Source organism: Plectropomus leopardus, chromosome 8 (assembly GCF_008729295.1).
Source record: "Plectropomus leopardus isolate mb chromosome 8, YSFRI_Pleo_2.0, whole genome shotgun sequence".
Classification (NCBI taxonomy): domain Eukaryota; kingdom Metazoa; phylum Chordata; class Actinopteri; order Perciformes; family Serranidae; genus Plectropomus; species Plectropomus leopardus.
The window spans coordinates 3,812,560-3,873,507 of NC_056470.1; the positions used below are offsets into that span (position 1 = coordinate 3,812,560).

Genomic DNA, 60,948 nt, shown 5'->3' on the forward strand with positions numbered 1-60,948 from the left:
CTGCAGGGGAGGGTCGAACTCCAACAGGCCAAAAAAAAAAAAAAAAAATGGGATTACATAATATGAACAGGTTTGGATGATGATTTGGAAAAGAAATTATATTTATTATATTGTTATTTGGATTTGCAGGACTGACTGCAGCTGAATTTTTCAAAGTTTAGTCTTAGTCAAAGTTTCAAAGTACTACACTACCTTATTATGACAAAAGAAATCCCACCACAAACTATTCAACAAACAAAACTGCCTAGCTTTCAAATGATTTTACTTACCTACTTAAGATAGTTGTGGTCAGGGTGAACCTCCTCTAGGGCAGACATCTAAGCAGACAGCTGGTCCCACCACGGCACACCACTGACAGCTTCCATCCTGTTCTCCCCCTCATCCGCATGTCGTCCTACAGCTCATCCTGCAGGGACATGATGTCTCCTGCCCCAGGGCAGATGTTGTGCAGGACGGCACATGCTGTTATGACCTGAAATGAAAAAGGAATTCATTTATTTAGATTTTCTCTGCTTCACTATTAAAATTATATCCTGTTGAGTGATGATGTACCTGAGGCGCAAAGGTGTGGTGCACCTCCAGCGCTTGCAGGAAGACGGTGCGAAACCTGGTCTTCATCATTTCAAAGGCACGCTCAATGATAACGCGCGCCCTGGAATGATGGCTGTTGAAGCGCTGGGCTCCCACACCTTGTACCAACCTTAGATAGATAATGCTTAATCTGTCTATCCACTTATCAGTCTATTAAATGAATAACTACGTAAATACATAGAAAGAGAGAGTGTAGAAGCCCTCAGCATTAATGATTACGCGTAGAGTTCAACTGGTGCAAAATCAAAATATTCTGTATCGAGTATTCAACATTAAAAGAGAAACTCTCACTCCTGCACATATTCACTCACACACACACACACACACACACACACACACACACGGACCCACTCACAAACCACATCAGCTTTCACTTAAAACTGTGCCAATAATCTTATTGCATTGTCCCAAAATATTGCAGCGTCTCTTCCCATAACAACGTGACATACCTCGCTTCGCCTACCAAGGGTGCAAACTTTTGACTGTAGACCAGTACTTGTACTTCCCGAAACCGGAACCGACTCGACCCGACATGACTGCGCTCCATGACAAACAAACATTTCATTTAGTTCACTGCCTTTGAAAACACCTTAAAATTTAGCACATTAGAGAGAAATTGCTATTGCTGTTCTGCTCTCTGGACGTGAGGCAAGCCTAATTATGATGAGGCAAACCTGGTGTGTGAGGGCGCATATGCTTAATTTACTGGTTCCGGGGCACACAGCTCAAACCCGGAACCTGAATAAAGCATAACAACGATAGCTCCGGTGGCCACCACCATTCACCAGCATTCGTGGATCACTTGATCAAAGTAACCAATTATCTCTTTATCAGTTTCAAGTTATCAGTGACTTTATTAATTTGAAATATATTAATGAATTCAAATAAAGTGAAACAACAATACAACAAAATACATTGTGGAAATTAATGCACTACACATTAGCTAAACAATATTGAGCATTATTTACATTTCAATATTATAGCCTGACATCTCAGCATTTTATTTAATAAATAAACAAATAAAAACAATAATACAAAAACAGAAACTCAGAGGTCACTCACAGGCCTAACCAATTGTAAGTCCTCTTTCATAGCATTTGTTTTGTGTCACTATGGGAACACCTCCTGCGTGACCTCATCAGAAGCTCAGACAACATTATGCCAGCCCTGATTGGCTGGTACTAGTGACGCCTATGTCAGCAGGGGATGACAACTGTTGTCAAAGCCCGTTGACAACTGTGCTGTCAAGTGCTGAGCTTAATTGTCCACAGATTCGAGTGTACAACTCGGTCGCCGGGCGCTTCATTTCCAGCTGTACAGTGTCACACTAGCTCATGAGGAGTAGAAATACCCTTCTACAGCTAGTTTTGTAGCAATACTTTCTGACACAAAAGTAGCAACACTTTTGCTAATAAAGGTAATGTTAGCATTACCAACAGGTAGCAATACCTCAAGTAAAGTAACAATACTTTTCACCCCAATGCTAGCGGGGAGAATAACACTATCCCCCTTTTTTGCTCTGTAGCTGCGCAAGCTGTTAAGCGAATTAGCGGTACTGCTAGCGTCAACAACTTAGCACCTTAGCTAACCATGGCTGCGGCTAACGACTGGTGAAGCCGGTAAAAGCCCAAAGCTTGTCCCTGTGGCAAAAAAATATCTAGCTAGGACGCTCACCCTGTGTCTGGGTTTAGTCCACGCTCAGGCTGCTAATCTCCACCAATGAGTGTATCCACTGCGCTGCCTTCCCCCGTAAGCTGCTTCGCCAGTGTTGCCAACTTGGCGACTTTGATGCTATATCTAGTGACTTTCCAAACCATTTGGCGACTTAATTTGTCAAAAACAACCAGCGACAAATCTAGCGACTTTTTTCCGTTCATTTGGAGAAGGTTGTGTTTACAAAGCAAATCTAGCGACTCGTATTGGCAAAGCTTCAGCAAAGACCATCTAACACATCCCGCTCTGCATTACAACCAAGCTCACAAGCCGAGTACAGTGAGGTTGGCTCCGGTCTCCTCCTCCTCTCCACTCACACAGCACTCATTGCAGCCAGTCTGACCAGCAGCCCATAAATAGTTAGTTTGTAAACGACCTTATCAGCCTTTTCTATTTGTTTTGCCTCTCTCAGAATTTCATGTTATGCAAATTAGTTGATGACATCATCTAGCTGTTATGATAGACTACTCAGGATATGTTTATCATCTATCTTGTGTAACAAAATCGGATACATTCCCCACAACTCTGTAGCTTTGCTACTTTCTTCTTTTTTTATTCCTCTCTCTTGGCAACAGTAACCATAGATATGCACTCGCTACATTCTAAACTGGGTGCTGGGATTTTCACAACAACAGCATACATGGAACATCATAAACATTACATCTCCCTCCAACAGAAAAAAATAAGCTGTGCTTATGCAAGTCACAAACAGCTAATAATAAAACACTCCAACACTTCATTGGAGTGTCTAGTACATTGGTTAACACAGTATACTGTAATGGATTAATTGTGAATTTCAACATTCAAAAAAATAAATGTTGTATTTTCTCAAGAACATTTTTTTTTCAAAACACAAATTCAAATTCATTCAAAATGCATTATTCATTTTTTACAAAGTTATAAGTCAATGGCTTTCCTTGGCTTAATCACAGAACCATATCTGGCATGATAATTCTACAATTCTACAATTCTACAATTTAATTTAGCAGATGCTTTTATCCAAAGCGACGTACAACACAAGCAAGAATTTAGACTTAAGGAAAAAACCCTTAGTAAGTGCAAAAAGTGCTTCAGGTGTGATTGGTCACAGGTATTGCCGTCTAGTGGCAGAATTTAGATTAAGGAAAAAACCCTTAGTAAGTGCAAAAAGTGCTTCAGGTGTGGCACAGGTAAGTGGCAGTGCCGCACCCCCCCCCCCCCCCATTTTTTTTTAATTTATTTATTTATTTTATTTTTTTGGAAACCAAAGTAATAACCAGTAGCAATCTCAGCATCTGAGATTCAGCAATCTCAGTATCACTACTTACGATGACAATCAACATACAACATCACACAACTTTGTCAGTGCTAGATAATCATTAAGTGCTGGGTTTTGGACCATCTGACTTACTCTACCCCAAAGGGCAAAGAGGAGAAGAGTCGGGTTAAGTGCCTAGGTGTTCTTGGAACAATTGAGTTTTCAATTGTCTCTTAAAAGTAGAAAGGGACTCAGCAGAACGCACAGAGTTTGGAAGTTTGTTCCACCATTTGGGAACAACAGAAGAGAAGAGTCTGGCTAGAGATTTAGAGCCGTGCTGGGCTGGAAGCACCAGGCGTCTTTCGCATGCAGAGCGTAGTGGGCGAGAAGGAGAGTAGACCTGGATCAGGGATTCCAGGTAGGCTGGAGCAGTTCTTGTGATTGTTTTGTAAGCCAAGAGAAGTGCTTTGAATTTGATTCTGGCTGCCACTGGAAGCCAGTGAAGAGAAATTAGCAGCGGGGTGACGTGCTCTTTTGGGCTGGTTGAAGACCAGACGTGCTGCTGCATTCTGGATCATCTGAAGAGGTTTGAATGAGCATGCAGGGAGGCCTGCCAGAAGAGAGTTGCAGTAGTCAATGCGTGAGATCACAAGAGCCTGAACCAGAAGCTGTGTGGCCTGTTGGGTCAGGAAGGGTCTGATCTTCCTGATGTTGTAGAGGGCATAACGACAAGACTGAGAAACTGAGGCCACATGAACCTTAAAGGTCAGCTGGTCATCAATCATGACACCCAGGTTTCTGGCTGAGTTTGTGGGCACAAGTAGGCTCGAGTCTAGTTGGACACTGATCCGAGGCTGAACAGGTGGACAAGCTGGAAAGACCATGAGTTCGGTCTTAGACAGATTTAGCTGAAGGCGGCGTTCCTTCATCCATATGGAGATATCAGCCAGACACGCTGATATCCGAGCTGAGACCGTTCTGTCATAAGGTGGAAAGGAGAGGAAGAGCTGAGTGTCATCAGCATAGCAGTGGTAGGAGAAACCATGGGAGCGGATCACTGCACCGAGTGAGGTGGTGTACAGAGAGAAGAGTAGGGGACCAAGCACCGACCCCTGAGGAACCCCTGTCGATAGGCCATGTGACCTAGACACCTCTCCTCGTCATGACACTCTGAAGATCTGCCTGTGAGGTAGGACTTGAACCACAATAGGACAGAACCTGAGATGCCGAGCTCAGAGAGTGTGGAGAGGAGGATTTGATGGTTCACCGTGTCAAAGGCAGCAGACAGGTCCAGCAGCAGTAGGACAGAGGATTGACCAGCAGCTCGAGCCAGTCTCAGTGACTCAGTGACTGACAGGAGTGCAGTCTCAGTGGAATGGTCACACCTGAAGCCAGACTGAAAGGAGTCAAGTAGGTTGTTGTTCCGCAAGTGTTCAGAGACCTGGTTAAATACTGCGCGCTCCAGTATTTTCAACAGAAATGGTAGAAATGAGACTGGCCTGTAGTTTTCAACCTGGGCGGGGTTGAGATTAGGCTTTTTGAGCAGTGGGGTGACACGGGCTTGCTTAAAAGTAGCAGGAAAAGTGCCAGTTTTTAGGGAGGAATTGACAATGTGTGTGACTGCAGGTTTGATAGTGGGCAGGATGGTCTGCAGGATGCGGGTGGGTATTGGATCGAGAGGACATGTTGTAGGTTTTGAGCTCAGAAGAAGTCTGAAGACGTCATCCTCGGTCAGAGGAGCAAAAGAGCAGAGTGAAGCGGCAGTAGTGGGTTTGAGCTGACTGGGCTGGTCAGGCTCAGAGAACTGGTTGCTGATTGCAGCCACCTTTTCAGTGAAAAAGGAGGCAAACATGATAAAGCCCAGAGTGATCTGGCTCACTCGTAGACACAGGTTGTTGTTGGTCATTTTCTGTGTCTTGTGCAGTGTCATCCTCACTGATCTCTGGCTGCTGTATGAGAGGTGTGTGGTTGTTGATCAGATGACGTTGGTTGTGCCTGAGAGTCTGACCATCGCCAGTTCTGATGTGGTAGCTCCGTGGTGTTTCAGCAGGTTAGATGACTGGTTTCCGGGTGCCATATCTTTGCTGAAAACGGATGTGTGCCCCAGCGTGTAGTGGTGATAGGGTTTCTGTAGATCTGCTGTAGTGCTCTTTTTGGCGCTGTTGGCAGCTCTCTCTCCTTGCTCGTGTAACGGGTGCACCAGGCCGATAACAGTCTTAAATCTGGCTGGATGCACGCCCGTTAACTTCTGTGTTTTCTGCGTTGTGTTCTGCGGTGATGCTGACTGAAGGAAGGACCCGGACCACAAGGGCTGATGGCTGTTCCTTTAATATGGACTGTACAAATCTGTACAAATCATAAAACAAAACGTTCTGTAACATGCAGTCTCTTCCACACACATGGGTCAGCAATGGCCTGTTAGTAGATAAACACACAAAAGACCCTGTAGCACTTGGAAGCTTATGTCTACAGTAAAACTTCTAAAAATGCATTTACAAAGTTTATATTCTAACGACACAGCTGCTGCATGTTCACAGTCTCTTTACTAAAACTATTAATTCCATACTGTTAAGTTTTCATTGTAACAAGGGTGAAATATATGCTAAACTATGACCAGAAAACATGAACCATACCTTCTCTCAGTGAGCAAAGCGTGGACTGAGAGTGGCGCTGCATGGACGTGATAGACGCCACGACTTCTTAAAGGGACAGTACAGGTATTAACACTACAGCTTAAATGGGCTGCAAAGCAGAACTTAATGTACACAGAACAGATGTCCTTTACTGTTAATCAGGATTTGGTGAAGTTTAAACATAAATATATATATATATAATTATATGTATATAATATAATATACATATAATTTCTACCTGGTTACATTCACCCCTCCTGAAATTCACCAACATCCTGATTGTAAGATGCCCTTTCAGGATTTCAAAAAGTCCATTACTGACACAAACTGGCACAAGCAAAAAAGATAGACATAGTCCACCTAGTCAACTTAGAAGCTACCTTAGCTACAAGGTTCAAGGAAAAAAAGAGGTTGATCAAGTCTCTAAATTCCGTTAGCTAAATGTGACGCCTAGTATGCACACAGTACTTGGCCCTAGAAACAGACTCGTCCCATGGACATTCTCATACATGAAAGCTCACAACCAGGATCTAAAAAAAACTAAAATCGTCCCTCGAACACATACAACATTGACTAAAGCTTACCCCTCAAACCAGAGAGGAGAGACGGAGAATGACCACTAAACAAAGTGCTAGAACCTTTCAGAAATGGTTTCTGAACCATAGACTCTATCAGTCTGTTCACAGACTTCACTAATCTCCCAGCACGCGTCCTTACACGGCCATCATGGCCTCGCCTCAGTTTGGGCATGTGAGTCAGTCTGAACTTGGGGGGCAGTGTGTGGTGCAGGAGAGATTGATGGGCTGTCTGTAATGGTACCATTAGGATTTAGTGGTGGAGCAGGTTGGGCTAGGTCAGACTCAGGTGAGGCATCAGGGGATGAAGCTGCCAGTCCCCCATCATCATTGGAAACTGACTGATCTTTTGCACCGTCAGCCTGAGTCAGAGCGTCAGACATAGAAGCTGCTTCATCACTACTGTCAAGATCTTCCTGATCAAACTCCTCACTACTCAATGAGACATTGGTTGCGTGGGCGTCCTCCTCCTCCACCATCTCTGGGGGTGGCAAGAAGTTGACTTCCAGCAAGAGATTCCTGTGCACAACTCTCGTGTGTCCCATTGCATCCTGCACTATGTAGACATGGATACTAGGATTTGCATCAACAACTGCGTACACTCCATCCTCCCAGTTGTCTGCCAGCTTTCCGCTTCCCCCGTTCCCCCTTATTCGCCACCAGAACATGATCTCCCACCGACAGGTAAGTGCCCTTGACACGTCTGTTGTATTGCTGAGCCTGGTGTTGCTGCTCAGTAGAGGAGTGTTTCTGGGCGATTTCCACGGCACCTTTCAAGCAGGAAATCAGGGACTTGGCATATGAGTCATGGTCAGCAACTCCAGGGTCATTCAAGACTTGTTTGAACATAACGTCCACCAGCAACCTTTGGGACTCGCCCGAACATGAGGAAAAATGGCGCATAACCCGTAGTCTCATGAGTGGTGGCGTTATAAGCAAATGTGAGGGTCTGGATCTGTTGTGGCCACTGGTGTTTTGCCTTCAGGGGAAGGGTACAGAGCATATCACCCAAGGTGCGATTAAATCGCTCTGTGCCCCCATTGCCCATGGGATGGTAGGCTGTTGTGTGGGATTTTGCGACACCAGCCAAGTGGAGGAGCTCTGCAATCAAGTTGCTCTCGAAATTGGTACCCTGATCAGAATGTATCCTCTCTGGGAAACCATAAACACAAAACACATTATCCCAGAGCTTCTTGGCGACTTGCTTTGCTGTCTGTTTGCACAAGGGAATGCATGAGCAAGTTTGGTGAAGTGATCAGTGACCACTAAGACATCCACAGACCGCTGCTTGCTGTCCTCTGCTGACCAAAAATCCATGCATACCAACTCCATTGGGGCAGAGCTCTTTATACTCTCCAGGGGCGCTTGAGCAGCAGGTTCTGGTGACTCCCCAAACACACATCTCTGACAGCATCTGACATATGTCCGTACATCCTTCTCCATGTCAGGCCAAAAAAAGCACTGTCTAGCCAGCAAGAGTGTGCGGTCCTGGCCCTGATGACCTGCCAGATCATGGATGCCAGACAATGCGTTGTCTTTTAGACTCTGAGGCAACACGTATTGGAATCTTTTCTGCTTGGACACAGGATCTTTTGTCACCCTATACAGAACACTGTTGCGGACATCCAATTTGTCCCGTTGTTTGAACAACCTGAGGACTTCCGGATCAGAACCATGTCTGTCTCTCCTGGATGGTCGCCTCCTGTTGGCAACAAAAGGCAACACCTTTGAGATGTGTGGGTCTTGCTGTTGACTCAACTGTAGCTCCTGAGCAGAGAACATGGGCAATGCATCCTGACCACATGACAGTTGTTGGACACGATGGGCCAGACAAAGTGCTCTGAACTCTGCTGCATCAACCCAATCACAGTGGGCCTGATAAAGAGCCCTGACCTCAGCTGCGTCACACACACTCTCGCGTGTCAGATGGTGCTCTAATCTGTCAGGTTGGGGCTGGCAGCTGAACCTAAAAACATCCTGCACCGACCCCTCTTTCACCCGTTGGCTTCCTGAATCAGAGTATAGTATGGCTCCTTGAGCAGCCTCTGGCCGATGGATCTGGCAAAGGGGTCACGACTCAGGCATCCGCCACCACATTTTTCTTTCCAGGCAGGTGTTTGAGATCAAAGGAGTAAGCGTAGACACCCAGCGGATCTCACATGCGTCAAGTTTTGGTTTTGTTAGCAGGTAAGTAAGCGGATTGTTATTCATCCAGATGGTGAAGCTGCGTCCCTTCAGCTAGTGGCTGAACTTTTCACATACACTCCATTTCAAAGCCATGAACTCCAGCCTGTGGGCTGGATACTTCCTCTGTGATGCACTGAGTGTCTTGCTTGCAAAACCAACAGGTCTAGCCATGAATTCCCCCTTCGGCACTTGGGAAAGCACAGCACCTAGTCCATCCAAGGATGCATCAACTGAAAGGATAAATGGCTCCTCAAAGTCTGGATGTGCAAGAGTGAAGCACTCCAGCAGCATAGTTTTCAACTTGTCAAAAGCAATGCCACATTCCACCGTCCAATCTGCAGGGGTAAGTTTACGGTAGGTGCCACAGGACTTCCTTTCCTTAGCTGATTTTCCCCGTCTTTTTTTGTCCAGCTGTGAGTGCGAACAAGGGCTTTGCAATGGAGGAACAGTTTGGAACAAAATGTTGGTAATAGAATACCATGCCAAGGAATGATCTGATCCTTCGAACGGAAGGTGTGCATCCATCATCCTCCATGAGGTCATGGACTGTCATATTGTTGATGACCTCCACCTTGGCGGGGTCGACAGACACACCCCCGCCATCGATGACATGGCCAAGAAAGCCGACCTGCGTTTGGAGGAAGTGGCACTTTTTGGGGGCCAGTTTCAAGTTGTTTTCCCGTAACCTCTGAAACACTGTCTGGAGTCTGGACAGGGCCTCATCTTGTGAAGGTGCAAAGACAAGGAGATCGTCAAGATAGCACAAGAGATTTGTGAAGTTCATGTCCCCAAAGATTCCAGTCATCATCCTCATGAAGGATGCGGGACTGTTGCACAGACCCTGTGGCATGCGGTTGTATTCATGCAGTCCAAGGGGAGTTGTGAAAGCCGTGTACTTCTTGTTGTCCTCGTGCATTGGGATGTTGAAAAACCCAGAGGTGAGGTCCATCGTGCTGAAGAGGCAGTTACCTCCAAGGGCAGCCAAGCAGTCAGACTGGTGTGGTAAGGGGTAAGCATCCTTCAAGGTTCGGGCATTTAGCCACCTGAAGTCGGTGCAGATCTGCAATCCACCATCCTTTTTCCCCACCATCACCAGAGGCGAAGCGTACTCACTTGAGGATTTCCTGATAATCCCTTTTTTCTCCATATCAGTGAGAACCTGCCTCAGCTTCTGATAATGGGCTGGGGGCACCCTTCTGTATGGCAAACGAAAGGGATGCTCATTAGTGAGATGAATGCGATGTGTGTACCCCTTGACCTCACCACAGTCCAGTGGGTTCCTCGAGAAGATGTCTTGATAGTCAGCCAGTAGTTGCGCAAGCCGACACATACAGGCTTCACTAACTTGACATGTGCTTATGTCGATGTCACCGAGGCCCAACTCTGACAGATTCCTGGTCAGCTGAGCGGCAGAGCAGCAGGCACTGGGTGAGGCATCAGTTTGCCATTGCTCTAAGTCAGGTTCTCGTCTCTCTGCATGAGTGTGGTGTTTGTCTGTGTCAGGTTGGTGTGTCTCAGCAGCCACATGCTGACCTTGGAAAACAGCCAGATCCTCAATCGCCAAGCATGGAGACACGTCAGCCAATTTGTAGTTTCTCTTCAGTGTGATGGGTTTGTCGGACAGATTCACGACTGTCATCGGTACCCACCGATCACCCCAAAGAGGTGTGACAAGACGACCCACAAGAACACCACGTGGCATGGCTTTGGAGCTAGTCGGCTCCACAACAACAGTGCTGCCTGGTGACACCGGCGCATTAGCAGGGAGTTTACCCCAAACCAAGTGTTCATGTCTGGGTAAGAGTGTCACTGCCTGGGTGAGCTTGACAGTGCCCACTTTGTCAGGGATGGCATCCCCTCTCCAGCGTTCAACATTGGTAAACATGGACAAGAAACGCTCGATCTCAGGGTCAGGCTGATGTTCAAGTCTGGACGCAATGTTCCAGTAATCGTCGTCACTTTTCAAGACGTAGATCACGTGTTTGATGACATTGGAGCCCAAGATAAGATCGTCATGCTGGCCGGGCACAACTAGGGTGGGCACAACAAAGCAAACACCATAAAGCTGCATCTCCAGGTCATAAAAGCCCTCAGGCTAAGTCTGCAGACCACCACAGCCAATCAAGACAATATTTCTTCGGGGTGCTGCTTTTCAGGCAAAACACCAGCAGAGTTGAACCCGAGTCCAACATGCCTTTAAACTGCGTGCTGTGGTTGACAAGAACAGGTGCATAGAACAACTCACTGAAAGCTTGGATCTTCTGAATGCCCTGAATGATCACTCGGGAACCTGTAGGTGCCCACACCGCCCCTCCTCAGGTGTGGGTTTTCTAGTTTAACTGCTGGTTCTGTGCATCGGCACGGTTAGTGGGCTGAAAGTGGCTTGAATTGGTCTGTTGTGGACAGTCCTTCTTCCAATGACCTGGGGGGAGAGGCACTTTAGACATCTGTTCTCCCGCTTGCAGTGAGACAATGTAGAATGATCAGGAGTACCACAAACTCTGCATTTTTTTTTGCGATGAGTGAGGCACTGCTGCTGGGGAACTGACATTTGTGTGTGCTGTGTGACCAATCGATCCAACAAGCTGACCAAGCTCCTCATGCAGACAGTGTCAACAGCAGCAATAGAGGGTATCGTCGGGGATGGCACTGACGGCACAGCAGTTTTCAAGACAGGTTGACTATCAACCATAGGTACTTGACACTGGGAATGGACTTTGTGCATCATTTTGCCCTGCTCAGGGGACCTAACAACTGCAGCTTGAGTTTTCTTCTCCTGCATGTGCTCATCAAGCCTCTCTTGGATTTCACGGGCAGTCCATTTCTCTGCAGACTTAAACTTGAAAATACTTGCAAGAGACTGGTCAGGGCAGTGTTTGATAAACATCATACTGACTTCATGGCGAGGGTCATCCATGCAACAGCCTTGCCTCTTCAGGCATTCAACTGCCACATCCACTGTCTTATACAGCCTGATCCAATAGTCCATAGCGTCTTCACCTGGCATTGGCAATGTGTTGTAAAAATCTGCCAAGGCATGCTAGAGTAGATCTGTTCACTGAAGTGTTGTTTCAGAATATCGAAAATCATGTGGGGATTTGCAGTGTGGTCAACTGACGTGTCATTACGTAACTTTATCCTCACTACGTCTCCTGCTTTGCCCATAAGCCTTGCCAGGGTTTCTTGTGAATGCTCATGTACTGGAATGGCTCGCTTCTTTAGGTACAAGGTCATAAGATTTTCCCACTCATGAACTGTGAATTTATCTGAGCTGTCACCCCTGAATATAGGAGGCTCCCTGGCATCTGACTGCACTACTACACTGACATTAGGTAGTGTCATCTCTGAGGGCTGTGTGGGAGTTTCAGAGCTGTGTGTGTGCCTGTCAGATTGCAACTGAGCTGTAATGGACTCACCTAACTTCTCAGCCAACTATGTAATGAGTGAGCTTAAGTCTGGATTCTGCTGGACTTGACCTGACATAGCACGATCAACATAACGAGTGGAGGTGAGCTGAGGGGTACCTAATGCTTCATCTCCAGGCCCTGGTGTTCTGGTCTCTAAGGGTCAACTCGGAAACCCCCTCCCCCACACCAAACTGGTACTCAAAAGAGATGCGTTCAGCATCATCACCCTCACTCTCATGTATATATGTTCTACCCTCTGCCATGTTTTTCCACTCTAATCAAACTGAGAAGAAAACACAGAGGTAAAAAAAAAGTACAATAAAGTCAAGGTAGTTAAATCAAAAGACCACCAAATGACAGAATCCAAAAATTACATCAATCCATTATCAACTTAACAACAATAAAGGGGTATCTTGTTGCTAAATTGACACAATAAATTTTTTTTCAGATTGAACAGTCTATTATATTCTCCCTCTGTCATTCCTATCTTCTCCTGAATGTTAGCTCAGTTTCCAGAAATGATGAATTAGTCCACTGATACTCTGATCACAGTCCAAGGAAATACCTGAGTACCATGACAGGTGAGTGACAGCAAATCCCGGTGAACGAGCTGTCGTCGATCTCCACACCAATCCTGGAAAGGTCACAGCACCATTGTAACGGGGGCGCCTGGCCTATAACAGTCTTAAATCTGGCTGGATGCACGCCTGTTAACTTCTGTGTTTTCTGCATTGTGTTCTGTGGTAATGCTGACTGAAGGAAGGACCCGGACCACAAGGGCTGATGCTGTTCCTTTAATATGGACTGTACAAATCTGTACAAATCATAAAACAAAACATTCTGTAACATGCAGTCTCTTCCACACACATGGGTCAGCAATGGCCTTCTCTCAGTGAGCAAAGCGCGGACTGCCTTTTTAAATCATGCATTTACTGCAGTACATGACAAATGTAAATTATGTTTTTAACCGTAAAAATGCTTTTTCTTAAAAAATGGTATGAAAATAAATGAAATAAAATTCACAAAATCTTCATGCAATCCATTGCATATGAGTTTTCAACATATCAAATACAACCAGCATCAGTTCTTATGTAATTAATGAACAACAGAATTCACATACCTGTACAAATCATAAAACAAAACGTTCTGTAACATGCAATCTCTTCCACACACATGGGTCAGCAATGGCCTGTTAGTAGATAAACACACAAAAGACCCTGTAGCACTTGGAAGCTTATGTCTACAGTAAAACTTCTAAAAAAATGCATTTACAAAGTTTATATTCTAACGACACACTGCTGCATGTTCACAGTCTCTTTACTAACACTATTAATTCCATACTGTTAAGTTTTCATTGTAACAAGGGTGAAATATATGCTAAACTATGACCAGAAAACATGAACCATACCTTCTCTCAGTGAGCAAAGCGTGGACTGAGAGTGGCGCTGCATGGACCTCATAGACACTGTGACTTCTTAAAGGGACAGTACAGGTATTAACACTACAGCTTAAATGGGCTGCAAAGCAGAACTTAATGTACACAGAACAGATGTCCTTTACTGTTAATCAGGATTTGGTGAAGTCGATAGACATAAATATATATATATAATTATATGTATATAATATAATATACATATAATTTCTACCTGGTTACACTCGTAAGGTACCCTGAGGGGTTACCTGAGGTCGTAGTTGTTGGGTTGTGTTGGGCAGGATGAAGCACAGCCTGCAACTCATCAGGATTTGAGCAGGTGATTTGAGTCCATCAACTGGAGTGTGTCTGTACTCCAGCAGGCTGAGATACGGGTCTGTCTTGTCCTCCTTGGCCTTGGTGAGGATCCGCTTTGCAGTCTGAACTGTCTTTTCTGCAAGGCTGTTGCTCTGCGGATAATGTGGGCTTAGGCTAACATGCTGGAATCCCCATGAGTCTGCAAACTGTTTGAACTCATGTGAACTGTAGCTTGGCCCATTGTCACTGATCACCTTTTTTGGGATGCCATGCCTTGCGAATGGTAGTGCAAGCATTCCTCTTCAAAGTACCTGCTGAGGTAGTCACAGATCACAATATAGTTCTCTGTGTTCCATGAGAATCAGTCTGTTCCTACAGTCTCCCATGGATTCTCTTGGATCTCATGTGAGAGCATTGGCTCCCTTGTGTTGGTGCTGCGGTGTGTTTGGCAGATGTCACATTGTTTTACAATTTCCTCTATTTGCTGACTCGTGTCTGGCCAAAACATAATGTCCCGTGCTCTGTGTTTGCTTTTCTCCACTCCAAAGTGTCCAGTGTGTATGCAGCGTAGCATGTGAGGCCTGAGGCTGTGTGGAGTGATTATCCTCTCACCTTTTAGAAGGATGCATCAGCCTGAGTGATTTCATCAAGATGGTTCCAAAACTCACTAATGAGTGGGTGACATTTTTTTCTTGTCTCCGGCCAGCCTGACCAGATGACCTGCTTGAGAGTGGACAGTTGCTTGTCTTTAGCAGTAGCTGTTCTGATGTTGTTCATTCTGTCTTCACTTACAGGTGCTGCACTGATCACAGTGTGTATCTGAGTCTCCATAGCGTAAGATAGTGAGCTGTCCTCATCATCCATGGACTTCCTGGACAATGTGTCAGCCACTGGGATTTCCTTGCCCGGCTTGTGGATGAGAGTGATGCTGTACTTCTGCAGTTCCAGCATCATGCGCTGTAAACATGGTGGTGCAAGGGCTAGTGGTTTTCGGAGTATGGCCTCCAGTGGTTTGTGGTCTGACTCCACGGTAACATTTCGCCCATAGAGGTACTCATGAAACCTTCTGCACCCAAATAAGACTTATACAGCATACAGTTCCTTCTCTATTTGGGCGTAATTCTGTTCTGTCTTATTGAGCAGCTTTGATGCATATATAACTGGCCTGCCTTCCTGCATGAGGGTTGCACCCAGGCCATTTTTTGATGCTTCTATTTGCAGTGTCACTTCTTTTTCAGGATCAAAATAGGCCAACACTGACCCTCACTCTGCTGTGATGATCTCCTTCATCCGCTGGAATGCACTCTTGTGTGTGTTGTTCCACTTGAATTCTGTATCCTGCTTTAGTTGCTGTCTCAGTGGTGCTGTTATCTGATAACAGTGATAGATGGGAGCAAACCTAGCGAGGTAAGTCACCATACCAAGAATAGTGTCAAGCTCTGCCTCCTTTTTGGGGAGTGGCATTCCATTCTTGAATAGAGGCTAGTTTCATCAAAAAGACCACTTTTTTCTAGAAAGCTGAGAAAAATGCATTTTTGTCTGTCAAGCAAAACAGTGATTTGAATATTATAATTTTGCCTTCAATGAAATAAAGACATCTGGAAATTGCATTACAAATGTTATTTTATTGTAAAATAAATATGCAAAGTACAGCACAATGCAACAAATCATGGCCCCAGTTCAGAGTGTAAACCCAGAAAATAGAACCAGAGTCCTATTCCATTATTCCTACCTGCAGTATTCGGGTGACCGGGACTGCTTTGAAAACTCTAATTTTTTCAAAGTTAACACCTCGGACCCCACGGGACAAGAGCATGGGGGGAGCATGTTGCAAAACAAAACCTTCCTGCGGCAGCTGAAGAAATTCAACCTGCTAAAGACAATCATGGTGCACTTCTACACCGCCATCATTGAGTTCGACCTCACCTCCTCCATCACAGTGTAGCAAGCTGCAGCCACAGTGAGGGACAAAAACTGGCTGCAGTGTATTATCCACCACCTACCATCTCTCCATGACCTGTACACCTCCAGGGCCCTGAGGCATGCAGGTAAAGTGGCCGACCCCTCTCACCCCGGACACGGACTTTTTGAGACCCTCCCCTCTGGCAAGAGGCTGTGGGCATCAGGACCAAAACCTCAAGACTCAAGAACAGTTTCTTCCCCTCTGCTGTCACTATCATGAAAAAAAAAAAAATACTCTGGCCCCTCTCCCCCATCGCCCACATGATACAGGCTCTAATCCAGCCTCAGAGTCTGAATACATTACATTAATGTTATGCTCAATCAGTTTTTATACGTTAGATTAACGCACACTGGACTGGATTTCTTTACATGCACACTGTAAGTCAACTTCATTAATTAAACTTAAGGTATTTGCACTGTAACTATATTTCCGAAAAAATGCACAATTCTTCCATTGCACCTTTTGTACATACTTTTTAGTGTCCTTCATATTTTATTTTGTCATTTTATATATTTAAATTGCTTCTATATATTTTTTTATCTTATGTTCTATTCTATTTAAATTGATGGTTTTATTCCTCCTTGATGTTAATTGTTTTGCACCAAAACACCAAGTCACATTCCTTATGCAAATGTACTTGGCAATAAAACTAGATTCTGATTCTGAAAACAATCTTGTCCGTGATAACACAGCCAGTGGGGAACCACGACAACACGGCTGTGACAACTCAGACAGTCCAAATGTCTCCGTGCTGTGAGGCAACGCAGCGCATGGATGGTGTGCGTTGCACGCCATGGCCACAATAGGGTGCCAACACCGCAACATTTAAAGAATGGCCAGTCAGTCCTTTCTCCCTGCACAGGGAAAGTTGGGCTGTCTGCATTCAGTCAAAATGGGTGCTGAGAATGATAGAGAAAGGCTACAGGCTTCAATTCAATATCTCTCCACAACAGTTCAAAGAAATAATCTACTCTCAGGCTCAGGGCTGGTCTGCCAGTATTCTCTTGGAGGAAATTTCCATCCTGAGAAAGAAAGGAGCTATAAGAGTGGTCCATCCCAAGGAGACTCACAGCGGTTTCTACTCGAGGTATTTCCTGGGTCCAAAAAGGGGGGGGGGTGGGCATTAGAGCTATCCTGGATTTCCGTGTCCTAAACTGGCATCTAAGGAAGTACAAATTTGGGATGCTGACACACGCTGCTCTGCTGCGGTTAGTGTATGCTGGCGACTGGTTCACATCAATCAACCTGAAGGACACTTACTTCCACATTCCTGTATATCCCCCACACAGACGACTGGCTAGTGGCAGCCCACTCCTGCCAGGAGGTAGCGCGTCACACAGAGGCGCTCACTTGACACCTGGTGAATCTGGGTTTTCAAATAAATTAAGAAAAAACACGATAATGCCTGCTCAACGCATCACTTTCATAGGGCTCACGCTGGACTCTCACCAAGCAAAGGCATTTCTATCCCCAGAAAGGGTGCAGACTATGCAGATAACTATGGCGCTGTTTCACAAGGGAAACATGGTTACCCTCAAACAGTAAAAATACTTGGGGCGTCTACATATGAGAGGCATCCAGCACTGGGTAGCCTCTCTGGGTCTGGACCCTCACTGTGATGGCCACCGTCAGGTGAGGGTTTCTTCAGATTGCTCACTCACACTTCGCCAGCGGAACCCAGGGTGTTTCTGTGGGAACTGATCTTGCCAGAAGAGTGATCACCAGAGATGCCTCCCTGATGGGTTGGGGTGCTACTCACGAAGGAAGAGCAGCGAACGGGAGATGGGACCTACACATGTGTTCTTCCCACATGAATTGTCTGGAGATGTTGGCTGTTCACTTGGCTCTGACACATTTCCTCCCCAGGTTGAGGGGCCATCATGTTTTAGTGAGGACAGACAATTCCACTGTCGTAGCCTACATCAAAAGGCAAGGAGGACTGAATTCCCCAAAGTTACCCATGCTGGCACACAGACTGATAGTTTGGAGCAATGTGCACCTGCTGTCACTGAGAGCGACTCATGTACCAGGCATTCTAAAACAAGGGGCAGATCTGTTATCCAGAGGCAACCCACTATATGCAGACTGGAAGTTTCACCCTGAGGTGGTGAGACAGATTTGGTCATGGTTCGGTCAGGCAACTGTAGACATTTATGCGACAGTGGAGAATGCTCAGTGCCTCCTGTTCTTCTCACTGTGCAATCAGAGAGTCCTGCTGGGAGTGGATGCTCTGGCACACGAGTGGCCAAAGACCCTCCTTTATGCATTTCCCCCACTGGCCCTCATTCCTCCAACTCTGGCCAGAGTGAAGGAAGGGGGTCCGTCAATGATCCCGGTAGCCTGGCGCTGGCCAGGAAAACACTAGCTGGCGAAAATTTTTCAACTCCTGTCCGGCCCGCCGTGGCCATTAACGCTTTGCCTCTGTCTCAGGCACGGGGGGAAATATTTCATCCCCACCCAGAAAGATTAGCTCTATGGGTCAACACAGTCCACAAAGGAGTGTGGACTATGACATGTATCACAGATTAGACATTTTGATAAAAAGTAAGGAACACCTTTTTAAGTAAGCAAAAACCTCAGCTTAACAAAGTCCACGGCAGGATAAACTTAAATTCTAGATACAGTAACCCTGGCGTTCCGCAGGACAGAACTGCTTAATTGGTGAAGTCCATTATGACACAGAAATGGGACTTAAATGTTTTAACCTGAATGTAACTTTATTTGAATATACGTGAACAAAAAATCTGCTCAGGTGCAAGGAGCTTTAATCACATGTATATAATGGTAGCCATGAGGGCTTAGATCAGGGACCTATTTCCAAATGCAGGTAATTTGTCTAATTCACGAGATATGTATATTGATGAAAGACATGCAGATAAAATTATAAGTTCAAAATGTGGTCTAGGAATAATGTGGCTGACAATTTGTAGTCAATCGTTATAACAATCTAGACACTATAGATTAAAAAAATATGACAAAAAAACAAACGAACTGACAGCTGACTTGTGCAAAAAATTCTCTGTTATTGAGATCCATGCCACTAGCAGGCATGGATCTGAAGATGATTGTTTAATTCCTGCATCAAATCAAGATGCTGACCAGTTGTTAAGTGAGGAGTTGGATTCCCTTTTTGCTCACATCATCCATTGATCTATTAAAGACGCTGAAGTATGTTTTGGGCCTGTTCATGGTCAGGATGGTGATGATCAAGACTCCACTCTTCCATTGAATCCACATGACCTTGACAGTGTGCAGGTACAGTGTAGAACCAATTAACCCCTGAAATTGCAGCAAAAATCTCATTATAAATTAAAAATGAATTAAAGGTTTTGTTTTGTTTTTTCCAAATCTATTGTGTGGTCAAATTTTCAAATATAGTGAACATTTGTCATCACAAGTTCCTACAGCCCAAGCTCATGTTTTTTAGATCACTTTTTTTTTTTAACTGAACCAACTGACTGACATTTAGTTTGTTGTGGTATTAATCAAAAAATCAGCTAATCACAGTTTTGCATATTGCAGTTAAGTACACTAAATTTGGTTAATGTTGACTCGTTAATGGATAAAGTGGTACTTTAATAATTTCTTTGTCAAAACACTATCTACATTAAGGTGCCATTTCACTCATAGAACAAGAAAACGTAATTTCTCGCTGTAATCTAGAAGAACTTGGCCAGGCAAAGAAATTTGTCTTTATTTTCTAAGATTTTCAAATATCTGTCTCTAAACCTCTGGCCTCCACCCCAGAACAATAAACCATACCGCGAGCACCATAAACAAGTCAAAATGCATCTGTTGCAACTTGTAAAGGCAGTAATCCTACATACAAAAATCACAAAGCTAAGTAACTGCGTAAGTAAGTGAGTAAGAAGTCATCTGAATGGGTAAACAAAACTAACCATGAATCCGCTATTAGCATTTAGCTGATGACTTAAAACAAGCTCTTACTGTAAAATAAATGTAGACAATTCATTTTGAGTGAACAAATTCATATATTCAACAAATAAAATATTGTAATACAGGAAGAAGTGTGGAGATCACACATTTATCTAATAAAACTTCATTAGATATGAAAAACAAAACAAAAACAAACAAGTTATGGCATTTCATTGTTTATTGTTAAACCTTTGACTGGAACATTGGTGAGCATATAGATTTTAAAACTTTGCTAAAGTCAAACAGACAGGTTAAGTTTTATTGTTCTGATGAGTAAGAAAGATCTGCTCTAAGTGCAAATATCCTAATTTTTTCAGGCATTAACCCTTTTCACATATTTATGTTTGATACAGTTCTTACTCAGAGAAGGTCATATCAGTGTTTGACAAAGTAATGTTTGATGAAAATACTATTTTGAATTGCCAACCATAGTTATTTTGTTGAACCTCATATGGGAAACATACTGTCATCTGTGAGCATCCTGATTTTAAAATTTTGCTAAAGTCCAGTTGAATCATTCTGATGATTAAGAACGGTATGTTCCAAGTGTAAACATCCCTTTTTTGAGGCATGTTCCATCTGTTTGTTTTATACATTTCCTACCCAGAAAAGATATTTCAGTGTGTTCAAATAGCAGAATATTGTTCAATAAACTGTTGAATTCCTCATTCATATCCTCCATTGTTTTGTTTTTGTCCTTAGTTGTGGTTGTGTTCATTTGTTTCCTGTACATGAATAAAGTAAAGGATAAGTTAAACATCTGTGATAACACTCTTTTATACAGTTCCCACAAATTAAAGTGACTAGTTCCAGTATAAGGTGCTGCAAAGAGCTAATACTGTCACTGTTCAAAAGCAGATACAAATACAGATCTTGATAAGCAGCCACTAGAAGATACAATTGGGACTGCCTCTGAGTCATGTTGCGAAATGTCTTTAATATATATCACATAGTATTGTTTTTGTGCAGTCTTTGTGAACACAGTGACAAATCAGTTCTTTCTCTTAGGCAGTTCCAAATATCATTTCTTGAGAGTTCCTGGGAAATCTTCACAGATTGTCCTAGACTCTTCATTATGTTACTTTGAGAACACAATGAGGAGCATAGCAGTTTGAGCTTAGATGTACCTCTAAATAAAACCTATTACACAGTTCTCCAGCCTAATATGATTTTATTTTCTAATTGATTGAATTTTGATCACTTTTGATCACTTTTGATCACTTTTGATCACATTTTGATCACTTTGATATTTCCAGCTATCTCCCTCTATCCTTCGTCATGGTGGTGTCAGTAAATACTCAAAAGCAAATATAGTATTTCATGAAACCTCTTCTAAAACGTGGACGAGGACATTTGTTATGTATACTGCACATAATTGACTGATTAGCTGCATATCAAGAAACCTGAAACAGCCTCAGACATGTCCTGATCAAGGAAAGATAGCTGGAAATGTATAGTGGATAGATTTATGCTAAAGTAAAAGAAGATATAAAAGAATAAAAAAATCATTTGATAGGTTTTTTTTTTAATGGATTCATGTATTTCTATCTCCAGTCACAGAGAGGATCTGATTGTATCCCTCAAGTGCAGATACAATTTAATGGTTGATAAGCATCGACTGGGAGATAACTGTGCCTCCACTATGAGAATATTGCAGATGTAGATGTCTGTGTCACATGGCACTGTTGTCCAAAATGTGCAGTCACTCTGACACAGCTGTACATCAGGAAATGTTTTACTGCACGAAGTGTACTTTTACTTTAATTACTATTAAGGCCATTTTTGTTTATACTTGCAAATTTTTACTTCAGTAAGGTTTTAATGCAGGACTTTTACTTGTAGTGGAATATTTTTGAATTTAAGTATTAGAACTTTTACTGAAGCAAACAATATATGATTACTGATCATCCCAGCAATGCCAACGCTAGCAGGGAGATGTAGAACTCCATTGATTCCTTCCTGAGGAATCCCCACCAACTTTCTGCTGGTTCGTTTGTCGTGCTTGCTCCCTCAACGTAGTTGTCAATGGAAGAGCCGTCCTGTATACTGTGACAGAGAAAACATCAAAAGTCTTTGACTTTAGTATTCTCTGTGCCCCAGTCACTAGAGCAGGGGTCACTGCTGGTAGTAAATGCATTCATCCAAATGATGAATGGTATGGTTGCCCTCTTGGTTACCACAGAGCCTCCAGCATGGTTGTTGGGTTTTTAGTTGTCTGCTCTTAATCTGAGGTGTTATGAAGAACCTATTAAAATCTTTCCCTACCAAACTCCCTCCATGACTGTAAATTGGTGGTAGTGCATTGTGTGGTGCACATTTCACACCAATGATCATCTGAAATGTCAATATTTAACTCTGATTCCCATTTGTTTTCAAGGTATAGTGTTGAGCCTTCTCTATTATTCTCAAAGGCTATATAAAAAGCTGAGATGACCCGAGATTTACACTGATAATACGTATCCAATATAATTTGGATAATGCCATTCATTTCAGTTTTAGAATCCATTCTAATCTCTTTCATAATATAATCTCGAATTTGTAAATATCTGAAAAAATCTTGTTTTTCTAATCCAAATTTCTCTTTTAATTCCTGAAAGCTCATACACTTCCCCTGTTTAAAAACTGTGCAGAGAGCGGTAATGCCTCTCTCTGTCCATTGTAAGACGTTGCATTTAAAGGAGAATATTTTCTTCTTCGCTTCGCTTCTTTGAGCGCATTTTCATTCTTTTCATGTGATGAAGGGAAATGATGAAAATGTTTCCATGCTGAAAGTTGGGCTTCTTAAAGCCATTTTATGGTTTTGACAGAGATGACCAGGTTTTGATTTAGGTTTTGAAAGAGATGACCAGTATGTGGTTCCTGTGCATGTGTTTGTATAAGAAGCTTGTTACTTAATTGTACTTAAATGTACCCCCAGCACGCCCTGATTGTGATCTTGGTTTTGTTGCCATTGCTGTGGTCCTGTGTGAAGCTACACCTGTCCTGGTTGCGCCGATGCTGTGATTGTGCTTGACGCAACCCTCTAATGCCATTATTATGAGCCACGCCTCCACTATCAATATACGCATGGGACTCTTATCAACACCCACAATATTATCATATAGTCCTTTTGTTGTAACAGAATTTTAGACTGTTGAATTAAGTATTTCATGTGCTTTCATATTAGTCTGCTGAAAACTAGCATGCAGGGATTCTGGCAAACCTGTTGTCCGTATGTTACTCACCTATGACCAATGTATTTTGTGGGCTGGTTCAGGTTGCCACTGATTATATTCATTTTCTAAGAAAAAAAAAATTGACATTAAAAACAAAATCCTTCTGTTGAAAATAAATCATAAAATGTTTTCAAGGATCTATGTACTGTTTATTCCTGAAGTGATTCACAAAATTGTTAGGTGTACATCAGAAAAAAATTAAAGAATGGAGTATGTGATTGTTGTGTTAGTGTTGGAAAGCACTGGAACAGTGACTCAAATAATAATAAGTACATTTTCACTTTTCCAATTATTAAATCAGCTGCAAAGTGCTACAAAAACACTGAATTTGAGTTCCTTTTTTACTCATTGGGAGTTCCAGGTTTACACTGCAGGTGTTGGAGAGCACTGAAAAAGTGTTAAAAAGGAGTCTTGACAGAGTACATGTGCACTCTCCAAGGGTTAAATTCTCTGTAAAGTGATACTAAAACACTAACTTGGGGTACCTTTTTCTTATTGGGAGTTCCAGGTTTACGCTGCAGGTGTTGGGGAGTGTGTTAAAAAGTATCATTGTAAAGTGATACTAAAACACTGACTTGGAGTACATTTTTTACCAACTGAGTGTTCTAGATTCACACTGCTGGTGTTGGAAAGCACTGAAACACTGCTGTCCAACACCGGTTACAGTGTACATTTGCACTCTCCAAGTGTTAAAATGTAACTCTGTATTATTATTATTGTTTTTTTTTATTGTTATTATATTATTATATTATATTATTATATTATTATTATATATTATATTATTATTATTATTATTATTATTTTATTATATTATTATTATTATTATTATTATTATTATTTATTATTAGCGTTATGAGAGTATATATTTTACACTTTTGACAGTGTTCAGTGAAAACTGAACACTTGGACCTATACATACACCGGAACCAGAGTTAAATGTACACCTATAGAGTACAACATACACTGTCATTTTTGCTGTGCATCTTTTCCGTCTTCAGTGATGCAAACTCATTACTGCTGTCTAACCATCTTGCTTGCATCAGATGCATAACTGCAATGTATTGTGGGTGATAAAGACCTCTGGAGTGACCATTATTGCTCACTTTCTCCCCGAGCCCTGAAGTTCACTTACGTTTTTCAGACAATTGGAACGGCACCTCTGATGGCGGCTGGGATTCCCCGAGTATTAAATGACTTTTAGAACACAGCGAACATGTTCCATGTGCTTACGGGCCAGATCAGCGCTGTTCTGTTTATTGTCCTCTTACTCCTGGCCCTCTTCCCCCAGGCCCATGGTCCTGCTGGACATCTCTTTTTGCAAAACCATCGGCTCAAGGACCTGGGATTCAGCGTGCAGGACAACTCAACAACAACAACAACAACAACAACAACTCTCAATGGAGAAGTATTGTAGAGGTTCAAAGGGGACAGCGAGGAACTAAATCTACGTCCACGCATCTATGCTGTCATCTAGTTAGTACCCTAGACTGTATATAAAGATGGATAACACATCCTCATTGACTCCCGCTGTGCTTAGGTAAAGCTAAAATATCCGGGATACAGCCGCTGCCATCTTACATTGGTGATGTCATTGAGAGCGGCAGTCTGTGCAGTAGTGAAAGTGAGTTCCCGCTAAAACAGTCGTCCAACCAATCACGAGCAGCACCGTTGAATGCGAGTGCATGGATTGGCTGTCACAGCTATCAATCATTGTAGAAAATCCCCTTTTTGTAGAAGTGAATAACTCATTAAAACCAAACATTTTTTAGTAAAACAAACACTTGAACAAACATCAGGGTGATGAGAACTACCTTCAGCGACAGAAACCATCCTTGGGAAAAAATTATTTGGCAAGTACTGTGAGTTTTTAGTTTGGCCTATGTCCCATTAACTAACATGGAGGGGTGGGCTTTATGACCTATACTGCAGACAGACACCAGGGGGTGATTCAGATTGAATAGCTTCACTTTGGGGGAGCTGTTGTGTTTTCCATCTTTATATACAGTTTATGGTTAGTACACAAACACTTAAGCCCCACTACAGTGTTTCACAGTAGGTAGCGGTTAATTTAAAAAAAAAAAAATCACAAAAAATCAACAGGTATTAAAATTGAAGTTAATTAAAACTTGAACTGACTAAAACAGGACATCAGTGGAACTATAATCAAATCCCTGAATAAAAATCAATACAGGTCTAAATCTAAATACCAGTGTTAGCAGTGTTTAAGCATACCTGCATCACATCTTTGTTTTGTTGGTTGACAGGTCTTGTGCAACATGTGTTTAATTGCATGCAAATGCAAAAAACAATCACTTTTTTGAGTTACACACACTGCGACATGCTGAGGTAACAATCTGTAGACAGTGAAGATGCCTATTGTGATTACCCAGCTGCACTTTATTCAGTAATTAGATGGTTTTTCCATTCTTCATTGGCTCTGCTAATTAAAACAAAGAGCCTTTTTGTTTTTTTGTTCCCTTTAAGTTTATGTTCAAACAACTTCAACTTCAGTTCAGTACAACTCAAAAAAGTACTGCAAACTGTACAAATATTATGTGGTAATAAGTGCAAATGTGAACAAGTGTACTGATTGCAGTGCATTGACTTGGTGAAATGAGTTATGGCATTTTTTTAGCTTATTCACTGTGTGAATAGTGTTATCATTTCTTATTCAAATGCATTGCCCATGTGTGTTACTGTCTCTCATCCAGGACAGCATAACAGTTCATCGCTGCAGCTTCTAGGATCTGTAGTCTGAGGCCTTTTTACTGCAGGGCTTGTTCCCCAAGAGATTTTCCACCTCAGATAGAATGGACAGTGATAACTTTGGAAGAACCTGTGGAACAAGAAGAAAGGGAAAAATTTACTGACAATTCTTAATCTTGAAACCGCCCTGATGTGAAAGAAGCACTTTTGCATTATGTTGCTTATTTGCATGTCGAAACAGACCTCAGAGTCAAAAATGAATCCCAAATTTTGGGCAGAATGCTTTATATCCTGAAAGAGGGATCCCTCAGTCGCTCTTTCTGAGGTTTCTAACATTTTTTTTTTCTGCGTCATAAGGGTTTTTTTGTGGGGAAGTTTTTTCTTAGTCGATGTGAGGATCTAAGGACAGAGGGATGTTGTATGCTGTAAAGCCATCTGAGGCAAATTATGATTTTTGATAAGGGCATCATCCTGGATCAAGCTGTTGCACTGGATGGGTAGACCTTGTTCAGAGCCAACAGGACATAAGACAAATTAAAAAAATGCACTGCAGGAATTGATTGACACTGTCAACAGCAGCACGCCTGAGCAACTCACTCTTCAACTCCAAAGATGTAGCAGGATCAAGGACAAATGTGATTTCATTTTTTAAACTTTGCTTAAAAAGTGACTTATAAATCTACCTTCTATCTTTAAATAAGATTTAGACTCATGGTGCTTTCACACCTGTAGTTGGGTACATTTGGTCCACACCCAGGGGAAAAAAATGATACATTATTGTGTTTTAGTTCTGGTTCATCTCCTGTTTATACAGACTTTTTACAAATGAACCAAGAGGAGTAAATATGAGGTTATACCGACTGACTGGTAACTTGCTGATTGAAGAGAGAATCAGTGCATCATCAGGAACAATGTAAAGAAATCAAATTCAGGTGATTGACAAAGGTTTATGCAGCAGCACATGCTTATAGGACATTTATATTCATGTGTCTTGGTATTACAAAGAGCAGATAAATAACTGACTGTAAACATTATTAGTCATGTAATGGATTTTTTATTTTTTTATTTTTTGGTCGGTGTCAAGTAAACTTAACAGCAGGTGTGAAAGTGACTTAAAGCATTCCAAACTCTGACATGTGACTGTTTGGTACTTTTTAATGATGACTGTGATTATGGAGCTGACCTGTATTGCTCGGACATTCTCCATCAGCTGCTCAGTTCTGGAAGCTCCAAGCAGGACAGCATTCACCCCCTCATTCCTCAGGCACCATGCTGTGGGAATTTGCAGCACAGGAAGAAAAGATGAATGCAGAACTTGAGCAGTGTTTATTGTATGGAGGCAGAGTGAAGTCATTTGGACTACAACACAAAGAAAAAACCTACTTTTTTTTAATGAGTGTATGTTTCATGAATGAACAATGTGGTTTTCTCACTTGTTTTTATTCATGTTTTATAATTAAAAAACACAGTAAAATACTTTTTAGGGTTATGAAAATTGTAGCACCCAATAATGTATCAATTTCCTGAAAATGTAATAAAATGTGCATTACATTTGATAAAAAATGTAATGTAAATGTAAAACTTGACCTGTAATGTCATAAAAGTCTTGAATGAAAGTGTGTACAGATAATGTAATACCTTTCAAATTGGCCATGTGTTTCAAAACCGATGATGAGTTAAAATGCATGAAAAAAAAGTACGCTTTTTTTTCCCTGAAATGTAAAGTGTGCGGATATCCAAAATGTATTACACTGTAAGCGTCATGTTAGCCCAGTGAAAACACTAATATCTGACCCTTATTTTGAAAACGTAAACTCCAGGCCCTGCATTATAATTTGACACTTACGGCATATAGCAAATGGAACATTTTTATCAGGCAAACTTAAATTAAAAACCTGATCAATAGGAAGTGAACCCTACCATGCTGATTGGTGGGGATCTTCCATTAGACCAGAGTGGGTCTTAGATTCGACACCATCAGAAAATGACAAAAGCTGTCAAAGTTGGCCAGTGTTACACATGTAAGCGATAAAGATAAAACAGTTGATTCAATCTCAGTGAAAAGTTCTCTTTCATCTAAGTCAACACTGATGTAATGGAAGTGTCTCCTTTGGCTCGCCTGATCTTACGACATTTCTGCATTCAAAAAGGGTTTCAAATTTAGTACCTTTTAAAAGTAGAGACATTTTAATTTATTTTTTTTAAGGATTTTTTTGGGGGGGCTTTTATTGCCTTTAATCGATAGGACAGTGTTAGCATGAAAGGGGTAGAAAGAGAGGGGGAGACATGCAGCGAAGGGCCAAGGCCAGACTTGAACCTGCAGCCGCTGTGGCAAGGACACAGCTTCTTCTCATGGGGCGTCGCTCTATCCACTGAGCCACCAGGCGCCCTGATATTTTGACTTTTACTAAATTGCACACCCACAGATGGTGATTAGGGGGTCCTCTCACAGGTTTTCTTGTTTTTAAGGATGACCTGACCTTGAGAACTACTTTAACTTCTTTTCAACAATTTTTTTCTAGATGCTTTTACACCTCCTGGTAATTTATTTCATGATAAGGCAAAGTTAGCACCGCTTTGCATAGTGTAATCAGTTTTCATTTTTACAGTCAGTCAGTCAGTCATTTTCTGTAACCGCTTGTCCTTGTAAGGGTCGCGGGGGGGCTGGAGCCAATCCCAGCTGTCATTGAGCGGAAGGCGGGGTACACCCTGGACAGGTCGCCAGACTATCGCAGGGCCGACACATATAGACAGACAACCATACACACTCACAGTCACACCTAAGGGCAATTTAGAGTCACCAATCAACCTGAGCCGCGTGTCTTTGGACTGTGGGAGGAAGCCGGAGACCCTGGAGAGAACCCACGCAGACACGGGGAGAACATGCAAACTCCGCACAGAAGGGTCCCCGCCTGGACCGAACCCCGTTCCAACCGGGTTTCGAACCAGGGACCCTCTTGCTGTGAGGCAACAGTGCTAACCACGACCATTTTTACATTAATTGTAAAAAAAAAAGTTATTACAATTTCAGTCAGGACCTGTCATTATATTATTGCTTAAGTCATTACATTATTGGGTGCTATTATATTTTCAGCCAAGCGTAGTTAAAGTTTCATTAACTTTTTTAGGAGTTTTTACATTTTCAGGAAATTATGACATTGTTAGGTGCTACAAGGATATCTATAAACCTTGTTACAGATTACCATGATACATTGGAAATCAAAGATGGAATGAATTTGGAAAATAAGCATACAATTAACAGCGGACAGAACTGCTATAATATCTAATGAAATAACCACCAATTTCAGTAAAGCTATTACAACAGAGACAGCCACACCCAGATCCTAGAGAAAAGAACAACTACGTAGTATATGATGAACGAATAGACAAAGCAATGAATTATAGTTTGGTTTTTTTACCAATTGCCAGTTGGGTCAGAGTGCAGCCTAGTCTCTCAGCCACTGCCTGCAATTCTTTGAGCTTCATTTGCTGACGGTGGCCCTCCTCACTCAGGATCTTGTCCTTCATCCACTGATAACCCTGTTTCAGACAGCACAATACAGTGCTGAGAGCTGATGGCAAGATAGAGCAGCCAACCATAGATGTCCAAAGTATTTACTTGTTTGCTTTCAGATTTATTTCTGAGTTGCGTTTATGTCCTAATTGTAGTCAGGAGTATAAAGGAAGTACAAAGTAGCTGACAAAGTAAGTATGGGAAGATATGGATTAACTAGATGATAGGGATGAAGGGATAGGATAAATGGTAACAATAGGGACAGAGTGACAAAATGAGAGGTGGGGAAAGTAAGAGTGTTACCTTAAGAGCAGCGCGTGAACAGAAGGGAATCCCACTGTTATACTTCCCCGAGATGATCCCACAGGCGAGTGGAGACCATGTCATAGCTCCAATGCCTGCATGCCCAAAAAAAGCTCTTGTAATGGACCAAATCACGTGCAGCCAATTTGTGCAGTGTTGTTCAATGACTTTTTTCTTTTTTTTTTGTCACCAATGCAGTTTTACAGCATGGGGGACTATAGGAGGCTGGGATTAGCAAAAGGATTCAAAGTCACAAAGTTCAAATGTAACTTAACAAAGAATCTAATAGCTTCAACTAATTGTAATTAATTAATATTACATGTCAGCCCACATTGGCAATTTCCCAACCATGACCATGGCTCATTCAATGTCTTACAAAAAACCCAAAAGATACATAATGAAACATACTAATGAAGAAAGTGAGTTCCTCATGATTGTAATTGCTGGGACCAATTTTTTGACAGACTGGCAGCTGCTTACCTATCTTGTGGAAGAGGTCAGGGAGTTGCACTTCAACCTTCTCCCTCTGGAACATGTGGTACTCTGCCTGTTCACAGATGGGTGGGATCTGGTTGAACTGTCGAGCTACCGAGTATGCCTCCTACAACATACACATGGAAGTATTTCACAGGAAACAAAACAGCTGTGAACCATACAATTCTTCACAGGCACAACATTTCTGACCTAATAAAAAAATACCCCCACAGAGAACCTAGTGCAAACCCCATGTGCATTAATTGATTTTAAAAAAAAAAACAAAAAACAGGCCAAGGGACAATTAGAAAATCCAAATGTAGAACTGCCGAACAGAATCAGACAGATGGAGAACGCCAACGCTGGCATCACTGGACCTGTGTAGATTTAACAATTTGAACCTAACACCAATTCAGGTAGTGAGTGAAATTGCAGTTACAAAGAACCAAATGGACCCACGAATGCATCTCCATGCTATATGATACTTGGGTGTGAACTCACCATGATCTCCATGGAGGTCCATCGTGATGTCCCCCAATACATGGCCATCCCCTGGTTGATCACATGGGTCATTGCCCTCACCGTTTCTACCAAAACAGATCAAATAATCCAAGTGAGCTTCAGAAATTACCAGACAGACCGCAAACAACAGAAATAAATAAAAGCTATAGGATGGAACCTATTGCATCTGCATGATATACCGCTGGACGGCGTCAGGTTGAAATGCTACTGATAAAGGAGCACAAAGGTCAATAAGGTGAGTGGAAGGGTGGTGGAAGGGTCCAATAAACCCCGGGCAATCATGTGGGAGTCCGGTGTTCGCTTCCCATGTGAATGTGCCTTTTTTTTTTAATGCTTTTATTGTCTAATTCTCACCACCTGCTTTTGTTTCAGCCCTCTCTCTCAATACTGGACCAATTTCAAATATTGTTGTTCCCACAAGTCACATAGACAACAAAATATTGGAAAACAGGATTCAGATTGAAAGATAGAGGAGTTCACATTTAAGTCTCACCCCACACACTAGGCTGCTGCATAAATTACTTTCAATGAATGATTTCCTATATTGCGCCATCATGCCGCCACACTGACAAGTTCAAGTTTCAAGAATGCCAAGCAGCTAACATAAATGTTGAGAGAGTCCTTGATCCTTGTATAATGTTTTGGAATGGTGTTCCCACAAAGTTTTGGCTTGGTCCACACAAATTCGAATATACTTTAAAATGTAGCTTTTCCTGTGTTATAATATGCATTAAGTAGTGAAAACAACTATTCCATATTTTTGTGGAAACCTTCTCAAACTTCCTTAAGGATCCTTTGGGGTCCTTGGACCTCTAGTTGAAAACCACAGATCTACTTAACCAGCATTCCCAAGTCTTATTGGACCAGGCCAACTAAATAAAACCAAGAAACAAGAGTCTGCCCTGTCAGAGGATAAGCACACCCACCTTCTATAGGTGTGTTAGGATCTGGACGATTTGCGAAAACCACATCTATGTACTCCAGTTGAAGTCTCTCTAGTGATGCCCTTAGACCTGTTTCATGAAGAAGATTAGATATTAATTGTATTATTACATGCAAGCATCTAATTTTAAGTGGCTTTGGTGACACATGCAGCTATATACGATGTCTGTGTCTTCAAATTAATGTAATTTTGTTCTCATGAAAAAAAAAATCTTTAGCTTCTTTAGTTTCCAGTTTCAAACTGTCTTTTCAGAAATCTTTGGTCTGAACGGCGCTTATAAACTGCAGTTATTCACAATAAAAATCTTACCCTCAATGATATGTTTTCTAGACAATCCCCTTTCCATTTCTGCTCTGAAAAACAAACATCTGTCACTTCAAAACTCAGAGTTTGAAAACTAGAACATTTCAAAGGAACTGGGATATACATTTTATACTGGTCTTTGCTATATTGAGTATGTATAAGCTCAAACACAAACCTATTGTGTATCTAAGTTTGTTTTTAATAAAAATTATAGGACAATATCACAGACAAAGAGATCAATTCATGTAAGGTGAGGAAAGCAGTGAGGCTGACAGAGTATGTGGATCATATTTGGGGAAAAAAGAACACGTTGGACACGTTGAGGTCAAGGGGAAAAAGAGGCAATGGGTTCACAGCAGTGTTGTTCAACGCCACTCAAGAAGCTACCTGAGGAGAGCCCTAAAAGATGTCTTCCTGTCTCTCACTGATTTTGTTTTCTATAAATGAAGCACTGCAACAACAATATTGAATGCTGTGTTCACTAACTTTGATTTTGTTTTTATGTCCCTTTGGGCAAAATTGCTCATCTCAGGTTCACTCAGTGTCATTACAGAAAGTGGACTGAAGGACTTAATTTCAAACTGGATAGGCAGATGTAAGTAGCTATAAAGTAAATGTAAAAATAATCCAAACAAACAAAGTAATACAATACAAATGGAAATGCAGAATCATGTTATTCGAAGAGGTTTCAGTATATTTGCCTGATATCAGACATACTGTCAGCTTGTAACATGTTGTCTCTATACTCAGTCTGACAACTGCCACGATTGTAAACAAGTACCATGGGTAGGGGATTCGACCAATCACAAGAGACCAACGTATGCGCCTGAATCTAAAGTAATTTAAAGTCCACACGGATGCCTGGCCAAGACAATATACATTTTAAAAGGCTTTTAAGACTGGATTGGAGCATCAGTAAAAACAAACTACAATGTTATGCTATTTGGAAGACATATCAATTCAGAACAGCCTTTGATAGCTGTGTCTATTTTGTCTATATGCCATTGTTGTTATTATTTCTCATTAGTTCTGACACACAGATAATAAAATAGCTTGATTTGGCTAACCATTTGTCCCCCCTACAGCACTTATTGGAGTTATTCTTTTTATACTAAGAAACTGCTATTTCATCCCATCCCTACAATCTCTTAATGCCAGTGGTAGGTCTTTGTCATTATTTCCACAGGTTATCAGTTAAAATATGATTTTTTATTTATTTTTTGATATATTGAAAAACAAATTTTAGTCAACTTGAAGATGTCTCTTATGGTGTACTGAGTATCCCAAGTTTAAGGCAAAAAAGCAAGAAAATCCAATATCAAGTCAAACTGAATATTGTAACAGTCACAAAGCCTCTATTTGAGCTGTCATTAACATGTAAAACAATGGAACCCTTTATTGTTGTTATTTATGACCGATCTGAAAGTAGAATGTTGTTTGGAGTGAGGACTTCTGTGAAAATGCAAGTTTCTGCATTCCAAAAAGATTCTACTGGTTGGTAAGGGCTATACATTTTACAATTAATTGTTGTTTTTGGCCTCTTTTTTGTATCCAAGTTTCTCTGGTAACAGTACATATGTTAATAATGCCTGACAGGAGTCTCTGGGATATGATAATTACTCAATAAGCAGTTCATATAACAGTTTTTCTTTTTAATTTTATTGCAGAATAATAAAATACCCCAGACTGTATACACTTCATTACATGTTAAGTTCTCCCCTAACAGCTTATGGCTCATGGGGAGCCTTTTTTCCTTAATTGCAATGATAGAAAGAATGAATAAAGGAGTGGAAAAGATAACATACATACTTTCCGCCCCAGAAGATTTTGGTGGTGATGACTAAACTGGAACGCCTGCATGTGAGAACATATGTCATACACAAATTAGACTGTGGTGGCTCTCTTCTCTCAAAAATGGCATCAGGAAAAATGTATTTCAATGACAAAAAAATATCAATATATTATCATGAAAACTGCCTAATTCAACAGACACACAAAAATATCAGATTTCATATTGCCATATATTTCTTTTAACAGTCAAATACCATGTAGTTATTTGATGGTATTTAATGAAAACTCATAATCAACACAATATACTAATATTACACAGTAATACACTATATTAATAATAATAATGACAATCCTATTAATCCTTATTGGGAATTCACACCAGTTGGTGCTCAGGCCCCAATTCTAATTATAATAATCAATAGCATTTACAATAGTGTCCTCTTACTGTTCAGTGCTGGGGCCCCTTTAATAAACATAATGATGTCAGTAGGGTCCTCAGACTGCTTATTGTGCTTGGGCACTGATATTAGTGATAATATCTAGCAATTACAATGGGGTCCACACAGCGGTGCATTTTTGTGACATTTCCATTCCTTCGGCCTTGAACTCCTATTTTTATAGTATTAATAGGAGCAGGGCCGGCTCTACCCAATTTGGTGCCCTAGGCGCCCTAACCCTAACCCGCACCTCCGCACCCAATAATGACACATCACGTGCTCACACATAATTTAGGAACATGTCACTGTTTATTTATTTGTAATGTTAATATATATATTTTTTTCTAGACAGAAAACACTGCGTGAAGGCGCCAGTGGGCATAGAAAATTATTATTTTATTATTATTTTCCCTTAGGCCAAGTGGGACTGTCGGTGTGGCGGCGCCCCTCCAGCAGATGGCGACCTAGGCGACCACTTATATCGCCTATGCCAAGAGCCAGCCCTGAATAGGGGTTTCATTGATAATAAATTAACACAAAAACTGTAAGTGTGTTAGCAACCAATGAGGAGCATCACAATGGATATGATATCTGATAAGGAGGATGGCACATTTGAAGGGGTGTCTGGGTGGATTGTGAACAGCTGTTTAATGGCGGGATGAAATCTCCCTTTTCCTGCAGTGTCTTGGCTCCTCCAACTAGCCTGGTGAGCGTTTAGTCTTTTTTTTATGCATTTTAGTGTGGATGGAGATATTTTGTAAGATGGTCATGTGAGCATAGTCACTCTACCTCCAACCTTTCTTCTTTATGATACTTCCCAAGACAACTTCAGCCCTGGGAAAATAGATTAGCACAGAGAGAGAGAGAGTAGTGGAATAGTGGTTTTGCTAAGTTTTTTTGTGTAAACTAAGACAAACAAATTTATGTGGTTAATTATGAACAAACAAGTCTCACGTCATATTTTGATACTATTTTGGAATAAGTATCCATGTGTAGTTTTACTTACTTTCCAGCATTATACACTTCAGCTGTATCGAACAGATTGATTCCATTCTCATATGCAAGAGTCATCAGTTCTTCTGCCACCTTCAGCAGCAAAGTTTGAGATGATAAAAATTAACAAAGTATGAAATGGTTAATTTTCTGCCCCTCTGACCTCTGAGAAACCCTCTCTGAGAGTCAAGAATGCCTCCCTAAAAAAGTATCTAAGAGAGACTTTTAAGCTAAGAAGCTGATGGAATGGCTATATCAGAATCAGAATCAGAATCAGACGACATTATTGATCCCCAAAGGGCAATTCAGTTTACAGTTAGCCTAACTCGTTAAAACAATCCAGACAATTAGGAACAAATGCAAGACATTCACTGCAGCATACAGACAACCACCTACACCTGTCAGTGCCAAGAGATCAGTAGAATCAGCAATAAATAAAATAAATATAATGTTAAAGATGCATTAAGTAGTAAAACACACTGAAACTCCAAATTCCGCCACCAATCAGTTCCAGTTCATTTCTCAGCGTTTAGCAGCCTGATAGCTAAAGGGATAAATGAGTTTGAGTATCTGTGTGTTTTCCTTGGGGGTGCATGGTAGCGCCGCCCAGAAGGCATAAGAGAAAAGTCAAAGGAGAGAATGTTTCTTCCAGAGGGAGCTCAGGTCCTTCAGCTGTACTCCAATAATCTTGGAACAGACATTAACTATCTGGTTCAGGTTGTTCCTGTCCTTTACATGCAATCCATTAAACCAGCAAGTGAAAGAAAATGTTCAAAGACTTTCAATAAAAGAATGATAAAAACAAGATAGGATGCCCTCAGAAACACTAAAAGAGTTCAGCTTCCGCAACAAGTGGATCCTTTGTTGACCATGTTTAACTAGTGACTCTGTATTCTGAATAAACTTCAGGTCAGAGTCAAACACAGTTCCAAGGTACTTGTAGGAGTCAACAATTTCTACATTTCCACCATGGATAATGCTACCTTCAGGTGAAGGCCCCTGGCCAGTCTATAGATGTCTGCTTGATCAGTCCATTACTTTAGATATAATCATCTATTACTACTACTACTACTACTACTACTACCACTACTACTATTACGACCACTACTACTCTCCTAATGACTTTAGTGATCCCCAGGTTTTCTTCTGAGTACCATAAGTTTTACAGTTTTGATTCTGAGTAAAATATCTCAACAACTATTTCCTAAAACACCATGAACTTTATCACATGTATTAAAGGTCTTTAATGGTAAATGGACTATGCTTTTATAGTGCTTTCATAATTTTATGACCACTCAAAGCACACACTCATTCACACACTGGTGGCCAAGGGCAACTGTACAAGGCCACCTGCTACTCAGTAATCATTCACACACACTCACACTCCAATGACTGGGAGCTGGGGATTGAACTACTGACCTTCTAATTATAGGACAACCCACTCTACCTCTAAGCCACAGCTGCCCAATGGCTTTGTAGACGTCTTCCAGATCTCTGAATTGACACCTCAATCTCCATTTTGTTCTGGATCAGATTATTTAAATTTTGTGAAAAGCTGCTATACCTGTTGCATCATGATCTTGCATCACATTATATGTTCAGTTTGTTTTGCTGAGTCAATATATGCAATCAAAGCATTTGTGTTTAAGCCAATAAAACCACAGCATTACAGTGATGGTAATATTTTGTGCAGAGAACTTTCATAATGTTTTTGCAAGACTGTAAACCACAGCTTGACAGTGATATATAATGCTATGACTGGGAAACAATATGCCAGTACTAAACTGACTAACATTGAAAGGACAAGTTTGCATTCATGACTATCCAAGCAGAAAGTTGCATTTGATCCTTATTTAGTCTTCACTGGAGGCTATGGCTGAGGGCAGAGTGTCTCTGTGTGCTGTCTCCTCAGGATCAACTGTATGTGCATGGCACATCAATAAACATTCCACAATATTTCAGACTTTTCCTCGGGGGTGGGCCGGCCATTTGGAAGTTCAGGAAGACTCCCAGACATCCATGCTGGTTTGAAAAGGCCAATGGTCAGAGTTTTTATTTTTCAATTTGTGATGTCAGCAGTTACTGTCTGGTCCTCAGCCATGGCATTGGCCAGCCTAGCCTCCACAGCCACTGTTAGTGTTGAGCTGCCTGTCAGACTGGTCCAATCTACTACTTTCGATATTGAGGGGGATGCAAGTGCCCTCCCAATTTGGACTGATCCTCATTTTTGTTGAAATCAGATTGTCTCAAACATTTTTATTGCGAAGAGTTTCAGTCTGTCTTAAGGTTTGATGGTAAATGTTATTCATGTAAAATGACTCAAAAAAAAAGACACAAGATGCAAAAGAAATGGGTGGTGCAGAAAAATGACAAGCTAAAAAGTGAAAACTATTGGTGCACAATGCCATTAATAAATTGTCAGATCCTTTCCTGAGGCTGAAGGGCAGAGGATGTCTTGTTTTTCAAATAGCTTACCTACCTTACCAAATTTGACAATCTTTACTGTCAAGTGCTATTGATCAACTTAGTCTTCCAGCTCTGCATGCCACTCCAGAAGGACTGCACTAATTCAAACTGTCAATTTCCAATTCACCAAATGCACTGTTATTTGCATCAGAATTAAATATCAATCTTTATTTTTTATTTATTTTTTTAATTTAAGGAATCTCCTTTTAAAATTTGAAGTCCTCGTACTTCAAGAAAAAGTGGAAAGTGGAAATGAAATATATCTCCCCTATTTTCTTAACCTCTTTAAAATCCAAAATTCTGTTGGTACATTTATTGTCACAAAAGTCAATTCCTTCAATGCAAAGCCGTTAAAGGAGAGATTGTACAGTACCGAATGTCTCCTTTAACCATTGATCTCAAAGAGATTGGTATGTCTTTTACTGGTTTATTGTACTGCTTAACAATACAATAATAACAATAATACATTTTATTTATAAGGCTCTTTTCACAATTCTCAAAGACGGGCCAGGTTGTGGAGGGCTTTGAAGGTGAGGAGGAGCAGTTTGTACTGGAGCCAGTAAAGGTCCAGCAGGATGTGGGTGATGTGGTTGTGGGAAGAGGTTTGAGTGAGGAGTCAGGCAGCAGAGTTTTGAATGTATTGGAGTACAGTTGGAATTTCTCACAAAAGTCCTTTTGCTATAACAATTTTAGGTAACATTTTCTATGAAGACCACGTCTATGATGCATTATGACAGCATCCATAGAGAATTATAATGCATTCATAATGCTTTATGACTACACACATGAACACATATAATGCTTACTGATGCACTATATCAATACTCATAAACCGTTAGAGATGTGACTTATAATGATTTATAAGCAGCAAGGATCTTGTCATGTCAAGGAAATTATGTGGTTTTTTGTCTTGTGTCTATGTTGTCTTGTGATTTCCTGTTTTATTTTGAAATCTTACTCTCCTCTCGTTTCAGGTCACCTTACTTCCTCCCTTTGTGTGTTTTCCGCCATTGTGATTGTCGGCCCTGCCGTGATTGTCTCCTCCTGTTTCCCCTTACCTTGTGTATATATAGTCTGCGTCTCCCTTTGTCCTTTGCCAGTTCGTCTTGTCTCGTCAGTCAGTGAACCAGCGCCGTATTCATGCCCAAGCCAAGTCTTGTTGTTTCTCAAGTTTTTGTATTGTTCAGGTTTGAAACCTATTTTTATTTTGATACTTTGTTGGACTCAAGTTTTCCTGTTACCTCATTTGAGTGAATTTTTGTTGATACTTTGTTTCCTTATCACTGAGAATTTTTGTTGTTAGTTTTCCTCTTTAGCGTGATTTTGTGTATTGCATCTGTTTTTGTAGAGACTTTTTGCTGCCTTTTATAATAAAGTGTTTTTTGACTTTTGATATCTGGTGTCGTGCATTTGGGTTCATTCCAGTTCAGTCTTGTCAGATCTTATAGATGCTCTTGACTTGTTATAAAGTAGAGGTTGAATGCTGGGGCTTATCATGCATTATTCAAGGGCTGCAACAGTTTCTGTCCACCTTTGACACTGCAAGATCCCCAGTCTTTGTAAAATCTAACTCTGTTGTTAAAAATTCTCTGAAAATAAATGAAAATGAATTCTGACAATGCGTATAAGTATATAAGTATTCTAGTGTATGGTAGGCATTAATCAGTTATGATGCAGCATATTTTCTTATAAATGCATGAAAATGATTACACTTACTCTATGTCTATGTAACATGATGATGAAGCATAATTTATTATAAATGCATCAATATGTACCTCACTTTACTTAACACATACAATGATAACTAATGATACAGCATGGACTGTTATATCACACTACGAGACCTTACAACAGTTAATTGTTGATGTGTGAATAAGTGAGTATTGATATTTATAATGCAAGATAACCCCCAGCAATCACATCCATAAGACCTTTGCCACTTATAAATCATTATGTGTCACATCTACAATGCCATCCATCCATCCATTGTCCGCCGCTTATCCGGGGTCGGGTCGTGGGAGCAGCAACCTAAGCAGGGAAGCCCAGACTTCCCTTCTACCCCGCCACTTCATCCAGCTATTCCTGGGGGATCCAGAGGCCTTCTCGAGCCAGCTGGGAGACATAGTGTCTCCAGCGTGTCCTGGGTCTTCCCCAGGGCCTCCTACCAGTGGGATGTGCCCTGAACACCTCACCAGGGAGGCATCCTAATTAGATGCCCAAGCCACCTTATCTGGTTCTTCTCAATGACGAGGAGCAGCGACTCTACTCCGAGCTCCTCCCGGATGATCGAGCTTCCCACCCTATCTCTAAGGGAGAGCGCAGCCACCCTACGGAGGAGGCTCATTTTGGCCGCTTGTACCCGCGATCTTGTTCTGTTGGTTACTACCCAAAGCTCGTGACCATAGGTGAGGGTAGGAACGAAGACTGGCCGGTAAATCGAGAGCTTTGCCTTTTGGCTCAGCTCCGTCTTCACCACGACAGATTGGTGCAGAGTCTGCATTACTGCAGACGCCGCACCGATCCGCCTGTCGATCTCCCGCTCCATCCGTCCCTCACTCGTGAACAAGACCCTGAGGTACCTAAACTCCTCCACTTGGGGCAGGATCTCCTCCCCAATCTGGAGAGGGCACTCCTCCCTTTTCCGGCTGAGAACCATGGTCTCGGATTTGGAGGTGCTGATTCTCATCCCAGCTGCTTCACACTCGGCTGCATACTGATCCAGTGAGAGCTGAAGGTCACGGCCTGATGAAGCCAACAGGACAACATCATCTGCAAAAAGCAGCGACCCAATCCTGAGGTCACCAAACCCGCCCCCCTTAACGTCTTGGCTACGCCTAGAAATTCTGTCCATAAAAGTTATGAACAGAACCAGTGACAAAGGGCAGCCCTGGCGGAGTCCAATCCTCACTGGAAACGAGCCCGACTTACTGCCGGCAATGCAGACCAAACTCCAGCAACGGTCATACAGGGATCGGACGGCCCATATCAGGGGGTCCGATACCCCATACTCCCTGAGAACCCCCCACAGGACTCCCCAAGGGATACGGTCGAATGCCTTTTCCAAGTCCACAAAGCATATGTGGACTGGTTGGGCAAACTCCCATGCACCCTCAAGGATCCTGCCAAGGAGACCCACTTAAATGAAGGTGAGGAGTCTAGATTCAAGGGCAGCTGGGTAAGTCATATTTTTCATAGTTCACTGTCAAGTGCACGTAATGGAGTAATTATCCTAATCAGAAAGAATATACACTTTGTTCTTCTTAAAGAAGTAAAAGATACAGCAGGAAGGATCATATGTATACAGGCGCTAATAGAGGGTGTGAAAGTGGTGTTATGTAATATCTACGTACCCAATAATGAGAACCCGCACTTTTTTCATGAAGTAAACACGATTTTGGGAGATATGGATGGCCATATTATATTAGGAGGCGACTATAACGAGGTTTTAGATCCCACTCTGGACAGAAGCAGGCTTAGAGGGACTCCAAGGTCTAAAGACCGAGAAGCAATTCAAATGTTAAAAGAGGACTTGAATCTCACAGACATATGGAGGCTCACCAATCCCAACAAACAGGAATATACCTTCTACTCCCACTGTCACAAATCTCACTCTAGAATAGACCTATTCTTGATTGCAAGTCCCCTGATAACTAATGTAATTAGCTGTGATATTAAAAGTATTGCACTAACTGATCGTGCAGCAGTAGAATTGTGTTTGAAGATGGAAACTGAAGTGGGTAAAGGGTACAGATGGAGGATGAATACGGCTCTTTTACAGGACAAGTCATTTAAAACCTTAATTGGGGAGGATTTAAAATCATTTTTTGAAATAAATATAGGCAGCACTAAGGAAATCAAAACTGTCTGGGAGGCTTCTAAGGCCTATGTTAGGGGAAAATTTATAGCTTATGCCTCCAAGAAGAAGTGAGAGAGCCTGCAAAAAATTAGTGAATTGGAGAATGAAATTAAGTTAAAAGAAAATAAACTCTCAGAAAATTTTTCAGACTCTCAGTATCGGGAACTTTGCACGCTTAAATTTAAACTACACGAAATATACAATAATAAAGTGGCTTATGCCTTGTTTAGATTAAAAACAGACTGCTACGAGGGAGGAGAGAAAACAGGAAAACTATTAGCTAGACAGGTGAAAGAGAAGGATTCCTCAAATATAATTTCAGCTATAAAACAAGGGGACAAAGTGTTAACTGCAGGCAAGGATATCAATAAGGAGTTTCAAAAATTCCATGAAAAATTATACACATCAACAATACCATGTAAAGAGAAGCAGAAAGAGCAAGACTTGTTTTTCTCTAAAATTGATATGCCTAAGTTACTCCCTGAACAGGTGGAGAGGTTGGAGTCCCCGATAACTGAGAATGAAATAAGAAAGGCTGTTTCATTAATGAAAACTGGAAAATCTCCTGGTTACAATGGACTTCCTGCAGAGTACTATAAAGAGTATATAGACATCCTTGCTCCAGTACTGCAGAAGGTATATCAGGAAGCTTTTGAGCTGGGCCAGATACCACCTACTTTTAATGAAGCACTGATATCCCTAATTCCCAAAAAGGATAAAGACCCAACAAACCCATCCAATTATCGACCTATCAGCCTGCTTAATCTGGACTGCAAAATATTAACAAAGATACTTGCATTACGCCTCCAACAATTCCTGCCAAGCATCATACACCCCGATCAGGTGGGCTTCGTGAAAAACAGATCATCTTCAGATAACGTAAGAAAACTGCTGCACTTAATGTGGCTTGGCCAGTCTAAAGAGGTACCGATAGCAGCCATTTCCTTAGTCGCTGAGAAGGCCTTTGACAGGGTGGAGTGGAACTTCCTCTTCTCCACCCTGTCACACTTTGGGTTCGGTCCACATTTTTCCAAGTGGGTTAAGATTCTGTATACAGAGCCAAAGGCGGCTGTGATAACTAACAGGGTTATCTCACCATTCTTTAACCTTTCTAGAGGGACCCGTCAGGGCTGCTCTCTCAGCCCGCTATTATTTATTATTTTTTGGAGACATTAGCTATTAGTATCAGAACAAATGGAGGCATTAAGGGGGTTGAGTGCGGTGGTCAGGAACATAAATTACTGCTTTATGCAGATGACATTCTTGCAGTGGTAACAGACCCGCCTAATTCCCTACCCCACTTGATGGATACTATTCAGTCATATTCCAATCTGTCAGGTTATTCTATAAATTGGGACAAATCAGAGGCTATGCCAATATCTGCCCTGTGTTACTCATATATGGTCCAAAAATTTAATTTCCAGTGGATCCCTAAAGGTATGAAATATCTAGGGATTAGATTGAGTCAGGATTTGGGAGAGCTGCCTTCATTGAATTTTAACCCAGTGTTACAAAAAATCTAGACAAGTTTAGAAAAGTGGGAGAGGTTAAAACTTACACTTTAGGGAAAGGTTAACATTATAAAAATGATCATAGCCCTCCAGTTTAACTATGTGGTTATGATGTTACCTATCACCATACCTCCTGTTATTTTTAGAAGATATGAAGGCTTAATTAAACAGTTCCTATGGGAAGGTAAGAAGGCCAGAATTAAGATAAGCAAACTATGTGCTCCCAGAGAGAAAGGAGGTATGGGACTACCGGACCCAAGATTATACAGTTTGTCATTTGAGATGGTCAGAATAGTTAAATACTGGAAGCAAGATGGAAAAGCGGTAGATTGGTTGACTATTGAGACTGAATTATCTTTACCCTTTACTCCAAAAGAGAGAATAACTCAGAAAGTTGGTTCAACAAATCCAATTCTTAATCACTCTAGAGAGGTTTGGATGGAAGCACACCGCATCCTGAATATACCACAATATGTACAGCTCTATACCTCCTTATGGAACAATCCCAGTATTTGTATTGGGAAAGCACCTGTGTACTGGAGGCGGTGGCATTCAAGTGGCATACTTACGATAGGAGACTTGTATAAAGATGGAGTGTTTATATCATATCATCATCAAGACTTAATCCAAAAATTTAAATTGGAGGGCAAGGTTAATATTTGGAAATACCTACAAATAAAAAGCTGTATAACCTCTTAATGTAAGTTTGGGGGAGTTGCAGAAAACTGCATTTTGGACTATCTTGACATGCCGCAGGGATGCCACACAGCCTCCCAATTTTATAAAATGATTGGGAGTTCTATAAGTGATGAGTCATCTAATGTTAAACTAAAATGGCAACAAGATTTAAGACAAGAATTTTCACAGGATAGATGGCTAAAAATTCTGTCGGATTGTGGAAAACACATCAAGGAGGCTTGAGGAAAGTTCATACAATATAAGATCTTGCACAGGTACTACCACACCCCATCGAGACTTTATAGAATGAAACTGTTAAAGGACAACTTTTGTTGGAATTGTAAAACAGAGGTTGGAACTTTCCTTCACTGTATCTGGGAGTGTTCTCTGGTGGCACCTTTTTGGAGTAAAGTTGTTCAAGTTTTGAGTAGCTGGTTCGGGTCAACAATCCCCCTGACCCCAGATCTTTGTCTTCTGGGTGATAAAACTCAAGTGCAGAATGCCTCAAAGAATGCCTTTTCCGTCATTATGGTTGGTTTGATCACTGCATCCAGAATTATCTTAAGACTCTGGAAAACGGACAGAAGCCCAAGCCTGAAAGACTGGGTAGATGTAATGATAGAGACAGCATCTCACGAATCTATGCTGTATAGATTAAAGGACAATACAGAAAATGGGACCACTTCCTGGGACTGCTTTTGGGCCCACATAAGAACGGACCAAGACACTGTGCAGACCCCAACATTACCAGGATCTCCTGTATAACTATATCATAATAATATTGTATTATCCCAGTCACAACATATGGTGTTTTGTGTTTGCTTATTTTTCTCGCTGATTGGATGCCCTGTCTATTTGTGTATCTTTATTCTGTGTTTGTAATTGTTTGTCTGGCCTGTGCAATGTATCCCAGTATTCTCTACTTTTGTTTTGTTTTGTTTTGTTTTGTTTCCTAGCATTATTTTTTTTCATTTGTAATACATTGAAAAGTTAATAAAAACTTTAATGACAAAAAAAAAAAAAATAAAAAGAGGGACTGCCACCCGGGTCTGCCAGTCCAGAGGCACTACACCTGATGTCTACGCAATGCTGCAGAGATGTGTCAGCCATGACAGCCCCACAACATCCAGGGCCTTAAGGAACTCTGGGCGGATCTCATCCATCCCCGGGCCCTGTCACCGAGGAGCTTTTTGACGACCTTGGCAACCTCAGCCCCAGAGATGGGAGAGCCCACTCCCGAGTCCCCAGGCCCTGCTTCCTCACCAGAAGGCATGTCGGCGGGATTGAGGAGCTCTTCGAAGTATTCCTTCCACCGATCCACAACGTCCTGAGTCAAGGTCAGTAGCGCCCTGTCCCCACCCCTTGCCACTCATAGTTCATTATGAGTCACATCTATAATGGACTATTGATATAATGCATCATTCAGCATTATGTGTGTTTATGAGTGTATTCATAAAGCATTATGAATGTAGTATAATTCACTATGAATGCCTTCATAATGCATTATAGATATGGTCTGCATAGAAAGTGTTACCCAAATTTCCATTCTCATCTATAAAATCCCAATCCCCTTGGAACCCCATTCCTCTTTGCACATAGATTTTCTACTGAGCGATATGTATCCGTGGTCACAAAGATGCAAATGCAAAATACTAAGGACAAAAATAAACACAACTTTTTTATATGAGGATTCACAAAGAACGGAACATTGATGCATTTATGTTTTAATAACATCAGCTAGCATTTAGCAGGGAACAGCATTAAAAACCTCTTGACACGCTGAAAATCTGTGATGTCTACATTTGTAACTTGGTGCAGCTATTCCGTTATTGTTACACCCTGTTAATCCTGAGTCTGCATTACATGAGACTGTACAAGTGTTCAGGTTTTCTCTCCTACCTCATCCGTTATCTGTCCTCCAAAGGTAACCCACGTGCCTGCACAAAAATACAATCATTACATTGTGTGTGTATGTGTGTGTTAAACCAGAAGATCAGAGGGGTGTACTGTGACTCAAGGTTAGTGGGTTAGCGAGGTATGTTGAGCATAAAGCCAGTGTCAGTGACGCAAAGGTGGTTCTCTTAACACCTGGCTGGATCACTGTGGCAACATATGCTACATGCCTAACCATTACCAGAGCAGGTTATTTGTGGATTGACATCATTAATATACTAATCAGCTCCTTTGAAAACTGTGCCACCATTATTTCAAAATTCCTCATGTCAAAGTGAGATTGTCCCTGTATAAAGCTCTCCTCTTACTGAGACAGTGTGAGAATATTCTCAGATAATGGAATGCGTTATATGCAAACATGTTGAGATGGTCACAAATAATGCCATGAAATGAGGAAGTGCAGTAACAGTGGTGCAAACTGTATGCATCAATTTGCACATTATTTTCTATCCCACAGGAAACTCATTTAGGAGGTGATGCAAAAAATCTAAGGTTTGGCATTGATTTATTTTACTTAAAATGCTTATCCTATTTGACCATGCTGGCTCTAACAGAAGTCTTGTATAAAATTACATACAATAGTAGTTCAATGCATTAATAATTGATATGCTGTTTATTTGTATATAAAATGGGATGTCATTCCTTTAAAACAAACTTTATAACTTCACTTTGAATGAACATAAAATTTGATTTCCCCTTATCCATCATTTTGGGCCAGTTTCAGACCTAAATGCAATTCTTGAGTACAACCTCAGTTGTCGCATTAGAAATAAACATGATGAGTGCATTAAGTGGTAAAACAAATATATTAAGTTTCAGATTTACACAAATTGTAGTTTTCTTCCAGCATTCCAGTCTGGCCTTATTTGCAGGAAGTGTTTTGCTGTATTATTATTTTCATTATCTTCGTGGGCAAAAGTACACTGACTGGTTCAGGCTTTGTTGAGCCTGCTTAGGTAAACAAAGCCTGGCTCTGTCAAACTTGCTTCACAGTACACTCCTCTGGCAACCCTTTAGCTTCCTTTAATCACAGGAAATAATTATGAGATTTAGAAAGTAAATGGTAAATGGACTGGATTTATGTAGCACTTTTCTTAGCTTAGCTTGGTCTTGGCAACTCCTCAAAATGCTTTACAACACAAACACCATTCACTGATTTATACACTGAAGGCTACGACTACCATGCAAGGTGCACCCTGCCCGTCACATCAACATTCATACGCTCACACCAAAAGTCAGTGGGAGTTAATATCCCACCCAAAGATGTGCTTGTTTTGTCTAAACAAAACATGCCCCATTAGCCCAATAAGTCCATTTGTTGACATCACAGTAGCGGCATCCCGCAATGTAAACAGCAGACGCAGAGGGATACCTAACATGTGGACAAAATATGTAGACACTGAAGTCCACTGCAAAGCGACATCACGTGTTGACTTGAGATGAGAACGCGTTGCTATTTCAACGCAGTGTAGGACTTTATGGTAGTTCCTCAAATTAATTGTCAGAAATGTTTGATTTGGTCGGTGTCAGGATTTATTTTCACAGCAACTCAAAATAAATCAAAGAATAATAGTATTTTTTTCTGAGAACTTTGTGGGATTTCATATTTCAAATTTATAGCAATTTTTTTAATTTTACTTGTGAATGTAATCCAATTAATACAGAAGCGCATTGCATTCACTGAATTAAATGTACAAAAAAAGCTGTTCATGTGTCAGATCAACAGAACTAAAAGTGCAGTAGTTCATTAAAAGTGAAAATACAGAGAGCTGGCATAGAAATGAGTGCAAGCATGACAGCCTAAAAATGCTGACTTGCAGACTGAATAGTACTTGTATTTGTTTTGTGCCCGTTCCCCTCTTTTACTCTTTATACTAAAGTAGATATTCATGGTCTTATTGTCACTGTAGGTAGACTTTCATGTATGTGCACACTCACCTAATCCAAGACAGGACACCCGCAGGCCTGATTTGCCCAGATTTCTGTTGAAAAAAAGTGAGAACAGAAAATCATCAAGAACATATCACATTATCAGTGCATTCTATTTTATGTATCATGGGCAAGAGCTAAATCATGTTTACTGCTGCTGTTTTTCACATAGGCTGTGTCGGGTGAATGGCTCTGCTGGCCTTACCAATGTCTTTTGCTGAGCCATAAAATGGCATGCACATTATATCATTAATGGCAGAGATTTTAATACAAAAATTAATCCCCTGATTATTCAAGCACAACTAGTATATTTATGAAGCTCCCAGAGTCCCCCATTATTCCAATCTGTTCTCGCTCCAACCTCATCACATGGTGATGCTCGGTCAGTGACCTCCTGTGTAGGAGTGTGATGCCAAAAGCCACCCTCCACGTCCACATGCAACATATACAGACGTGTCAGATGATAACACATCCTGATGAAACCAGATGCGTGCACCCCAGACATTGAAGGACAGTGTCAGGTAATAACACTGCTGGTAACAGCATAATATAAGGGGCACGAGTGCGCTTATTGGGCAGGCAGGTGGGGAGGTGGCTGACTTTCATGCAGGAGTCTGGAGTTGCTTCCTGTGTGTGTGTGTGTGTGTGTGTGTGTGTGTGTGTGTGTGTGTGTGTGTGTGTGTGTGTGTGTGTGTGTGTTTTCTACAAGTTACCGTGTGCCTCGAACCATCATGACAGTCAGCGCTGTTATGTAAACAGAAACTATGCTGCTTCATCCCACCACCTGCTTTTGTTGACAAAACTGTAGCAGCAGCGTAAACAGCTGATGCAAAAGGATGTAAAATTTCATAGACTGATGCGGAAGGTCACTGACCAATTTCTGAGTGAGAACATGCCATTCTCCAGATTACACTCCTGACCAATGTATCAGAAATCACAAAACATGATTTCACATCATTATGGCATAATGCCCTGTGTGTCACACACACACGGTAATAGGATTCTAGAGATACAGTAGCTTGCAAAAATATTCAACCCTACGGCATTTTTCCTGTTTTGTTTCACCAATATAAAAAAAGTCCTCAGAGAAAACTGTTCCCTGATGATACCAATATCATCAGTGTAGCTTTATAACTCAGCCCAGTACAGCTTCTTGGCCAACAATTCACACGATTTAAAAAAATAACGCGTTATGTATGGACCTTGATCACAACGTTATTAACGTGTTAATGCTGACAGCACTAATTGCACTGTATCAAATTGATTGCTGACCAAGAAATGGTGTGAAATCTTAAATATTTCTATTCATTCAACATGTCAGAACTTCTTGTGCTTTGAAATGTTACTATATCCTCAAACTGACTGATTATGTCCAGATTTACATGAAAATATTTCATATTTTTAACTTGGTCTCAGATTTTTAGTCACGTACAGCCTTATCTTACCTATAAATCATGCCAGTGGCATAAGACATGGTATCCCTGAGTGAAACATGGTTCATCCTGAGGAAATCCTCCAAATTTTTGAGCTGAGCGGCAGCACGGACTTCTCTCAGGCGCTGAAACTCTGCGAGCTGGCTATTGCGCTGCTGCTTCTCTTCCTGTTCCAGAGCTTGCTCTGACAAGAAACAGCTCAGGCCGCTGTGCACACTCTCACTCATGGATGACAGGGACATTATCTTGCCAGACCCGCCATTTCCACTGCTGATGCTACCGCTTCGACACATCCCGCTGCTGTCTCGACTCCCAGGTGGCACCCCTCCACTGCCCCCAAGTTTGGGCATCTACAAGTTGATGAGAAAACAAAATCTGGGGTCATAGTTAAATAGAAGTGTGATAGAGCAATGACTAGAAATACCCCCAACAACACTCTTCTCAAAGCTTCCCACTACCATGTGCATCATGCCCTGTAACAGAATCCCAGCTGTGTTCAGTGGCCTCAGCTCCATCTCTGCAGCCTGCATAGTTAAAGAGCAAACACACTATAATTCATGAGTGATGATGTGTATGTGAATGAACATGCACACAATGTTGTTAGAGCAGTGCAAGATCTGGACTCTCATATAGGTGCCTGGTTAGACTTTTGTGAAATTGTGGTATGCATGAGGACAGTTAGCCGGTTCTCATTCTGAAGTGATGAAAAACCGTCACTTTGTCAGTGATCGCCTATTTATTATCTACCTGGTAAAGAGTGGTAATCATCATCTGCATGCTGCATCACCATTGCCATGCTTACTAGCACAGCATGTTTGGTCGAACCCGTCTTGCACAAGATGACAGACTAACAGAGGGAGAAGTGGTGGGAGGAAACATGCCAGCCCTTAGCTTGTAATGCATTTTTTAATTTAAAAAATTTTGGTTTTATCATATATAAAATTTAATATAATATAGATCTTTTTTTACAGCACAAATTCATGTTTTTCATTGAGCTCAGGATCAAAACTGCTGCCGTGGCTCAGGTATGGGTTGAGCTCAGACAGATACAGTGCGGGTTCATGTAAGGTCACACCTGATTTTTTTGGCCCAATCAGAGCTCAGTCAGGCAGAAATGCTGCTGGTAAGGATGTAATATAAAGAGCACAAAGGTGCCTCAGGAGCAGGTGGGAGGGGTGGTGAGTAAGTCCCCCGGACCCCCGAGTTTTAGCCCGGTGTTCGCTTTCTGTATTAATTTAAAGCTAAACCATGATTTTTTTTCTAGGCCTTACACCATGCTGTTGTTCTTAACATCTTAATCATGTGCTTTTGTTGACATCCTCGCTTTGGTTGAGGCATCCAGGAATGTCGAAGCAAACAAAGGAGAATATGTAGAGTGTAATATGTAGATGCACAGTCTACTGACAGAGTGGCGATATGTGATGACTGGGGAGAACGTGTTGAATAATTCACTTTGGGGAGACATAGCCCTGTTGGCTGAGGGAAGAATTTAAACTTGTATTCAGATTTTTGATATCTTTGACGGCTTTGAGTTCACAATCTACATTTCATGCCATTTTTAGACATTTTCTGAATTTAGAATGGGCATGTATTGCACTGCCAGGAGTGTTGACATCACTGATGACATCACCCAGTCTAACCTTCCCTGCTTCTCTGCTTTTACAGCATTTTGTACATTAAGAATGCAGTTTTTTGTAGACTTTAGAAACTTTGTAACTCTGTAGCCCTCCTCATACACATTTATACATCAAAACATAGATATTTGTGTCTTCTCTCAGATGATATGCCCATCGACTGAAGAATTTTAGGTTTCAAATTTACTGCCTCAAGCAACAAGAGATGCCTTCTTTGACTCATTGGCTGTTATGTTATTTCACCTCATCAAGATTAGAGCAAAAACCACATGTAAATATTATTTAAAGTGTGATTTCTCAGTTATTTTATCCACTCAAATGAAAAGTCCTTTTCAAGGTTTTTGCTCGCTGGAGTGACACAGGACTGGCAGTTAAGATTTAGGCATATGTCAGCTGTGTTGCACCTGACTCCCCTCTGGGTGTGATACACCAACATGTTTCTGTGTTCCTTGTTGACCTGGGATATGTGGTGTTTAGGGGTGTCTTTGCTTGTCTCCTGACCCCTGCAAGGTAAGGTCATAATTTCAGTTTGGCTGCTTACCACTGGGCCCCCTACCTCCCCGCTGCAGAGGTCTGGATTATAAGGAAGTAGGCGGGCTACGGCAACTAACCTTTAGCCTGTCAGGATCACTGGTTATGTCACCACACCACACAGCATTCATTCAACTGGCTTCATCCACTGTACCCAAGTCTCTATGAAAACAATTCACAGGCATGGACGAAAGCACAGACTGACATAAAAGCTGCTGGAACTGAGAGAGGCGCCATGTTAAGAGAGTGCTGCCTCTAACTGAATGTGTCTAAAACAGTCTGCATGTTTTTCTGCAAAATCGACCCTTTACTGATTCTCCTTGCAGCAGGTGAACAGTTATGGCTTCAATTGAATTCAAATATCTTGGGGTGTTAACTGACTCTAACCTTTCCCTTAAGTTACATGTAAAGTAGCAGTATAATAAAACTGAAAAATTATTGTTATTCCTGCAAATTTTTGATGCATTAGTAAACATTTTCACAGAGGCTGCCAAGATGTGTCCACACTATGACAGTGATACTCAATTTACAGACTGTGGGCCAAATCTGGCCCCTGATAACTCCTGTGGCACCCAAATCATCTTCTAATTCACGTTAAAAATAAAGCAATTCACACTCACTACACAAGGTGCCAGAGTGCATAAAACAGCACCAGAATGGAGTTTATTTATCAGATAACATGCCAGTAGAGGATCCCCCACATCCCCCACAAGACATCCTAGCTAAGAGCTTATTGTCCCAAAATACCTGTAAACATCATAAAATCCATGAAGTTTCCTAAAATACTAGGGATATTCTCAAATAGACACATCCTAAAATCCTAGAAATGTCCTAAAATCCTAGAAATGTCCTAAAATTCTACAAATGTCCTAAAATTCTACAAATGTCCTAAAATTCTAGAAACCCCATATACTCCTAGAAATGTCCTAAAATCGTAGAAATGCCTTAAAGTCCTAGAAACATTTATGGTCCTGCTGCGTTTTGCTCTTGGCCTCCTGTCTTCTTGCAAAAGTTGCCCCAGAGCAAAGCAAGTTCAGTATAATTGCTCTATGATTTTCACTTACTTCAATTACTGTATAACAAGACAGTCACAGGCCAAGCTTAGTACAATGAAACCTCTTGAATCACTATACAAACAAGTGCTCAAACAGCAGATAAAAAATCAAAGCACTTCCATCACTGCCCAGTTGTATAAAAAAAGATCAGATCTCAGTGGAATGACCTATGCTTGGTATACAAAGTCAGCCTTGTGTCACTGGGGGTCCATAAGAGGACACTGTGCTATTCTGTGCTATTCTGTGCTATTCTGTTACATAAGAGTGCTTCTAGCCATTCAGCCTGGTCTGTCAGAGGTTCATGAAAGGGGAATGTAATTTCTAATTCACATCGATGAACTAGACACATATAGATCTTGCAGTAACCAATGAAAACAACTGATGATAAACACGTCAGCACTAAACTCTTTTTTGCTGCTGCGGGTGTCCTGCATGTTGGCAGTCTCATTCTATACATGGATGCGTCATTACTGCTCTTAGTGCCTTTAAAAGTTGTGTCCTTTTACTATCTTTAAACTGCATGTGCTATTCTTTTTTCTCTTTCCTTCCTTGGGAAGTCTTGTAAACTGTCTGCCATCTTTCTGGGTTTTTTTTGCTGTGTTGTATTTTAGGCAGCCTTTTGGTCAAGGGACCACAGATTAAGAACAGCTTGGCTAATTCTGGCATTTTTAATACCCTGTGCATTTATTAAATTGTAATGCTGATTCTCAAAAACACTAAACTGAAACTAAAACTGATACACCGAAACTGTTGTGCAAATCATCACAAAACTTGCAGGATATGTCCACATAAGAATCACTACTGTGGCTATATTCCTTTTGGGTTCAATTCGAAATATGTTGTTCACAGGACAGCATCTGTGTTAAAAGTTCAAAGAAGCTATTAAACAATTGTATTTTCCAAATTCCATGATGCTACATTTAAATATCCATAATTGCAAGCTTCAGTCTGTCTGTAGAAGAACAGAAGTAATTCACCATGATTAATCAGAGCACAGTTTAGGATTAATTCAATTATTTTTTTATTCAGTTGATTGCCCTTAAATTCACAAATTCACACAGTGCAGTCTCTGTTTTCTTCATTTTCCTAAGCTGCATGAGCACATATACCAGAAAATCCCCAACCACTCAATAATTTAAGTCCTTCTTTCCACATCCTGATGACGAATGGAACATATCATCTACTTTTACTGAGACTTAACAGGGGAACAGCTGTGTCTGAAGAAGACAGAAAGACATTTCAAAGATCCACTTAAAACACTTTCTTACGCTACTCAAGATGTGGGTGGGTAGCATATCCATGCAACATCAGTCCTCTGATCCAATTATCAATCCATCCATCCTAAACACTATTGGCTACTCACCCGAGAGGTTGGCGCCCGGCCGATGTAGGGGTTCTGAACTACACTGCTCATGATGTAGCTTGCTGTGGACCAGATGAAGCAGTGTGTGTTTTACTCAGCCTGATGCAGAGCAGAGCAGCCGCTGGATTGCTCTTAGAGTAGTTGGTGGAGAAGTTAATATGGCTTTCCACCCCCTCCCACTTGGTCACATGGCACACAAGGAGCCCTATCAGCAACCCAGCCTGCATTGCGGAGGCCAGAAAATAATGTCTCAGGTAAATTATTTATCTTGGCACTAAAACTAGCATCTGCACTAAAAGCTTGTGATTGACTGTAACAGCCTAAAGCACGCTAAAAGCCTGTCATTTTACTTGTTCCTACAGTGATGTTTCTCTTTATGTGTAATTACTAAAAGGATAACTACTACCACTACGACTACTACTACTGGTGAAGTACAAGGGTCCTGTTATGACAAAGGTCAGTATTTTCAGTGAGTTCATTTTAATTTCCTTTTGAATCCTAGTTACTTTTGCAATGTCAATGTATCATTGTGTTTGAATGACAGCGTGGAATATGGATCATGCACAGGAGGGCAGCAATGAGCTGAAAAGTTCAAGTGAGGTGAGGACCCAGGAGAACTTCACGGGGCTGGCCTTAGACTTTTGGGGGACCAGGCAGGACTCGGTTTGGAGAACCCGCTTATTTTACACTTTGTCACCTCCTTCCAGATCACATACTTTTTTACTTTTAGTAGGTAGTACAGCTTCCCTTACAAAGTATATACTGTTTCATGCACTATGCATACAGTCAGGATATTCTTCTTGTTCATAATGCTGCGCCCTGAACTTTGACCCTCTTGCTCATATTTCTGTTACCATGGAGATCACAGAAGACATCATTTGAGGAGCTCATCGGGGCTCAGCCCAGAGAGCTCTGCTGTTGATACTTAATAATTTTTAACATTTATAACTGCAGACATTATAGATTCAAACATTTTATATTATTAAAATTAGCATACATATGCATTTCTCTATTACTGTTTTCTAGTTTCTTTTTTTTCTTGGTAATCTCAGTGATGCACCTTCTGTCGGCTGTCAATCAGCTGTCATGTGTTTGCTGCTCATTTAAGGTGAGTGATCTTCTGCTGCACAGAGGATTGTGGGTCAGAATAGCCTAAGAAGCATGCTGGCCTGCCTACTACAAAATCTGGATGTAGTAGAACATTCTGGTATTTTTGGCTTTTCTACCCTACTATATAGTATCAACACTGTTGTAGAAAATATTTTCCTAATAATGTAAATGTAATCATGAGTAATGGTACTGCGTGATATGATTCAGTCATGTCATCAGGACCTCAGAGTCTTTCACTGTCTCCAGTAAGTCTGTGTGTTAAGCTACTGCAAAGATCAGACCTTGTAGATGTTTTGACTATACATCCTAAAAGGCATAGCTGTGTGATGTGTGAAATGTGGCCTAATGTTTAAAGCTAAATGACTGTACTATTACTTAAACTAAGTTTTTGGTATGTCTCTATCCATGCATATGTATTGTGCCAAAAGCTTCTCTACACAGATATATGTAATAATCATATATTCAAGTAAGGACAACTGAGGCTCATCGTTTCACTAGTTATTGAGTTATCTCACAACTCGTTAAGTTTCATTTATTAAAACATCAAGTTTATTTTCTTCAACAAATATGATCTCATCCCAACTCTTCACATGGTGCCGCTCTGTCAGTGACCTTCTACATTTACTTAGGACATTTTAGGCATCCTTCTGCATCAGCTTTTTACACTTTAACATGCCTAGCGTGATGTCAAGAAATGCATATGTTAGGATGAAACAGTGTGGTCCTTATGTTTATACAACAGTGCAGACTGTCACGATGGTTAGGATCAGGCAACAAAGTCACCGACAGTTACATTTATGCAAAGGAGGCACATTGAAAAAGTGTAGAAAAACCCACACACACATCCACACGGGACGTGTAGTCTGGACACACTTGTGGTCAATATATTACGTGGTTACCAGCAACGTTATTGCCTGACGTTTTCCTTCAACATGTGCATGCTACCAGTTCTGTTGCGTGTTCTCAGCTGACGTTGTCCAGCTGCGTTCCAGGTGGACGTGGAAGGTAGCTTTTGGTGTCATGCTTATACGTCAAAGCACTGACAGAGCAGCGAGTTTGGAGTGAGAGCAGGCTGACCAAAGTATGGAAGTATGGGTATTGGAATGCACAGGTGGACACGAAAAGATAAGTTCTTTAAATTCCACAGCCTGTGCTCTGCAAATGGTGCAACAACTCTTTCAATCTCTCATTAGGTTCAAGAACAGCCTTGTACATCAACTCACTTGAAACCACACTCACCATATCAGCAAAATATTTATTATTTTAAAAAGTTACATAAGAGGAAAACTTAAACCAACAATGGTATGTGACATTAGTGAGGTCAGCAGTGTAGGTGGATGCATGGATGGAATAGTGTGTAAGTATAATGTTGTATCGTACAACGAAATAAGCCAAACTAAATGTGTGTCCCAGGAAGGAGAGACTCAAAAACCCTCATAGAGCTGAGCCCCATGAGGGTTTAAAAGGAGTACTGGCACACAGGGCCCATGTGTTGCCAGTTTTGCTGATGGAACCCAGCTGCTGCCATTTTGCTGATAAACCCTCTGCCACGCCCACCTCCGTTATCAGCAAGAAGAGCTGCGACACAACCCAAGTAACAGGCAGAGGTTTAAAGGTTGATCTGCTGAGGATGGGAGAGAGATGAAGAGCAACTCATGCTTCTCTCGCCTTCACTAGTCTGTATTGAGTCACATTTTAAACAAAGCAAACAAAACCCATTCTCAAACTCAAACTCAATTTCAGGACCATTTAGAGACAGTTAAAAAGATACTTTTCTAAACCATTTTGTTCATTTTTCTAAACCAAGTGTTCTAAATTCTATGACAGCATGGAGTCTGGCTTATAAAATAAAACTTTTAAGCTCAATCTAAACATTAACAGACCACCAACAGTGATTACATGAATACTTAAGTACACATATGAATGTAACAGTGCTTAGCTTGAATCCCAACAACAGCAGGCTAAATAGAGTCCAGTAGAGGGCGGAGCCTGTGTGAGATAGGATGAATCTTCCAATATTGCATCTGTAGTTCTTTTAGCACAGATGGAGCCCTCTACCTGGGGGCCCTGCTAATCCTACGATGCTCGCTAAAGAGGATGTAGGATATTGGACAGCAGGAATCCCCCTTCCTACTGTGGTGTCCATACAAATATGTGCAGGTACGCCCTGATTGACTGGCTACGTTTATGCTTTTCACAGTGTGTGAATGCATGTTAGTGATCAGAGGAGTATTACTCTAAAAGTCCACTAGGGGGCTCTGCCTGTGCTAAAAGAACCAGGGTTACAATATCATAACCTTTGTTCTGGTGGCTAGGTCTTGCACTTCGTACACCCAAAGCATATTCCATATACAACCACATCTTCTTGCAGCCTACACAGAAAGAGAATTTAGTTTTTGTTACTTGACAGAAACATTGTCTCTAAACATAATCCAGGCAGAGATGACACTGCCACCAAAATGTAACTAAGAAAGCAGTTTAGTTACATACAATCATCATTTCTAAGAGACAGGGTTGGATTAAGGACAGGTGAGGTTTTTAACCTTTCCAAACTTTCTTTCGAGTTTTTCTGATAGCACTGATAAGTGTGAGCAGAGGGATATCTGGACTGCTTTACTTATCCTGCTTTCAACACAACCTACAACTGTATGCATCTGATGCACTGATGGATGTTGTGCAGGGTACAAAATTAGCACCATTCACCATCTATTAAAGGGCTTTTAAAATTTGAAATTCATAATTTTTCACCCTGGTGGCATGTTTATTTTCACATACATAGTCAGTTTAATTGATTTTATTTTTTTCATATACTTTTCTTTTTATGTATATAAACCCCATAAAATATTATTTAGGTGAGTACACAAGACCTGGCGTAACAAAATGTTCTCATAAGTGGACGACATTGTAATTTTACAACTATGATGGTGTTACTTTCATTAAAACCACATTATACTAGTGTAAATCATTTTGTGTTTGTTAGTGGCTGTGTGTGAAAGAGGAAGAGACAGCAGTCGTGTACTCCTGCTCTTTTGAATTGTGCATCTACCACCAGAGTGCAGCACAGATTAAAGAGTGTGTCGGGCTGTGAGGCTATCTAGCTGGCAGCACTGTGTGAGAACAATGAGGTAGAAACTACTCTGATCATGCATCTGCCAGGTTTATTGCTGAATACATATATATATATATATAGCAAAATGTTTTAATTGATTTTGTTGTAGTCTGCCAGTGACACTCCCTGTCGTTACAGAGCATGCTATATTTAGGATCTGTGAATTTCATTTTACTTTAACTTGGCCAAAAACTAAATTTTATCATTCATTATGGGACAATGTCAGACCTAAATGCACTTCTTGAATATAATGTTTAAATAAACCATATCTGTTTAAAGACCCAGGCTCATGCCTTGCTTTAACAAGCCTCAAAGTTAAAGTAATGTCTGCTCTGTTGCTCATCATCAAAGCACCAGAACAACATCCTCAACACCTTTGACTGTATCAATCCCACGATGGGTGTTAGTCATCAGGCTGCTCAAGCTTTGGAAGACTACATGCAGAGCCAATGATCAAATGGATTTTTCCACGATTTAGAAGTTAGAAGATCTTTTCAACACAAGTGTGAACTGAGGAGACAAATGTCAAGTATACCAGGCTCTGTCCTACAGAGACACATTCTTCCATCATTTTCAGCATTTTGTACAGAAAAAAATGATATCTAAGTCTGGACTGTTCCTTAATGGATTCGACCTTTACTATCATCCTATGGGAGAGTGGCGGGCTACACCCTGGACGGATCGCCAGACTATCACACATTTGACACATGGAGACAGACAACCTTTCATGCTCACATTCACACCTTGGGAACATAGACAAAACCCACGCTGACATGGGGAGCATATTCAAACTCCACATAGAAGGGCCACAGGCGGGTTCCCACCTGCAACCATCTTGCTGTGAGGCAACTGGTATTGATTTACATCTCCTCCTTGTCCTGCTCTCTCTTTCTTGCATGTTTTTATTATTAAGGAAAGTGCATCAAGGGGTCGACTGCTGTTCATATTACTGTAACTGTGTACTGTCAAAATATTTGAACAAACTGTATTTTATTGCTTTGGCAACATTTGGCCTAATTCACTAACTGTTCTTAAGAGGAAATTTCTTCTTTAAACCATCCATCCATCCATTTTCTTCTGCTTATCTGGAGTCGGGTCGCAGGGGCAGCAGCCTAAGCAGGAAAGCCCAGACTTCCCTCTCCCCAGCCACTTCGTCCAGCTCTTCCCGGGGGATCCCGTGGCGTTCCCAGGCCAGTTGAGATACATAGTCTCTCCAGCGTGTCCTGGGTCTACTCCGGGGCCTCCTACCAGTGGGACGTGCCCTGAACACCTCACCAGGGAGGCGTCCGGGAGGCAGCCTAATTAGATGCCCAAGCCACCTCATCTGGCTTTTCTCAACGCAGAGGAGCAGCGACTGTACCCGGATCTCCTCCCGGATGACTGAACTTCTCACCCTATCTCGAAGGGAGAGCCCAGCCACCCTTCACATTCTCTTAAATTTATTTGACATTTTCTCTTAATATAACACACCCTCTCATGAGGCCCAATGTGTCACAATCCATATAAACACAGAACAAAGATCATAAATACATACACTCATGCGTTAACATGCTTAAATTGACATGTTGGGTGTGAGACAGTAGGTCTTTAAATAATATAGGGTAATAAAATAATAGTTTTATATAATAAAAACCAGGTATCGTCAAACCAGATAATAAATAATGAAAAATCAATATGTCAGTCCCTTGTTGCTATTTAGTTGCTTTTTGATGGAGGATGGAATGTAATTATTTTTGTACCAATTTTGCCTGTCATATGGCATTTTGAAGACATCACCTTGATTGCTGGGTTCAGATTGTGTGTTGGATTTTTCTGAATCATCTGTAAGTACAGACTTCTCATATAAAGGCTGAAGATATCTGAAATGCAAGCATAGACTTTATCTTTGCTGACATAATAAACTTGTGTGCCTTATTGAATTTCATGACCACAAAGCACAATTCCCTCCCCTTTGCTTGTCTGTTGTTACAGTAATCAGGTATTGTGTTCATAAATATTTTTTTTGTCTGTCTAGGAATCACAGATTGCAGAATGCTATGTTAAAAGTGTCCTATATACATTTGCAAGAGGAGAGAGGCATATCTTGCAAACATTTGCACAAATGACACAAACTGTGACTCCAGCCTGGTGCATCTATTTGGTAAAATAAGGATGTCTTTAGGGTAGAATGCATCACATCTGCACCTAAAAACAGGCCCAAAAAGGCTGTGTGTTTTTGAGCTGCTGGATACATGAATTGCTATTTTGTCAGTGGACTTCGTCGACTATATCATACACTCTGGGTATCCTTCTGCGTCTCCTGTTGATGTTGCTGGATGCCGCTATGCTGCCAACGCCAGGATGTCAAAAGCACATGGTGGGATGATGCTACAAAAGCATGTGGTTGTGTTTAGGTAATAAAGGCATGTTAGGCAACAAGGGCATGGATGGTTTAGTTTAGGCAAAGCAGGCACATGGTGAGGTGTAGAAAAGAAACATCACTTTCTGACAGGAAGGGAACACCATACACAGACAAATTAAAGTCTGGGGTTTGTCTGAACCATCCACCGCCTCTCCCACCTGCCCTATAGGGACCTTTGTGTTCCCTGCATTGCAATGTTAATGGCAGTGTTTAAACCTGATGCCGCCTGTCTGCGTATCATGCTGCCATGGCAGATACTGTCCGGCCATCCAGCAGTGTATGAAAACACCCTGAACAGTTCTGTCTGGCTGTGCTGCTGCTGCAGCACAGCTTCGTATAGGCAGGAAAAGTGGCTTTTGGTGTCGGGATCTGTTGGGTATTTGATGACCTCAGAGTGAGAATGGGCTGGACTGTTTGACAAAAGCATATAGAACATTCTCCTTTTCTAGTAAGAGCATTTTAATAGTGAATGTGAGTTGACTTTTGTGAAGAGAAAAGACAGATATGTCAAAGGGCATGCAGTAAGAAACACTGGAGAACACTGCCTTTTGCCTTATGTGCAAAATGTAATGCCTCTCAGTGGTTTTTCTATTAACTGACAAATTATCTGATGAGGTTTATCAGCAGGAGTAGATTTCAAAGGTTATTGAACTTGTGGCATTAAGTTTAATGATCAAACACAGGTTAGCACTTCGGTTTCTTTTGACTAGATATTTACAGTGTATTCATGCAAGGAGTAAAGTGACC

The 60,948-nt window shown here is 41.3% G+C and overlaps 2 protein-coding genes across 2 annotated transcripts; one reads left to right on the forward strand and one right to left on the reverse strand.

Moving 5' to 3' along the window:
• Nucleotides 1-16,940: 16,940 nt before the first annotated feature.
• Nucleotides 16,941-18,564, forward strand: LOC121947521. Its single transcript, XM_042492601.1, is given in 3 exon segments — nt 16,941-17,122; nt 17,746-18,452; nt 18,455-18,564. Coding segments are annotated over 3 exon segments (999 nt in total).
• A 7,362-nt stretch (nt 18,565-25,926) lies between these two features.
• Nucleotides 25,927-49,348, reverse strand: LOC121947139 (voltage-gated potassium channel subunit beta-2-like). The gene is made up of 14 exons (XM_042492054.1): nt 49,011-49,348; nt 47,575-47,618; nt 45,583-45,620; nt 35,186-35,265; nt 34,969-35,013; nt 33,761-33,805; nt 31,958-32,001; nt 31,632-31,718; nt 30,685-30,770; nt 30,190-30,310; nt 29,710-29,804; nt 29,312-29,432; nt 27,076-27,164; nt 25,927-26,022 (listed from the first exon to the last, which is right to left on the reverse strand). Exons 1-14 carry the CDS (start codon nt 49,346-49,348, stop codon nt 25,927-25,929), a joined length of 1,329 nt encoding a protein of 442 aa, XP_042347988.1.
• Nucleotides 49,349-60,948: the final 11,600 nt, after the last annotated feature.

Coding starts and splice junctions, on each gene's coding strand:
- LOC121947139 (XM_042492054.1), bottom strand. CDS start 49,348: ATGCCCAAACTTGGGGGCAGTGGAGGGGTGCCACCTGGGAGTCGAGAC. Junction 47,619..49,010: donor GCCACTGGCATGATTTATAG/GTAAGATAAGGC, acceptor TTTTTTCAACAG/AAATCTGGGCAAATCAGGCC. Junction 27,165..29,311: donor TCTGACCCAACTGGCAATTG/GTAAAAAAACCA, acceptor AAATTCCCACAG/CATGGTGCCTGAGGAATGAG.